The 71,703-nt window shown below is 53.4% G+C and overlaps 1 pseudogene; it reads right to left on the minus strand.

Annotated features, from left to right (window-relative positions):
- Window positions 1-30,442: 30,442 nt before the first annotated feature.
- On the minus strand, window positions 30,443-48,147 carry LOC147113599 (interferon-induced protein with tetratricopeptide repeats 5-like; annotated as a pseudogene).
- Between the last annotated feature and the right edge of the window lie 23,556 nt (window positions 48,148-71,703).

Below are 71,703 nucleotides of genomic sequence, written 5' to 3' on the forward strand. Positions count from 1 at the left end.
ACTTTAATCAGACACTCCGCGGCAGCGTACAGAAGTCGGATCCGGGCGACAAAATGCGTCCCGAACCCGAAAGCGCGCAGAGTCCCGAAAAGATACTCGTGATCCACCCTGTCGAACGCCTTCTCCTGATCCAGGGAAAGGAAGGCGACCGACAGACCAGCCCTCTGGGAATGGTGGACCAGGTCCCGGACCAGATGGATGTTATCGTGAATGGTCCGGCCCGGGACCGTGTAGGACTGGTCGGGATGGATCATGCGGGCCAGCACGGCGCCAAGGCGAACAGACATGGCCCTGGCAAAGATTTTGTAATCCGTGCTGAGGAGGGAGACCGGGCGCCAGTTCTTGAGGAGGCGGAGATCACCCCTCTTAGGCAGCAGGACGATCACCGCCCTGCGCCACGAGAGGGGCATCTCCCCGGTCGCCAGACATTCCCCCAGGACCCGCACGTAGTCGCCCCCCAGGACGCCCCAGAACGCCCTGTGGAACTCCACGGTCAGCCCGTCCAGCCCCGGGGACTTCCCCCTAGAGAGCTGGCGGAGGGCGCCGGACTGCTCCTCCAAACTCAGAGGAGCGTCCAGTTTTTCGGCGCCCTCCAGGCCGACCTTCGGCAGGTCCTCCCACAAAACTCTGCGCGCGTCCTCGCTGGACGGATCCGGAGAGAACAGAGCCCCGTAATAGGCGCGGGTCTCCGCGCGGATTCCCTCCGGATCCGAGACCGGAGATCCGTTGTCGGCCAGCAGCTCCAAAAGCTGCTTACGGACCCCCCGTCTTTTTTCCAGCGAGTAGTAGAAGGGGGAGCCGCGGTCCAGGTCCCGCAGGAACTGGATCCGCGACCTCACGTACGCGCCTCGGGACCCGACGAGCCGCAGGTCCTTCAGCGCGCCCTTCTTCTCTTCGTATGCCAGCCGCAGGGCCGGGTCCTCGGCGACTTGACCGAGACGGAACTCCAGGTCGAGCACCTCCTTCTCCAACTGCCCGACCCGGGCCTCCCGCCTCTTGGTCGACCCCTTCGCGTACTCCTGACAGAAGAGACGGATGTGAGCCTTGCCCACATCCCACCATAGCCTCAAGGAGGGGAAGCCCCCCTGCTTCCTTCTCCAGCCGGCCCAGAACCGACCGAACGAATCCCGGAACCGCGCGTCCTCCAGCAGCAGGTTGTTAAAGTGTCAGTACGCGGACCCCCCCCCCGGCGCGCGGCGGCACGAGCTCCGCCCACACCAGGTGGTGGTCCGTGCACGGCACCAGCCGCACGGAAACCGTCGGAACGCAGGAGACGTACGCCCGGGAAATGTAGAGGCGGTCGATCCTGGACGCTCCTCCCCCAGACCTCACAAAGGTGAAGGCGCTGGAGTCGGGATGGAGATTACGCCAGACGTCCACCAAGTCGAGGGACCCGACCAGGTCCCTCAACTTCCCCACCGACGCCGGGCTCGGCTGGGTACCCGTGCGGTCCCTCGCCTCGAGGGTACAATTAAAATCCCCCCCCGAGGACGACGCACTCGCCCGCGTCGATGGAGCCCAAAAGAGTGGACACTTCTTCAAAGAAGCGCGCTTGCTGCGCACCGGCCCCGGGGGCGTACACGTTCACTAGATGGAACGGCACGCCCCCCAGGCGAACGGTGACCTGGAGCAAGCGGCCCGGCACGAGCTCCTTGACCCCCAAGATCTCCGGCTGAAAATGCGGGGCCAACAAGATAGCCACCCCACTGGAAACACTGGAGAGGTGACTCATGTTGACCCCTCCTTGCCACTCCAGGAGCCACGTGGCCTCATCTCCCGGAACGGTGTGGGTTTCTTGCAGGAAGCACACCGCATACTTCCCGTCCCGAAGGACCGAAAAGTTTTCAAATCTGCGGCTAGCATCCCTGCTGCCGTTGACGTTGAGGCTGGCTATGGTTATCTTCATTTCAGAAGCACAACCAACCCCTACTTAAACCTAACGGGGGAAGGGAGGGCGGCCGCTAGCCGACCGCCACTCCCTTAGCAGCCCGGTGAGGAATGCCCGGAACCGACACAGCTCGGACGGGCTCACGCCCGTGTCCGCAACCATGGTCTTGTAGGCGACGCGGGCCGACCCGACGAGCAGCGCCAGCCCCGACCATCTGTCGAGGGCCTGCTGGGTCCTGCGGCGACCCTGGCTCGTGGCCACAAATTCCCGGAGCTCCCTGATGGGAATAAGAACGAGGGGGGGCCCGGCGAGGGGCACGAGGTCATCCATCGCCTCGTCGGCGATGGACTCTAAGTCTTCCTCCGCCCCCACCACCGAGTCCCCGTCCTCCTCCGGGGGGTCGCCACCGGCGGCCGAACCGTCCGCCACGCAGTGCGCGTCGGGCGGCCCGGCCGCGACAGCCGGCCCCGCCTCCGCCCCGATCCCACCCCCAGGATCGGTAGCGGAGGATTCCCCCCCGGGCTCCTTTAGGGGGGCCGGGCCAGAAGGCGGCGGCGGGCCGGAGACCCCCTCCGCCCCAGGCACCGGAACGACCGGAGAGACCGGAGAGACGGGAGAACACGTGTACCCGATCATCTCCAAGTCGCCCGGCGCCGGAGACACAGACGGAGGGTCCCCCTCCGCCACGCCACCGGCCTCCGACCCAGCAGATGGGGTAATTTTCCCACAAATCTCGACGAAGTCGAGCAGCACCTGGGAAAGGTCCGGGCCGCTCTGGGCGAGCTCATCATCAGAGGACTCGCCCAGCCCGGTCCCCTGGCCGCCCGACCCGTCGAGGGGCAAAGCCACCAGCAGTGGATCCATTTCCGCCGCGGCTCGTTCCGCGACCCCCCCCATGGGCAGGGTCTCGTCCCCATCCCCGGGAGGCACGAGCTGGGCAGACGCTTCTGCCTCAGCCTCCTCAGGGACAGGCGACCCCTGCCGTTCGCCCGTAATGGTGTCAGCGGTGGGGTGGGGCGCAGCGCCCGCGGCGGGCGACGACTCCCCCTGACCGGAGGGACCTTCCTCCTCCCGGTCCTCCTCCTCATCCAGGGGGTCACGCCTTCTTTTGAGCGCGGAGGGGTAAAGGGAGGCCTCCATTTCTTCAGGGGCCTCCCCTGCTCCTTCTGGAGGAGCGAGTTCTTTGGGACCCCCGGGCCCGAGCCCGGCCGCAGGTTCTGGCATTACCGCCTCGGCGGTCGCGGCCACAGGCTCGGCCACGAGGGCCCCCCCCCTCCGCACTCCGCGATTATCGCGGCGACGTTCTCCGGCGTCAGGGGCTCCATATTGTGGGGGACGCCCTCCGCGGGGGGACCCACCCTACGGTGTTTACTTTTCCCCAGCGCCTTCTTCGCGACCGGACCTCCCTCCTCCCCCCCACCGGAGGCCTGGATGACGATGGCCTCCGACGACGACCGCGCCCCGTTAGCTTTTGTTCGGGAGGGGGCGCGGCTAGACCCGGAGGGAGGAGCGGCGGCGGCGCCAGCCTTGTTCGCGCCGGATGACTTGGCGGCCTTGGAGGCGGGGCAGTTTTTCCGCACGTGCCCCACCTCCCTACAGGCGTGGCACCGCACGCCGTCCGTGGTCCAAAAGACGCGGTACGGGGTCCCCCCGTGGAGGACCGTGAAAGCCCCGTCCGTCTCCCCCTCCCGCGCCAGCTGCACGAAAGCTTGGCGCCAGAAGGAGAAGACATGGCGAAGGCTGCCATCCCGGAGCCCGAGCGGGATCGGGGAAATCCCCGACCTCACCTCCCCGAGTTGACGTAGGTGGGGGAGGAGGAGCTCACCGGTGATATAGGGCGGGACGTTCGACAGAACGACCCTCTGCGCGGTGGCCTCCAGCGGGTCCACCGGCAGGAAAGTCCCGCCCACGGTGAGCCCCTGGGCGATGGCCAGGGCCACCGCCCGCTCGGACTCCAGGAAAAAGACAGCCTTCCCATACATTTTTGAGGCGGCGACTATGGCCGGAGGGTCGACAACCCCGGCCATAGCCTTTACGCACGCCTCAATAGTCATGTCGGGGTGGGTGTAGCTCTTCACCCCGAGCTTGATGGTCATTAACCGGAACGGCGACGGGGCAGCAGCAGCAGCGGGAGCGGCCGAGGCTTTGGCCGCCGCCGCCGCATATGTCATCGCCGGCCCCGTCGCCGCCGAAGAAGTGCTCGCCATCGTGGGGCGGTTTTAAAGAAGAGCCACACACACCCCAAAAAGTCACAGGCCCCAAGATGTTAATGGCCTCAGTAATTAAGTGTTTCCCAGAGCAGAGGGAGTGTAAATTAACTGGCCCGCCTCTCCCCTTGATGGTATTAATTGGGAGGGGGGCCCTTCCTTCCCTCTGCTCAATGGGTAATTGGAAAAATAATAAAGAGGTGCCTTTTAGAGAGGCAGAGAGAGGACAAGGAGAGAGAAAGAGGGGGATGGGAAGGAGGGGGGGCCGCAAAGGCAGGGTCCCCACTTAAGGTGTTGGTCGGTGGGTGGGCGTCGGCTGGGTGCACTCCCCCGATGGAATACAAAGTCTTAAGCAGCTCTTCGGGCAGGGGGAGAAGACGTCTTCACCTGGGCAGGCTGGAAAAAAGCCCAGGCTCAGCCCACACCAGGTCTTCTTGATGCGATCAAACAAACAAGCTTCACCTGGGCAGGCTCCAGCCAACCCAGGCCAGGCTTCCGGCCCGTCTTCTTTTCTCCCCCCGCCTGGAATGCAAAGTCTTTGGGGGAATGTACAAGGACACCCACCTGCAGATGTCTGGAATCGCAGCTCCACCCCTCCTTCCACGTGGAGCTGTTCGTGTCCTCTCTCCCTCTCTCCCTCTCCTGGGCTGGAGGCCGAATTGGGAGGCAGTGATGACAAAGAGGCCTCTCCAGGTGTAATGCTGGCCTCCTCCTCTGTCCTCTCCTCCGTCCTCTCCAGGCACCTCTGTAAATGATGTTGGCTGCTCTCCTAAGCAGCAGCAGCAGGAGCTCTGCCACAGCACAACCTGCTCCTCTGAAAGCAAAGTCCAGAATGAGCTTGTGAGGGTGCCAGTCAGTTCTGTTGGTAACCTCTAGATGGCACCTTCACTTGCTTCTTTGTGTTAAACAAATTAACAAAATAAACTAACTAAAATCCAGTACCCCTTTAAATAAAACCTTAACCCCTCAAATTAAAATTTGATTATTTAAACTAATTATGCACTCCAGTCCCCGCGGCGCCCACCGGTCACGCAAAAGCTCGAGCGCGCCGGCGGACACCGCGTGCTCCATCTCTAGGGCCACCCGGGCGCGAACATGGCCACGGAAGAGGGGGAGGCAATCCGGTCGGACGACCCCCTCGACCGCCCGCTGCCTGGACCAATTAATGGCTTTCTTGGCCAGGCCCAGGAGCAGGCCCACGAGGAGGTCCTCCAACCTGCCCGCTCCCCTCCGCACGGGGTGACCGTAGATCAGGAGCGTGGGACTGAAGTGCAACCAAAATTTGAGGAGCAGCCCCCTCAAAAAATGGAAGAGGGGCTGCAACCTCTCACACCCCGTGTACACGTGAAAGACGGACTCCTCCAGACCGCAAAACAAACAAGCGGTCTGGGAGTCCGTAAACCTGCTTAAAAATCTATTGCACGGAACTGCTCTGTGCAACACCCTCCAGGCCAAATCCCCGATAGAACAGGGGAGGACTCCCGCATAGAGAGCCCCCCATTGGGGACCTCCGCCTCCGTCCGGAGGTAAAACGGCACGCCACGGCGTGTCCGGACGGCAGGCGAAGATGGCAAAGTGGAAGGTGTGCAAGAGCAGCCCGTACAGGAAACCCCTCCGCGCAGAATGAAAAAGCACGGAGGGTATTTCCTCGAGACGGCTCAAGTTGTGAGGCGCCGATCCCCGAGGGGAGTCTCGGGGCAAGGCGCCGATAAGGAATTCCATCCGAACGGGAGTAAGCTCGGACGGGATCTCCCCACGTGCCCGAGCCGCCTCGACACACCTCGTGGCGCCGGGGGGCAACATCGCTTTCACCGCCCCGATGGCATTGACCGCGCGCCGGACGTTGTCCCATGACATGCGTCGCGCCAGCTCCTCTGGCGCCATCCAGCCCGCTCCTCCGCCATCGAGTAGGTCCCCGACTCTAGTCACCCTGCCAGGCACAGCCCTGCGCTCCGCCAGCCACCCGAACTCGCGGACGTGGAGGTGCGGATTCCTGAACAGCTGCTCCCGGAGGACAGCCGCCGCTCCTGACGGGGGAGAGCTCCGCCTGGAGGCGACGGAGTTCCAAACCCATAGTAGTTCCTGGTAAAAGACAGGCAGCTCCCGCAGGCTCTCACGCCTGCCGCTCACCTCCAAAAACAGGAGCTGCGTGTCGTAATTGAGGCCGTGCAGCTGGCGGAAAAAATACGTCGCCAGCGCACACCATCTTGGAGGATTCTCGACGTACAGGTATCTCTGCAGCGTCCGAAGACGGAAAGTCGCAGCCTGGGTGCGGAGGCACACCAACGCCTGACCGCCCTCCTTAAGCGGGAGACTCAGAACCGCGGCAGCGACCCAGTGTATCCTGTTGTTCCAGAAGAAGTCGACGAGCTTCTTCTGTATCTTGGTGACAAACGCAGGGGGGGGGATCAGAGTAACCAACCGGTACCACAACATGGCGGCCACCAGTTGGTTTATGACCAACGCCCGACCCCTGTAGGACAACACTCGGAGCAATCCTGTCCAGCGTCCTAAGCGAGCGGTGACTTTGGCCTCCAGCTCGTGCCAGTTCGCCGGCCAGGCGTCCTCGGCCGGGCTGAGGTAGACTCCCAAGTAGAGGAGGTGCGTGGTACTCCAGGCGAAGGGCCCGAACTCCTCCGGCAGAGAGTCCACCTGCCACTGACCCACCAGGAGTCCAGAACATTTCCCCCAGTTGATCCTGGCGGAGGATGCGTCCGAGTAAATCTGCTGGCATTCCCGCATCCTCCGCAAGTCAACGGGATCCGTGACCACGAGGAGCACGTCATCGGCGTAAGCCGAGAGGACCACCTCCACGCCCGGCCCTTGCAGAGCCAATCCCGCCAACCTCTTCCGCAAGAGGCGCAGGAAAGGCTCCACGCAAATGGCATATAACTGGCCGGACATGGGGCATCCCTGACGCACCCCCCTCCCGAAGCGAAGGGGCGCCGTCAAGGACCCGTTAACTTTAATCAGACACTCCGCGGCAGCGTACAGAAGTTGGATCCGGGCGACGAAATGCGTCCCGAACCCGAATGCGCGCAGAGTCCCGAAAAGATACTCGTGATCCACCCTGTCGAACGCCTTCTCCTGATCCAGGGAAAGGAAGGCGACCGACAGACCAGCCCTCTGGGAATGGTGGACCAGGTCCCGGACCAGATGGATGTTATCGTGAATGGTCCGGCCCGGGACCGTGTAAGACTGGTCGGGATGGATCATGCGGGCCAGCACGGCGCCAAGGTGAACAGACATGGCCCTGGCAAAGATTTTGTAATCCGTGCTGAGGAGGGAGACCGGGCGCCAGTTCTTGAGGAGGCGGAGATCACCCCTCTTAGGCAGCAGGACGATCACCGCCCTGCGCCACGAGAGGGGCATCTCCCCAGTCGCCAGACATTCCCCCAGGACCCGCACGTAGTCGCCCCCCAGGACGCCCCAGAATGCCCTGTGGAACTCCACGGTCAGCCCGTCCAGCCCCGGGGACTTCCCCCTAGAGAGCTGGCGGAGGGCGCCGGACAGCTCCTCCAAACTCAGAGGAGCGTCCAGTTTTTCGGCGCCCTCCAGGCCGACCTTCGGCAGGTCCTCCCACAAAACTCTGCGCGCGTCCTCGCTGGACGGATCCGGAGAGAACAGAGCCCCGTAATAGGCGCGGGTCGCCGCGCGGATTCCCTCCGGATCCGAGACCGGAGATCCGTCGTCGGCCAGCAGTTCCAAAAGCTGCTTACGGACCCCCCGTCTTTTTTCCAGCGAGTAGAAGAAGGGGGAGCCGCGGTCCAGGTCCCGCAGGAACTGGATCCGCGACCTCACGTACGCGCCTCGGGACCCGACGAGCCGCAGGTCCTTCAGCGCGCCCTTCTTCTCTTCGTACGCCAGCCGCAGGGCCGGGTCCTCGGCGACTTGACCGAGACGGGACTCCAGGTCGAGCACCTCCTTCTCCAACTGCCCGACCCGGGCCTCCCGCCTCTTGGTCGACCCCTTCGCGTACTCCTGACAGAAGAGACAGATGTGAGCCTTGCCCACATCCCACCATAGCCTCAAGGAGGGGAAGCCCCCCTGCTTCCTTCTCCAGCCGGCCCAGAACCGACCGAACGAATCCCGGAACCGCGCGTCCTCCAGCAGCAGGTTGTTAAAGTGCCAGTACGCGGACCCCCCCCCGGCGCGCGGCGGCACGAGCTCCGCCCACACCAGGTGGTGGTCCGTGCACGGCACCGGCCGCACGGAAGCCGTCGGAACGCAGGAGACGTACGCTCGGGAAATGTAGAGGCGGTCGATCCTGGACGCTCCTCCCCCAGACCTCACAAAGGTGAAGGCGCTGGAGTCGGGATGGAGATTACGCCAGACGTCCACCAAGTCGAGGGACCTGACCAGGTCCCTCAACTTCCCCACCGACGCCGGGCTCGGCTGGGTACCCGTGCGGTCCCTCGCCTCGAGGGTACAATTAAAATCCCCCCCGAGGACGACGCACTCGCCCGCGTCGATGGAGCCCAAAAGAGTGGACACTTCTTCAAAGAAGCGCGCTTGCTGCGCACCGGCCCCGGGGGCGTACACGTTCACTAGATGGAACGGCACGCCCCCCAGGCGAACGGTGACCTGGAGCAAGCGGCCCGGCACGAGCTCCTTGACCCCCAAGATCTCCGGCTGAAAATGCGGGGCCAACAAGATAGCCACCCCACTGGAAACACTGGAGAGGTGACTCATGTTGACCCCTCCTTGCCACTCCAGGAGCCACGTGGCCTCGTCTCCCGGAACGGTGTGGGTTTCTTGCAGGAAGCACACCGCATACTTCCCGTCCCGAAGGACCGAAAAGTTTTCAAATCTGCGGCTAGCATCCCTGCTGCCGTTGACGTTGAGGCTGGCTATGGTTATCTTCATTTCAGAAGCACAACCAACCCCTACTTAAAACTAACGGGGGAAGGGAGGGCGGCCGCTAGTCGACCGCCACTCCCTTAGCAGCCCGGTGAGGAATGCTCGGAACCGACACAGCTCGGACGGGCTCACGCCCGCGTCCGCACCCATGGTCTTGTAGGCGACGCGGGCCGACCCGACGAGCAGCGCCAGCCCCGACCATCTGTCGAGGGCCTGCTGGGTCCTGCGGCGACCCTGGCTCGTGGCCACCAATTCCCGGAGCTCCCTGATGGGAATAAGAACGAGGGGGGTCCCGGCGAGGGGCGCGAGGTCATCCATCGCCTCGTCGGCGATGGACTCTAAGTCTTCCTCCGCCCCCACCACCGAGTCCCCGTCCTCCTCCGGGGGGTCGCCACCGGCGGCCGAACCGTCCGCCACGCAGTGCGCGTCGGGCGGCCCGGCCGCGACAGCCGGCCCCGCCTCCGCCCCGATCCCACCCCCAGGATCGGCAGCGGAGGATTCCCCCCCGGGCTCCTTTAGGGGGGCCGGGCCAGAAGGCGGCGGCGGGCCGGAGACCCCCTCCGCCCCAGGCACCGGAACGACCGGAGAGACCGGAGAGACGGGAGAACACGTGTACCCTATCATCTCCAAGTCGCCCGGCGCCGGAGACACAGACGCAGGGTCCCCCTCCGCCACGCCACCGGCCTCCGACCCAGCAGATGGGGTAATTTTCCCGCAAACCTCGACGAAGTCGAGCAGCACCTGGGAAAGGTCCGGGCCGCTCTGGGCGAGCTCATCATCAGAGGACTCGCCCGGCCCGGTCCCCTGGCCGCCCGACCCGTCGAGGGGCAAAGCCACCAGCAGTGGATCCGTTCCCGCCGCGGCTCGTTCCGCGACCCCCCCCACGGGCAGGGTCTCGTCCCCATCCCCGGGAGGCACGAGCTGGGCAGACGCTTCTGCCTCAGCCTCCTCAGGGACAGGCGACCCCTGCCGTTCGCCCGTAATGGTGTCAGCGGTGGGGTGGGGCGCAGCGCCCGCGGCGGGCGACGACTCCCCCTGACCGGAGGGACCTTCCTCCTCCCGGTCCTCCTCCTCATCCAGGGGGTCGCGCCTTCTTTTGAGCGCGGAGGGGTAAAGGGAGGCCTCCATTTCTTCAGGGGCCTCCCCTGCTCCTTCTGGAGGAGCGAGTTCTTGGGACCCCCGGGCCCGAGCCCGGCCGCAGGTTCTGGCATTACCGCCTCGGCGGTCGCGGCCACAGGCTCGGCCACGAGGGCCCCCCCCCCTCCGCACTCCGCGATTATCGCGGCGACGCTCTCCGGCGTCAGGGGCTCCATATTGTGGGGGACGCCCTCCGCGGGGGGACCCACCCTACGGTGTTTGCTTTTCCCCAGCGCCTTTTTCGCGACCGGACCTCCCTCCTCCCCCCCGCCGGAGGCCTGGATGACGACGGCCTCCGACGACGACCGCGCCCCGTTAGCTTTTGATCGGGAGGGGGCGCGGCTAGACCCGGAGGGAGGAGCGGCGGCGGCGCCAGCCTTGGTCGCGCCGGATGACTTGGCGGCCTTGGAGGCGGGGCAGTTTTTCCGCACGTGCCCCACCTCCCTACAGGCGTGGCACCGCACGCCGTCCGTGGTCCAAAAGACGCGGTACGGGGTCCCCCCGTGGAGGACCGTGAAAGCCCCGTCCGTCTCCCCCTCCCGCGCCAGCTGCACGAAAGCTTGGCGCCGGAAGGAGAAGACATGGCGAAGGCTGCCTTCCCGGAGCCCGAGCGGGATCGGGGAAATCCCCGACCTCACCTCCCCGAGTTGACGTAGGTGGGGGAGGAGGAGCTCACCGGTGATATAGGGCGGGACGTTCGACAGAACGACCCTCTGCGCGGTGGCCTCCAGCGGGTCCACCGGCAGGAAAGTCCCGCCCACGGTGAGCCCCTGGGCGATGGCCAGGGCCACCGCCCGCTCGGACTCCAGGAAAAAGACAGCCTTCCCATACATTTTTGAGGCGGCGACTATGGCCGGAGGGCCGACAACCCCGGCCATAGCCTTTACGCACGCCTCAATAATCATGTCGGGGTGGGTGTAGCTCTTCACCCCGAGATTGACGGTCATTAACCGGAATGGCGACGGGGCAGCAGCAGCAGCGGGAGCGGCCGAGGCTTTGGCCGCCGCCGCCGCATATGTCATCGCCGGCCCCGTCGCCGCCGAAGTGCTCGCCATCGTGGGGCGGTTTTTCAGGAAGAGCTACACACACCCCAAAAAGTCACAGGCCCCAAGATGTTTAATGGCCTCGGTAATTATGTTTTTCCCAGAGCAGAGGGAGTGTAAATTAACTGGCCCGCCTCTCCCCTTGATGGTATTAATTGGGAGGGGGGCCCTTCCTTCCCTCTGCTCAATGGGTAATTAGAAAAATAATAAAAGAGGTGCCTTTTGGAGAGGCAGAGAGAGGACAAGGAGAGAGAAAGAGGGGGATGGGAAGGAGGGGGGGCCGCAAAGGCAGGGTCCCCACTTAAGGTGTTGGTCGGTGGGTGGGCGTCGGCTGGGTGCACTCCCCCGATGGAATAACAAAGTCTTTCCTGATGGTCTTCGGGCAGGGGGAGAAGACGTCTTCACCTGGGCAGGCTGGAAAAAGCCCAGGCTCAGCCCACACCAGGTCTTCTTGATGTGATGCAAACAAACAAACGAGCTTCACCTGGGCAGGCTCCAGCCAACCCAGGCCAGGCTTCCGGCCTGTCTTCTTTTCTCCCCCCGCCTGGAATGCAAAGTCTTTGGGGGAATGCACAAGGACACCCACCTGCAGATGTCTGGAATCGCAGCTCCACCCCTCCTTCCACGTGGAGCTGTTCGTGTCCTCTCTCCCTCTCCTGGGCTGGAGGCCGAATTGGGAGGCAGTGATGACAAAGAGGCCTCTCCAGGTGTAATGCTGGCCTCCTCCTCTGTCCTCTCCTCCGTCCTCTCCAGGCACCTCTGTAAATGATGTTGGGTGCCCTCCACAGCAGCAGGAGCTCTGCACCAGCACAACCTGCTCCACAGACAGCAACGTCCAGAATGAGCTTGTGAGGGTGCCAGTCAGTTCTGTTGGTAACCTCTAGATGGCACCTTCACTTGCTTCTTTGTGTTTCAACAAATTAACAAAATAAACTAACTAAAATCCAGTACCCCTTTAAATAAAACCTTAACCCCTCAAATTAAAATTTGATTATTTAAACTAATTATGCACTCCAGTCCCCGCGGCGCCCACCGGTCACGCAAAAGCTCGAGCGTGCCGGCGGACACCGCGTGCTCCATCTCTAGGGCCACCCGGGCGCGAACATGGCCACGGAAGAGGGGGAGGCAATCCGGTCGGACGACCCCCTCGACCGCCCGCTGCCTGGACCAATTAATGGCTTTCTTGGCCAGGCCCAGGAGCAGGCCCACGAGGAGGTCCTCCAACCTGCCCGCTCCCCTCCGCACGGGGTGACCGTAGTTCAGGAGCGTGGGATTGAAGTGCAACCAAAATTTGAGGAGCAGCCCCCTCAAAAAATGGAAGAGGGGCTGCAACCTCTCACACCCCGTGTACACGTGAAAGACGGACTCCTCCAGACCGCAAAACAAACAAGCGGTCTGGGAGTCCGTAAACCTGCTTAAAAATCTATTGCACGGAACTGCTCTGTGCAACACCCTCCAGGCCAAATCCCCGATAGAACAGGGGAGGACTCCCGCATAGAGAGCCCCCCATTGGGGACCTCCGCCTCCGTCCGGAGGTAAAACGGCACGCCACGGCGTGTCCGGACGGCAGGCGAAGATGGCAAAGTGGAAGGTGTGCAAGAGCAGCCCGTACAGGAAACCCCTCCGCGCAGAATGAAAAAGCACGGAGGGTATTTCCTCGAGACGGCTCAAGTTGTGAGGCGCCGATCCCCGAGGGGAGTCTCGGGGCAAGGCGCCGATAAGGAATTCCATCCGAACGGGAGTAAGCTCGGACGGGATCTCCCCACGTGCCCGAGCCGCCTCGACGCACCTCGTGGCGCCGGGGGGCAACATCGCTTTCACCGCCCCGATGGCATTGACCGCGAGCCGGACGTTGTCCCATGACATGCGTCGCGCCAGCTCCTCTGGCGCCATCCAGCCCGCTCCTCCGCCATCGAGTAGGTCCCCGACTCTAGTCACCCTGCCAGGCACAGCCCTGCGCTCCGCCAGCCACCCGAACTCGCGGACGTGGAGGTGCGGATTCCTGAACAGCGGCTCCCGGAGGACAGCCGCCGCTCCTGACGGGGGAGAGCTCCGCCTGGAGGCGACGGAGTTCCAAACCCATAGTAGTTCCTGGTAAAAGACAGGCAGCTCCCGCAGGCTGGCACGCCTGCCGCTCACCTCCAAAAACAGGAGCTGCGTGTCGTAATTGAGGCCGTGCAGCTGGCGGAAAAAATACGTCGCCAGCGCACACCATCTTGGAGGATTCTCGACGTACAGGTATCTCTGCAGCGTCCGAAGACGGAAAGTCGCAGCCTGGGTGCGGAGGCACACCAACGCCTGACCGCCCTCCTTAAGCGGGAGACTCAGAACCGCGGCAGCGACCCAGTGTTTCCTGTTGTTCCAGAAGAAGTCGACGAGCTTCTTCTGTATCTTGGCGACAAACGCAGGGGGGGGGATCAGAGTAACCAACCGGTACCACAACATGGCGGCCACCAGTTGGTTTATGACCAACGCCCGACCCCTGTAGGACAACACTCGGAGCAATCCTGTCCAGCGTCCTAAGCGAGCGGTGACTTTGGCCTCCAGCTCGTGCCAATTCGCCAGCCAGGCGTCCTCGGCCGGGCTGAGGTAGACTCCCAAGTAGAGGAGGTGCGTGGTACTCCAGGCGAAGGGCCCGAACTCCTCCGGCAGAGAGTCCACCTGCCACTGACCCACCAGGAGTCCAGAACATTTCCCCCAGTTGATCCTGGCGGAGGATGCGTCCGAGTAAATCTGCTGGCATTCCCGCATCCTCCGCAAGTCAACGGGATCCGTGACCACGAGGAGCACGTCATCGGCGTAAGCCGAGAGGACCACCTCCACGCCCGGCCCTTGCAGAGCCAATCCCGCCAACCTCTTCCGCAAGAGGCGCAGGAAAGGCTCCACGCAAATGGCATATAACTGGCCGGACATGGGGCATCCCTGACGCACCCCCCTCCCGAAGCGAAGGGGCGCCGTCAAGGACCCGTTAACTTTAATCAGACACTCCGCGGCAGCGTACAGAAGTCGGATCCGGGCGACAAAATGCGTCCCGAACCCGAAAGCGCGCAGAGTCCCGAAAAGATACTCGTGATCCACCCTGTCGAACGCCTTCTCCTGATCCAGGGAAAGGAAGGCGACCGACAGACCAGCCCTCTGGGAATGGTGGACCAGGTCCCGGACCAGATGGATGTTATCGTGAATGGTCCGGCCCGGGACCGTGTAGGACTGGTCGGGATGGATCATGCGGGCCAGCACGGCGCCAAGGCGAACAGACATGGCCCTGGCAAAGATTTTGTAATACGTGCTGAGGAGGGAGACCGGGCGCCAGTTCTTGAGGAGGCGGAGATCACCCCTCTTAGGCAGCAGGACGATCACCGCCCTGCGCCACGAGAGGGGCATCTCCCCGGTCGCCAGACATTCCCCCAGGACCCGCACGTAGTCGCCCCCCAGGACGCCCCAGAACGCCCTGTGGAACTCCACGGTCAGCCCGTCCAGCCCCGGGGACTTCCCCCTAGAGAGCTGGCGGAGGGCGCCGGACAGCTCCTCCAAACTCAGAGGAGCGTCCAGTTTTCGGCGCCCTCCAGGCCGACCTTCGGCAGGTCCTCCCACAAAACACTGCGCGCGTCCTCGCTGGACGGATCCGGAGAGAACAGAGCCCCGTAATAGGCGCGGGTCTCCGCGCGGATTCCCTCCGGATCCGAGACCGGAGATCCGTCGTCGGCCAGCAGCTCCAAAAGCTGCTTACGGACCCCCCGTCTTTTTTCCAGCGAGTAGAAGAAGGGGGAGCCGCGGTCCAGGTCCCGCAGGAACTGGATCCGCGACCTCACGTACGCGCCTCGGGACCCGACGAGCCGCAGGTCCTTCAGCGCGCCCTTCTTCTCTTCGTACGCCAGCCGCAGGGCCGGGTCCTCGGCGTCTTGACCGAGACGGGACTCCAGGTCGAGCACCTCCTTCTCCAACTGCCCGACCCGGGCCTCCCGCCTCTTGGTCGACCCCTTCGCGTACTCCTGACAGAAGAGACGGATGTGAGCCTTGCCCACATCCCACCATAGCCTCAAGGAGGGGAAGCCCCCCTGCTTCCTTCTCCAGCCGGCCCAGAACCGACCGAACGAATCCCGGAACCGCGCGTCCTCCAGCAGCAGGTTGTTAAAGTGCCAGTACGCGGACCCCCCCCCCGGCGCGCGGCGGCACGAGCTCCGCCCACACCAGGTGGTGGTCCGTGCACGGCACCGGCCGCACGGAAGCCGTCGGAATGCAGGAGACGTACGCTCGGGAAATGTAGAGGCGGTCGATCCTGGACGCTCCTCCCCCAGACCTCACAAAGGTGAAGGCGCTGGAGTCGGGATGGAGATTACGCCAGACGTCCACCAAGTCGAGGGACCCGACCAGGTCCCTCAACTTCCCCACCGACGCCGGGCTCGGCTGGGTACCCGTGCGGTCCCTCGCCTCGAGGGTACAATTAAAATCCCCCCCGAGGACGACGCACTCGCCCGCGTCGATGGAGCCCAAAAGAGTGGACACTTCTTCAAAGAAGCGCGCTTGCTGCGCACCGGCCCCGGGGGCGTACACGTTCACTAGATGGAACGGCACGCCCCCCAGGCGAACGGTGACCTGGAGCAAGCGGCCCGGCACGAGCTCCTTGACCCCCAAGATCTCCGGCTGAAAATGCGGGGCCAACAAGATAGCCACCCCACTGGAAACACTGGAGAGGTGACTCATGTTGACCCCTCCTTGCCACTCCAGGAGCCACGTGGCCTCGTCTCCCGGAACGGTGTGGGTTTCTTGCAGGAAGCACACCGCATACTTCCCGTCCCGAAGGACCGAAAAGTTTTCAAATCTGCGGCTAGCATCCCTGCTGCCGTTGACGTTGAGGCTGGCTATGGTTATCTTCATTTCAGAAGCACAACCAACCCCTACTTAAACCTAACGGGGGAAGGGAGGGCGGCCGCTAGCCGACCGCCACTCCCTTAGCAGCCCGGTGAGGAATGCTCGGAACCGACACAGCTCGGACGGGCTCACGCCCGCGTCCGCACCCATGGTCTTGTAGGCGACGCGGGCCGACCCGACGAGCAGCGCCAGCCCCGACCATCTGTCGAGGGCCTGCTGGGTCCTGCGGCGACCCTGGCTCGTGGCCACAAATTCCCGGAGCTCCCTGATGGGAATAAGAACGAGGGGGGTCCCGGCGAGGGGCGCGAGGTCATCCATCGCCTCGTCGGCGATGGACTCTAAGTCTTCCTCCGCCCCCACCACCGAGTCCCCGTCCTCCTCCGGGGGGTCGCCACCGGCGGCCGAACCGTCCGCCACGCAGTGCGCGTCGGGCGGCCCGGCCACGACAGCCGGCCCCGCCTCCGCCCCGATCCCACCCCCAGGATCGGTAGCGGAGGATTCCCCCCCGGGCTCCTTTAGGGGGGCCGGGCCAGAAGGCGGCGGCGGGCCGGAGACCCCCTCCGCCCCAGGCGCCGGAACGACCGGAGAGACGGGAGAACACGGGTACCCGATCATCGCCAAGTCGCCCGGCGCCGGAGACACAGACGGAGGGTCCCCCTCCGCCACGCCACCGGCCTCCGACCCAGCAGATGGGGTAATTTTCCCGCAAACCTCGACGAAGTCGAGCAGCACCTGGGAAAGGTCCGGGCCGCTCTGGGCGAGCTCATCATCAGAGGACTCGCCCGGCCCGGTCCCCTGGCCGCCCGACCCGTCGAGGGGCAAAGCCACCAGCAGTGGATCCGTTCCCGCCGCGGCTCGTTCCGCGACCCCCCCCACGGGCAGGGTCTCGTCCCCATCCCCGGGAGGCACGAGCTGGGCAGACGCTTCTGCCTCAGCCTCCTCAGGGACAGGCGACCCCTGCCGTTCGCCCGTAATGGTGTCAGCGGTGGGGTGGGGCGCAGCGCCCGCGGCGGGCGACGACTCCCCCTGACCGGAGGGACCTTCCTCCTCCCGGTCCTCCTCCTCATCCAGGGGGTCGCGCCTTCTTTTGAGCGCGGAGGGGTAAAGGGAGGCCTCCATTTCTTCAGGGGCCTCCCCTGCTCCTTCTGGAGGAGCGAGTTCTTTGGGACCCCCGGGCCCGAGCCCGGCCGCAGGTTCTGGCATTACCGCCTCGGCGGTCGCGGCCACAGGCTCGGCCACGAGGGCCCCCCCCCTCCGCACTCCGCGATTATCGCGGCGACGCTCTCCGGCGTCAGGGGCTCCATATTGTGGGGGACGCCCTCCGCGGGGGGACACACCCTACGATGTTTGCTTTTCCCCAGCGCCTTTTTCGCGACCGGACCTCCCTCCTCCCCCCCGCCGGAGGCCTGGATGACGACGGCCTCCGACGACGACCGCGCCCCGTTAGCTTTTGATCGGGAGGGGGCGCGGCTAGACCCAGAGGGAGGAGCGGCGGCGGCGCCAGCCTTGGTCGCGCCGGATGACTTGGCGGCCTTGGAGGCGGGGCAGTTTTTCCGCACGTGCCCCACCTCCCTACAGGCGTGGCACCGCACGCCGTCCGTGGTCCAAAAGACGCGGTACGGGGTCCCCCCGTGGAGGACCGTGAAAGCCCCGTCCGTCTCCCCCTCCCGCGCCAGCTGCACGAAAGCTTGGCGCCGGAAGGAGAAGACATGGCGAAGGCTGCCTTCCCGGAGCCCGAGCGGGATCGGGGAAATCCCCGACCTCACCTCCCCGAGTTGACGTAGGTGGGGGAGGAGGAGCTCACCGGTGATATAGGGCGGGAAGTTCGACAGAACGACCCTCTGCGCGGTGGCCTCCAGCGGGTCCACCGGCAGGAAAGTCCCGCCCATGGTGAGCCCCTGGGCGATGGCCAGGGCCACCGCCCGCTCGGACTCCAGGAAAAAGACAGCCTTCCCATACATTTTTGAGGCGGCGACTATGGCCGGAGGGCCGACAACCCCGGCCACAGCCTTTACGCACGCCTCAATAGTCATGTCGGGGTGGGTGTAGCTCTTCACCCCGAGCTTGATGGTCATTAACCGGAACGGCGACGGGGCAGCAGCAGCAGCGGGAGCGGCCGAGGCTTTGGCCGCCGCCGCCGCATATGTCATCGCCGGCCCCGTCGCCGCCGAAGAAGTGCTCGCCATCGTGGGGCGGTTTTTCAGGAAGAGCTACACACACCCCAAAAAGTCACAGGCCCCAAGATGTTTAATGGCCTCGGTAATTAAGGCTTTCCCAGAGCAGAGGGAGTGTAAATTAACTGGCCCGCCTCTCCCCTTGATGGTATTAATTGGGAGGGGGGCCCTTCCTTCCCTCTGCTCAATGGGTAAATAGAAAAATAATAAAGAGGTGCCTTTTGGAGAGGCAGAGAGAGGACAAGGAGAGAGAAAGAGGGGGATGGGAAGGAGGGGGGCCGCAAAGGCAGGGTCCCCACTTAAGGTGTTGGTCGGTGGGTGGGCGTCGGCTGGGTGCACTCCCCCGATGGAATAACAAAGTCTTTCCTGATGGTCTTCGGGCAGGGGGAGAAGACGTCTTCACCTGGGCAGGCTGGAAAAAGCCCAGGCTCAGCCCACACCAGGTCTTCTTGATGTGATGCAAACAAACAAACGAGCTTCACCTGGGCAGGCTCCAGCCAACCCAGGCCAGGCTTCCGGCCTGTCTTCTTTTCTCCCCCCGCCTGGAATGCAAAGTCTTTGGGGGAATGCACAAGGACACCCACCTGCAGATGTCTGGAATCGCAGCTCCACCCCTCCTTCCACGTGGAGCTGTTCGTGTCCTCTCTCCCTCTCTCCCTCTCCTGGGCTGGAGGCCGAATTGGGAGGCAGTGATGACAAAGAGGCCTCTCCAGGTGTAATGCTGGCCTCCTCCTCTGTCCTCTCCTCCGTCCTCTCCAGGCACCTCTGTAAATGATGTTGGGTGCCCTCCACAGCAGCAGGAGCTCTGCACCAGCACAACCTGCTCCACAGACAGCAAAGTCCAGAATGATCTTGTGAGGGTGCCAGTCAGTTCTGTTGGTAACCTCTAGATGGCACCTTCACTTGCTTCTTTGTGTTAAACAAACAACAAATTAACAAAATAAACTAACTAAAATCCAGTACCCCTTTAAATAAAACCTTAACCCCTCAAATTAAAATTTGATTATTTAAACTAATTATGCACTCCAGTCCCCGCGGCGCCCACCGGTCACGCAAAAGCTCGAGCGCGCCGGCGGACACCGCGTGCTCCATCTCTAGGGCCACCCGGGCGCGAACATGGCCACGGAAGAGGGGGAGGCAATCCGGTCGGACGACCCCCTCGACCGCCCGCTGCCTGGACCAATTAATGGCTTTCTTGGCCAGGCCCAGGAGCAGGCCCACGAGGAGGTCCTCCAACCTGCCCGCTCCCCTCCGCACGGGGTGACCGTAGTTCAGGAGCGTGGGACTGAAGTGCAACCAAAATTTGAGGAGCAGCCCCCTCAAAAAATGGAAGAGGGGCTGCAACCTCTCACATCCCGTGTACACGTGAAAGACGGACTCCTCCAGACCGCAAAACAAACAAGCGGTCTGGGAGTCCGTAAACCTGCTTAAAAATCTATTGCACGGAACTGCTCTGTGCAACACCCTCCAGGCCAAATCCCCGATAGAACAGGGGAGGACTCCTGCATAGAGAGCCCCCCATTGGGGACCTCCGCCTCCGTCCGGAGGTAAAACGGCACGCCACGGCGTGTCCGGACGGCAGGCGAAGATGGCAAAGTGGAAGGTGTGCAAGAGCAGCCCGTACAGGAAACCCCTCCGCGCAGAATGAAAAAGCACGGAGGGTATTTCCTCGAGACGGCTCAAGTTGTGAGGCGCCGATCCCCGAGGGGAGTCTCGGGGCAAGGCGCCGATAAGGAATTCCATCCGAACGGGAGTAAGCTCGGACGGGATCTCCCCACGTGCCCGAGCCGCCTCGACGCACCTCGTGGCGCCGGGGGGCAACATCGCTTTCACCGCCCCGATGGCATTGACCGCGAGCCGGACGTTGTCCCATGACATGCGTCGCGCCAGCTCCTCTGGCGCCATCCAGCCCGCTCCTCCGCCATCGAGTAGGTCCCCGACTCTAGTCACCCTGCCAGGCACAGCCCTGCGCTCCGCCAGCCACCCGAACTCGCGGACGTGGAGGTGCGGATTCCTGAACAGCGGCTCCCGGAGGACAGCCGCCGCTCCTGACGGGGGAGAGCTCCGCCTGGAGGCGACGGAGTTCCAAACCCATAGTAGTTCCTGGTAAAAGACAGGCAGCTCCCGCAGGCTCTCACGCCTGCCGCTCACCTCCAAAAACAGGAGCTGCGTGTCGTAATTGAGGCCGTGCAGCTGGCGGAAAAAATACGTCGCCAGCGCACACCATCTTGGAGGATTCTCGACGTACAGGTATCTCTGCAGCGTCTGAAGACGGAAAGTCGCAGCCTGGGTGCGGAGGCACACCAACGCCTGACCGCCCTCCTTAAGCGGGAGACTCAGAACCGCGGCAGCGACCCAGTGTCTCCTGTTGTTCCAGAAGAAGTCGACGAGCTTCTTCTGTATCTTGGCGACAAACGCAGGGGGGGGGATCAGAGTAACCAACCGGTACCACAACATGGCGGCCACCAGTTGGTTTATGACCAACGCCCGACCCCTGTAGGACAACACTCGGAGCAATCCTGTCCAGCGTCCTAAGCGAGCGGTGACTTTGGCCTCCAGCTCGTGCCAGTTCGCCGGCCAGGCGTCCTCGGCCGGGCTGAGGTAGACTCCCAAGTAGAGGAGGTGCGTGGTACTCCAGGCGAAGGGCCCGAACTCCTCCGGCAGAGAGTCCACCTGCCACTGACCCACCAGGAGTCCAGAACATTTCCCCCAGTTGATCCTGGCGGAGGATGCGTCCGACTAAATCTGCTGGCATTCCCGCATCCTCCGCAAGTCAACGGGATCCGTGACCACGAGGAGCACGTCATCGGCGTAAGCTGAGAGGACCACCTCCACGCCCGGCCCTTGCAGAGCCAATCCCGCCAACCTCTTCCGCAAGAGGCGCAGGAAAGGCTCCACGCAAATGGCATATAACTGGCCGGACATGGGGCATCCCTGACGCACCACCCTCCCGAAGCGAAGGGGCGCCGTCAAGGACCCGTTAACTTTAATCAGACACTCCGCGGCAGCGTACAGAAGTCGGATCCGGGCGACAAAATGCGTCCCGAACCCGAATGCGCGCAGAGTCCCGAAAAGATACTCGTGATCCACCCTGTCGAACGCCTTCTCCTGATCCAGGGAAAGGAAGGCGACCGACAGACCAGCCCTCTGGGAATGGTGGACCAGGTCCCGGTCAGATGGATGTTATCGTGAATGGTCCGGCCCGGGACCGTGTAGGACTGGTCGGGATGGATCATGCGGGCCAGCAGGGCGCCAAGGCGAACAGACATGGCCCTGGCAAAGATTTTGTAATCCGTGCTGAGGAGGGAGACCGGGCGCCAGTTCTTGAGAAGGCGGAGATCACCCCTCTTAGGCAGCAGGACGATCACCGCCCTGCGCCACGAGAGGGGCATCTCCCCGGTCGCCAGACATTCCCCCAGGACCCGCACGTAGTCGCCCCCCAGGACGCCCCAGAACGCCCTGTGGAACTCCACGGTCAGCCCATCCAGCCCCGGGGACTTCCCCCTAGAGAGCTGGCGGAGGGCACCGGACAGCTCCTCCAAACTCAGAGGAGCGTCCAGTTTTTCGGCGCCCTCCGGGCCGACCTTCGGCAGGTCCTCCCACAAAACTCTGCGCGCGTCCTCGCTGGACGGATCCGGAGAGAACAGAGCCCCGTAATAGGCGCGGGTCTCCACGCGGATTCCCTCCGGATCCGAGACCGGAGATCCGTCGTCGGCCAGCAGCTCCAAAAGCTGCTTACGGACCCCCCGTCTTTTTTCCAGCGAGTAGAAGAAGGGGGAGCCGCGGTCCAGGTCCCGCAGGAACTGGATCCGCGACCTCACGTACGCGCCTCGGGACCCGACGAGCCGCAGGTCCTTCAGCGCGCCCTTCTTCTCTTCGTACGCCAGCCGCAGGGCCGGGTCCTCGGCGACTTGACCGAGACGGGACTCCAGGTCGAGCACCTCCTTCTCCAACTGCCCGACCCGGGCCTCCCGCCTCTTGGTCGACCCCTTCGCGTACTCCTGACAGAAGAGACGGATGTGAGCCTTGCCCACATCCCACCATAGCCTCAAGGAGGGGAAGCCCCCCTGCTTCCTTCTCCAGCCGGCCCAGAACCGACCGAACGAATCCCGGAACCGCGCGTCCTCCAGCAGCAGGTTGTTAAAGTGCCAGTACGCGGACCCCCCCCCCGGCGCGCGGCGGCACGAGCTCCGCCCACACCAGGTGGTGGTCCGTGCACGGCACCGGCCGCACGGAAGCCGTCGGAACGCAGGAGACGTACGCTCGGGAAATGTAGAGGCGGTCGATCCTGGACGCTCCTCCCCCAGACCTCACAAAGGTGAAGGCGCTGGAGTCGGGATGGAGATTACGCCAGACGTCCACCAAGTCGAGGGACCCGACCAGGTCCCTCAACTTCCCCACCGACGCCGGGCTCGGCTGGGTACCCGTGCGGTCCCTCGCCTCAAGGGTACAATTAAAATCCCCCCCGAGGACGACGCACTCGCCCGCGTCGATGGAGCCCAAAAGAGTGGACACTTCTTCAAAGAAGCGCGCTTGCTGCGCACCGGCCCCGGGGGCGTACACGTTCACTAGATGGAACGGCACGCCCCCCAGGCGAACGGTGACCTGGAGCAAGCGGCCCGGCACGAGCTCCTTGACCCCCAAGATCTCCGGCTGAAAATGCGGGGCCAACAAGATAGCCACCCCACTGGAAACACTGGAGAGGTGACTCATGTTGACCCCTCCTTGCCACTCCAGGAGCCACGTGGCCTCGTCTCCCGGAACGGTGTGGATTTCTTGCAGGAAGCACACCGCATACTTCCCGTCCCGAAGGACCGAAAAGTTATTAAATCTGCGGCTAGCATCCCTGCTGCCGTTGACGTTGAGGCTGGCTATGGTTATCTTCATTTCAGAAGCACAACCAACCCCTACTTAAACCTAACGGGGGAAGGGAGGGCGGCCGCTAGCCGACCGCCACTCCCTGAGCAGCCCGGTGAGGAATGCCCGGAACCGACACAGCTCGGACGGGCTCACGCCCGCGTCCGCACCCATGGTCTTGTAGGCGACGCGGGCCGACCCGACGAGCAGCGCCAGCCCCGACCATCTGTCGAGGGCCTGCTGGGTCCTGCGGCGACCCTGGCTCGTGGCCACAAATTCCCGGAGCTCCCTGATGGGAATAAGAACGAGGGGGGTCCCGGCGAGGGGCGCGAGGTCATCCATCGCCTCGTCGGCGATGGACTCTAAGTCTTCCTCCGCCCCCACCACCGAGTCCCCGTCCTCCTCCGGGGGGTCGCCACCGGCGGCCGAACCGTCCGCCACGCAGTGCGCGTCGGGCGGCCCGGCCGCGACAGCCGGCCCCACCTCCGCCCCGATCCCACCCCCAGGATCGGTAGCGGAGGATTCCCCCCCGGGCTCCTTTAGGGGGGCCGGGCCAGAAGGCGGCGGCGGGCCAGAGACCCCCTCCGCCCCAGGCGCCGGAACGACCGGAGAGACCGGAGAGACGGGAGAACACGTGTACCCGATCATCTCCAAGTCGCCCGGCGCCGGAGACACAGACGGAGGGTCCCCCTCCGCCACGCCACCGGCCTCCGACCCAGCAGATGGGGTAATTTTCCCGCAAACCTCGACGAAGTCGAGCAGCACCTGGGAAAGGTCCGGGCCGCTCTGGGCGAGCTCATCATCAGAGGACTCGCCCGGCCCGGTCCCCTGGCCGCCCGACCCGTCGAGGGGCAAAGCCACCAGCAGTGGATCCGTTCCCGCCGCGGGTTGTTCCGCGACCCCCCCAACGGGCAGGGTCTCGTCCCCATCCCCGGGAGGCACGAGCTGGGCAGACGCTTCTGCCTCAGCCTCCTCAGGGACAGGCGACCCCTGCCGTTCGCCCGTAATGGTGTCAGCGGTGGGGTGGGGCGCAGCGCCCGCGGCGGGCGACGACTCCCCCTGACCGGAGGGACCTTCCTCCTCCCGGTCCTCCTCCTCATCCAGGGGGTCGCGCCTTCTTTTGAGCGCGGAGGGGTAAAGGGAGGCCTCCATTTCTTCAGGGGCCTCCCCTGCTCCTTCTGGAGGAGCGAGTTCATTGGGACCCCCGGGCCCGGGCCCGAGCCCGGCCGCAGGTTCTGGCATTACCGCCTCGGCGGTCGTGGCCACAGGCTCGGCCACGAGGGCCCCCCCCCCCTCCGCACTCCGCGATTATCGCGGCGATGCTCTCCGGCGTCAGGGGCTCCATATTGTGGGGGACGCCCTCCGCGGGGGGACCCACCCTACGGTGTTTAGTTTTCCCCAGCGCCTTTTTCGCGACCGGACCTCCCTCCTCCCCCCCGCCGGAGGCCTGGATGACGACGGCCTCCAACGACGACCGCGCCCCGTTAGCTTTTGTTCGGGAGGGGGCGCGGCTAGACCCGGAGGGAGGAGCGGCGGCGGCGCCAGCCTTGGTCGCGCCGGATGACTTGGCGGCCTTGGAGGCGGGGCAGTTTTTCCGCACGTGCCCCACCTCCCTACAGGCGTGGCACCGCACGCCGTCCGTGGTCCAAAAGATGCGGTACGGGGTCCCCCCGTGGAGGACCGTGAAAGCCCCGTCCGTCTCCCCCTCCCGCGCCAGCTGGACAAAGGCCTGGCGCCGGAAGGAGAAGACATGGCGAAGGCTGCTTTCCCGGAGCCCGAGCGGGATCGGGGAAATCCCCGACCTCACCTCCCCGAGTTGACGAAGGTGGGGGAGGAGGAGCTCACCGGCGATATAGGGCGGGACATTCGACAAGACGACCCTCTGCGCGGTGGCCTCCAGCGGGTCCACCGGCAGGAAAGTCCCGCCCACGGTGAGCCCCTGGGCGATGGCCAGGGCCACCGCCCGCTCGGACTCCAGGAAGAAGACAGCCTTCCCATACATTTTTGAGGCGGCGACTATGGCCGGAGGGCCGACAACCCCGGCCATAGCCTTCACGCACGCCTCAATAGTCATGTCGGGGTGGGTGTAGCTCTTCACCCCGAGCTTCATGGTCATCAGCCGGAACGGCGCCGGGGCGGCGGCAGCAGCGGGAGCAGCCGAGGCTTTGGCCGCCGCCGCCGCCGCATAGGTCATCGCCGGCCCCGTCACCGCCGAAGTACTGGCCATCATGGGGTGGTTCTTAAAAAAAGAGCTACACACACCCCAACTTTGTCACAGGCCTGGAGGTTTTTAATGGCCTCGGAAAAAAAAGAGTCCTGAGCAGAGGGAGTGTAAATGTACTGGGCCACCTCTCCCCTTGATGGAATAAATTGGGAGGGGGCCCTTCCTTCCCTCTGCTCAATTGGTCAAAATAAATGAGAAGGGAGGTGCCTTTTGGAGAGGCAGAGAGAGGACAAAGAGAGAGAGAGAGAGGGGGGAGGTGGGAAGGAGGGGGGGCCGCAAAGGCAGGGTCCCCACTTAAGGTGTTGGTCGGTGGGTGGGCGTCGGCTGGGTGCACTCCCCCGATGGAATACAAAGTCTTTCCCGAAGGTCTTCGGGCAGGGGGAGAAGACGTCTTCACCTGGGCAGGCTGGAAAAAGCCCAGGCTCAGCCCACACCAGGTCTTCTTGATGCGATCAAACAAACAAGCTTCACCTGGGCAGGCTCCAGCCAACCCAGGCCAGGCTTCCGGCCTGTCTTCTTTTCTCCCCCCGCCTGGAATGCAAAGTCTTTGGGGGAATGCACAAGGACACCCACCTGCAGATGTCTGGAATCGCAGCTGCACCCCTCCTTCCACGTGGAGCTGTTCGTGTCCTCTCTCCCTCTCTCCCTCTCCTGGGCTGGAGGCCGAATTGGGAGGCAGTGATGACAAAGAGGCCTCTCCAGGTGTAATGCTGGCCTCCTCCTCTGTCCTCTCCTCCGTCCTCTCCAGGCACCTCTGTAAATGATGTTGGGTGCTCTCCACAGCAGCAGCAGCAGGAACAGCAACAGCACAACCTGCTCCTCTGAAAGCAAAGTCCAGAATGAGCTTGTGAGGGTGCCAGTCAGTTCTGTTGGTAACCTCTAGATGGCACCTTCACTTGTTTGTTCCTTTGTTAATTGTTTCTCGTTCTCTGGTGTTAATTGTTCCTAACTCTGTTAGTTTTTAAACAGCCTGTTAGCTGTTTATGGGTGGCACCTGGTTTTCTTGGTATATAAGTTTTCTGGTTGTTTCATTCTTTGCTCAGTCCTCACTAGGGTGAACCAGGGAGTTAGTCTTGACAATGTTCCTTGTCTTGACTAGGTTCTCTGTGTGATTAGCCTTTCCTCTATGGCAGCTTGCCTTCACAAGCTGGCTGCCATAGTTCTCTTGAGCTATGTATCTAAGTCTGTGTTCTAGTTCTCTCGAGTTATGTATCTAAGTCTGTGTCATAGTTCTCTTGAGCTATGTATCTAAGTCTGTGCCATAGTTCTCTCGAGTTATGTATCTAAGTCTGTGCCATAGTTCTCTCGAGCTATGTATCTAAGTTTGTGTTCTTGTCTCTGGATTTAAGATGTATTTAAGTCTGTTGTTCTGTTAAGTTGCTTGTCTTGGTAAGGTGCTGTTTGGACTAGCGTGTTGCTATGTGGGAGCCATTGGGATCTTGTCTTGAGCTTGGCATTGATAAGCCGATTACCCTTGGGGTAGCTTGTCTGGAGTTTAGCCTCGGCAAGCCGGTTGCCCCTTGTGGTAGCTTGTCGCAAGCTCAGTATAGACAAGTGGGCTTCCTCATGGAAGCTGTCCTGAGTTCCTATCTTGACTGGCTGTCTTGTAACTTGTCTCTAGTTCTTATGTTTCTGTCTCGAGTTCTCTTGTCTCTAGTTCTTATGTATATTGCTGTGTTAATCTAGTTATGTGTGAATCTAGTAAAGTTCAAACAAAGTACTGTATATTTGTCTCTTGTCTGGTTTCTGCACTTGGGTCCAGAACCTACCTCGCCCGGAGAGCACGGCCTCGTATTTATACGGCCCCGTGGCTCCCCAACCCTGACAAGAAGAGGTGCGTGCCCTCGCAGTGTGCCTCAGCCCAGCCTGGGCGCTCATTTCTGAGCTCATGGCTGCAGTGGCAAGGATGCCTGAATCCATCGAGACACTGGCAAGGAGTGTCCAAGACTCCAGCGCAGCACAGGCAAGGAGTCTCCAAGACTTCGGCGCAGCACAGGCAAGGAGTCGCCAAGACTTCGGTACAGCACTGGAAAGGACTGTGCAGGGCTTCGGGTCAGCACTGGAAAGGACTGTCCAGGGCTTCACCGAAGCACTGGCACCTGCCACGCAGCTGCTGAGTGTTGCCACGCAGTCACTCGCTGGTCTCATGCAGACGCAGATTGAGGGCCATGCGACCACTGACTGCTGCCACCCTCGCTGGATCAGGCAGGATTACCCAGGGCCCTTACAGCAGGCCAGCAATCTGTGGACCATCCGATTGCTGTGCATGCTGCGGTGCTGCCCCGTCAGAGTGCCAGTGTGTCGGCCGACCAGGGAGCTGCTGTCCGCTCTCAGGATGACAGCATTCCTGATGCCACCGCTGGCACGTCTCCACTGCAGCTGCCACCACCTGCAGGACAGACTGCTTCCACCCATGCACAGATGGAGCAGTCAGTAGCTGGGCCCTCCAGGGCCAGAGGTCATCCAGGCCGTTCCCTCAGGGGCATCTGTGCTTTTGGACAGTCAGCAGGCCTCCCCCAGCCTTGCTGCAGCCACTGGGACCCCATTACGGAGGAGCTGCAGGGAGGGAAGGGGCCAATCTCGCAAGAGAAGCAGATCACCATCAAGGGGGAAAGAGTAGAAGGTGCTGCTGTAACGTCTTATTTGTAGAAATCAAGGCCGAGGATGCTGGTCTGAATGTTAGTTATGTTCTGGACAGTCTCCCGGGTGTGCGAGCCACTTATGTGTCAGTGTGTTCGTTTTGCTTTCTGTTGCCATTGCTTTGTCTTGTTGGAATGAAGCACATTTTGTACAATAAAAAACTTTCTTTATTTACAATGGCCATATCTGCTATTTACATGCATTTTGCCCTTCACAGGCTTTGGGGTATCAGAACGGTTCCATTCCTCTTCTTGGAATGGCAGCATGCATTCCGTGAGAGGGGCCTAGAAGCGACTTCTGATCAGCCTCTGACGGACGGCCCTTCTAGTTTGTGCCTCCCTCCCATCATGGTCCTGCTCCTCCTCCACCTCCTCCTCCTCTGCTGGTGCTTCAATGTCTGGTGGCATTGGCTGGGCATGTAGGATAGCGAGGTTATGGAGCATGCAACATACAACCGCGAAGTGGGAGACTCGCTCGTGCGAGTACTGCAGGGCTCCTCCGGAATGGTCCAGACAGCGGAACCGCTGCTTCAGGACGCCGATTGTGTGCTCCACAATGTTCCTCGTTGCCTGATGGCTCGCATTGTAGTGTTCTTCAACAGGGGTGCTGGGCGAACGGAGCGGGGTCATCAGCCACGGGCACAGAGGATAGCCTTTTTCCCCAAGAAGCCAGCCTCCTAGGTGAGCCGGGGCCTCAAAGGTCTGCAACAGAAGTCTGGTGCAGGATGAAGGCGTTGTGGCTGCTGCCTGGGAACAGCGCATTCACTGCGAGGATCAGCTGTCGGTGGTCACAGACCAGCTGGACATTCAAGGAATGGAACCCCTTGCGGTTGCGGAACTCCTTCAGATTCAATACAGGCGCCCGCAAAGCCACGTGCGTGCAGTCAATGGCACCCTGCAACATGGGGAAGTCCGCTATTACAGCGAAGCCCTCTGTGCGCTCCCGCTGCTTGTCCGGGGTCATTGGGAAGGAGATGTACTGCCGCCTCCTTTTAAACAGGGCATCAGTCACTTGACGGATGCAGCAATGCACCGCAAATTGCGAGATGTTGGCTATGTCCCCAGTTGCAGCCTGAAAGGAGCCGCTTGCGTAAAAGTTCAGGGCAACAGTCATCTTCACAGCCACCGAAAGAGATGTCCTGCACCTTAACTGAGGCTGCAGATCTGGCTGAAGCAGGTGGCACAGCTCAGTCACCACCTCCTTTTCTAAAGCGCAGCCTTCTCATACACTGCTCCTCCGACATGTTCATGTAGGAAAACTGCTGTCGGAAAACCCTGGCAGCGTAAGGTCTGGTGTGGCGATGTCTGTTGGCCCTCCTCCGTCTGGCCAAGCCTGCCCCCCTCTCCCTGCGTCTCTGTACCTTTGCCAGATGATTCAGCAGCAGGATGTTTCCCTCCAATGCAGCCCCCATAATAAGTGCGCACAGAAAGTCTCCCCATTTGAAATGCTCACCAACAGCAAGGTGATGGTCAGAAGGCTGAAGTTCTTCTGCCAGCGCTGGATCAGTGGTGAAATGGCTCTCAGTGTGCAGCTCAGCAACTCTCTCTAACTCTCGAAGAAGTTGTGGTCCAAAAATGGCTGCCGCTTTTTTACCACAGCAGTCCCCTTTAAAGAACGCCCCCCCAGTCCGAGAGTGACTGGGGAACATTCCAGGTAAGCTGTCCTTATTAGCGCCAGGCGGAACGGAGGGGCGCACCACTGAATTTCCGGTCCGGGGCGCCCAAAATGCGTTGCACACTGAAATGACGTCATGATCTGCCTGTGCCCGTGAGCGGGCGCTAAGGTTTAGCGCCAGTGCAAAATGTCCGCTCAATATGGGAGGAGGCGCAGGGTTCGCTGTGCCCAGGCGCCAGTTGGTTACCGCCCCACTTCTCGGCCTCTTTAGGCGCTAATGGGTGGCGCAACCAACCAAATTTTTCCCCCATTGTTCATATATAGTTGGAGATCAGTGTTTGTCTATCTACCCAGTTTACTAGATTACATGAGAACTTCCTGGGGGTGATTTTAAACCTACCCACTTAGCAGAAACTGGGCTAAGCCACCCGCCCAAAGTGGGCGGGGTCCTCACTGATATCTGCAGCAATGGGCGAGTTTCTCACTCCCCTTGCCACTCACCCACCCAAAACCCATCTGGAGTTAAAATCGGGCCCATGTAATGTGTATTATTGTTTTAAAAACAGTTACTGTAATTCATAAACGACTATTGTGGCTCTGTCCCACTGGCTCAAATATCTCTAATTCCCCAAAACCCACGTTATTTTGTTTCATTCCACACATAGCAAAAGGACTAAGGATATGGAAACAAATTGTATTTGGTTAGTGCACCAGTGGTGTTAATATTCTTGAATGAAGCACAGGGATTTAGAATAATTACAATAAGATTATCGTTTGAAAATAATACACACGAGTAAAATGCTCATTCGAAAGAAAGTGCCTGCAGAATATAATAAGTGAAGCGAGTACCCGACCAAACCTGCTCATAGATCAGAGAGTATTAATGCATCCTTCAAATGCTTAGTTTTAGCTGGGAAAGTCAGCGTTGACTAGACAGAAAGGCGTAATTCACAAAGAGCCCTTAGATATTCTTCATTGTCATGATCAAACTCCAAGGCATTTTGAAAGCACTCAATAGCTTCACACTTCTCCCCATCCAGCTGGTGCAGGAACCCAAGAACACCAAAGGCCTTGCTGTCTCTTGGATTCCTGCGAAGCCGTCATTCTGCTATCTTCTCCAAGTTGTTGCGACACTTTTTCCATTCTATTGAGTCATATTTGACTTTCACTCCTTCCAATAAATGGGTGATGGCCTTTGATTCAGATCTTTTGTGATTCAGATCAAATAACCCAACCTGTAAACAAATTGCCTGCTTATTTTCTGGACGAGTATCTTCTAATTTCAGTAGATTTCTGTAGATCTCCTCTGCTTTGGGATATTCACTGTTTAAACAACAGAATCCTGCAAAATCCAGTTGTGGCTTAATCGATGTCAGTGGGCGGTGCTCAAATGCCTTTTCAAAATGACACTTGCATTTATTGATCAACTCAGCTTTCTGTTGAAAAGCAGGATTGCGAGGGTTTTTGCTGCCTGGATATTTGGTCAGTTGAAATAGATTTTTTCTGTAACACACACCTATTTGGTGGTGTAAGAAGGTAGAGTTTGGGCTAATTTCTAATGCTTTCTTCAACAGTCCCACAGCTTTTTCCACATCTCCATTTGCTCTGTAAAATTTTGCTGCATAACGAGTTACATATGGAAGGTCAGGGGACTTCTACAATGCTTGTTCAACTAATTTGAGAGCTTCCTCCTTTTGATTGAACTCTTGTAGTTTTAGAGCCAACAGCACCATGGCTACAGAGTGACCTGGATCAAGCTCCAGCACACGTCGCAACTGCTTCACTGATTGACTGGGTTCACCACTCTCTGGGGTACCAGAAAACCCTTCCAGACGAAACAGGGCAGTCGCATAACCAACATTCCATTCAGTGTTATCAGGATCTTCCTCCAGAGCCTTTTTAAAACATTCCTTTGCCTCTTCATAGTATTGACTAGCAGAACTCAGCAGTGACCAACCCTTCTCCCCGTATACTTCAGGTATCAGTGCTGTATACCGAGAGCCATTAGTAAATCGTTTACAGATCATCTCCAGCTTGTCGAGGTAGGACTGGGCCTCTGTCAGTTGTCCCATGTGATAATATACCCAGGCATAGTTTCCATAGGTGATGATACTTCTTTCAAATTCATGTTCATGATTCTCCCTCAGAACCGTTTCAGCTTCCTTTAAGTTTTGAATTGCCTCTTCACAGTTGCCTTGCTGACAGTTTACAAAAGTGAGATGGTTGCAAGACATAGCCTGATATTTCATAGAAACATAGAAACATAGAAGATAGGAGCAGGAGTAGGCCATTCGGCCCCTCGAGCCTGCTCCGCCATTCAATGAGATCATGGCTGATCATCCAAATTCAGTACCCGGTCCCTGCTTTCTCCCCATACCCCTTGATCCCTTTAGCCTTAAGAAATATAGCCAACTCCTTCTTGAATATATATAATGTATTGGCCTCTACTGCCTTCTGTGGTAGAGAATTCCACAGGTTCACCACTCTCTGGGTGAAGAAATTCCTCCTCATTTCTGTCCTAAATGGCCTACCCCTTATCCTTAGACTGTGACCCGTGCTTCTGGACTCCCCGACCATCGGGAACATCCATCCAGCATGTAGTCTGTCCAGTCCTATCAGAATTTTATAAGTTTCAATGCGATCCCCTCTCATTCTTCTAAACTCCAGCGAGTACAAGCCCAATCGACCCAATCTCTCCTCATACGTCATTCCTGCCATCCCAGGTATCAGCCTGGTGAATCTTTGCTGAACTCCTTCCATGGCAAGAACATCATTCCTCAGATAAGGTGACCAAAACTGCACACAATACTCAAGATGTGTTCTCACCAAGGCCCTGTATAACTGCAGCAAGACATCCTTGTTCCTGTACTCAAACCCTCTCGCTATGAAGGCCATTTAAAAAAAAAAATTCATTGATGGGATGTGGGCATCGCTGGCTGGCTAGGCCTGCATTTAGTGCCCATCCCTAATTGCCCTGTGAACTGCTGCAGTCCATATGGTGTAGGTACACCCACAATGCTGTTAGGAAGGGAGTTCCAGGATTTTGGCCCAGCGACAGTGAAGGAACGGCGATACAGGTCCAAGTCAGGATGGTGTGTGGCTTGGAGGGGAACTTGTAGGTGGTGATGTTCCCATGCGTCTGCTGCCCTTGTCCTTCTAAGTGGTAGAGGTCGCGGGTTTGGAAGGTGCTGTTGAAGGAGCTTTGGCGAGTTGCTGCAGTGCATCTTGTAGATGGTACACACTGCAGCCACAGTGCGCCGGTGGTGGAGGGAGTGAATGTTGAAGGTGGTGGATGGAGTGCCAATCAAGCGGGCTGCTTTATCCTGAATGGTGTCGAGCTTCTTGAGTGTTGTTGGAGCTGCACTCATCCAGGCAAGTGGAGAGTATTCCATCACACTCCTGACTTGTGCCTTGTAGATGGTGGAAAGGCTTTGGGGAGTCAGGAGGTGAGACACTCGCCGCAGAATTCCCAGCCTCTGGCCTGCTCTTGTAGCCACAGTATTTATATGGCTGGTCCAGTTCAGTTTCTGATCAATGGTAACCCCCAGGATGTTGATAGTGGGGGATTCAGCGATGCTAATGCCATTGAATGTCAAGGGGAGATGGTTAGAGTCTCGCTTGTTGGAGATGGTCATTGCCTGGCACTTGTGTGTTGCGAATGTTACTTGCCACTTGTCAGCCCAAGTCTGAATGTTGTCCAGGTCTTGCTGCATATGGACACGGACTGCGTCAGTATCTGACGAGTCTCGAATGGTGCTGAACAGTGTGCAATCATCAGCGAACATCCCCACTTCTGACCTTATGATGGAGGGAAGTGTTAAGTCTGTGTGTTCCAGTTGTATTAAGATTAATTACTGACACAGACTACAAGAATAAAGTTCAACAGGTCTTTACTAGTTGGAGGTCAGGACTATACTAAATACAATATCACTACACAGTACTTATATACCGGTGGTCACCACCGGTATTACGTATACAGCAGCCAGAGAAAGTAGTACATCTCTTAAGGTGGAACAGGCTTAAGTTCTCTTAAGGTGGAACAGGTTACATACACCACAATCCTCCCTTTTTAGCTTAACAGTCATATCCCCATTTAACATAACATCATAACATATATACATATATAACTTCAGGTATAAACAGTTCAAAGGTTCAGTCTCTCAGGAGGCCTTCTGATTCGGTTTGGATAACGCCTTTCAGTGGTCTCTGATTCTTGTTGCTGAGGTGACTCTTCTTGTTGGTTTCCTATGTATTGGACGTCATCATCAGGTACAGTCCCTGCCGAGGTAGGTGCTTCAGGTTCATTAACGTCTTCCACAGTTGTCTCTGTCGCAACCATGGGTTCAACCCTTGCTCTTGATTCTACCAGTTGATCCGCATGACGCCTTATCACATTGTTACCAATATCTACTGTGTACATCAGAGGTCCTTTTCTGGCCCGAATTGTTCCGGACTGCCATTTTTCGTTTCCATAGCCCCTTGCCAACACTGGTTGTCCTACGTCGAAACTTCGAGTGGACTTGTTATTAATATACCGGAACTGTTTGTTTTCCACTTCCTTCCGCACATTTGGTTTTAACAAGTCCAACCTGGACCGCAACCTCCTGTTATAAAACATCATGGTAGGACTTTGGTTAGTCACTGCATGAGCGGCGTTTCGATATGCCATTAGGAAATTGTCCACCTTGTGTTGTAACGGAATCTGATCATCGTTCATGGCCTTTATTGCCTTTTTGAATGTTTGGACAAATCTCTCGGCCAACCCGTTTGTCGCCGGATGATATGGGGCAGGGGTATAATGTCTCACCCCATTCTTCTTTAAGAATTTTTGGAATTCTTCCGACACGAACTGTGGTCCGTTGTCCGAACATATCTGTTCTGGCAATCCGTTCCTTGCGAATATTGTTCTTAACACCGCAATTGTCTTTTCTGAAGTAGTGGTATTCATCTTGATCACTTCTGGCCATTTGGAATGTGCGTCCACCGCAATTAGGAACATGGAATCCATGAATGGACCAGCAAAGTCAATATGTACGCGTTGCCATGGGGCTGAAGGCCATTCCCATGGGTGTAGCGGTGCGATCGGAGGTGCATTTTGCACTTTTTGGCACCCAGCGCAGCTTTTTGTCAACTCCTCTATCTGTTGGTCAATGCCCGGCCACCATACATAAGCCCTAGCAAGACTTTTCATCTTAACTCCCCCCAGATGACCTTCATGCAGTTCCTTTAGAACTCTTTCCCGTAACTTGGGAGGAATAATCACTCTTGTCCCGTACATCAAAGTACCATGGCAGACGGACAGCTGGTCTTGCCTTGCCGAGAATGCCGGTAACAACAGGATCACCATGTGTTGGCCATCCCTTCACTGTCACCTCGTAAACTCGGGACAGTGTCGGGTCGTTCCTGGTTTCTCTTTCAATACTTGCATTGGTGACTGGTAAACACTCGATGATGGTCAAATGAAATAACTCAACAGGGTCAACTTTCGTCGTCTCTTCTGCTTCAGGTAGTGGCAGGCGCGACAGCCCATCAGCATTGCCATGCTGCTTTGTACCTTTCAATTCTATTTGATATTGATGTGCCCCTAGGAAAAGGGACCATCTCTGGAGTCGCTGTGCTGTCATCACCGAAACACCCTTCTTAGGGTTAAAAATGGATACCAACGGCTGATGGTCTGTCAGAAGTGTGAATTTTTGGCCCTGCAGGTAATGATTAAACTTCTCCACTCCCCATACAAGGCTGAGAGCCTCCCTATCGATCTGCGCATAGTTGCGCTCAGCGGAGGTCAATGATCTGGATGCAAACGCGACTGGCCTTTCCGTGCCATTTGGCAACTTGTGTGAGAGTACTGCCCCAATACCACATGGAGAAGCATCACAAGCCAACCGAATAGGCAGTGTCGGGTTGAAGTGAGCCAACACTTCCTCTGAGGTGATCAATTCTTTGCTTTTGCGAAATGCCTTCTTACAGTTTTCGCTCCATTCCCATGGTACCCCCTTCTGTTAAAGAACGTTCAGCGGGTGCAGTACCGTGGATAGATTCGGTAGCAACTTATGGTAATAGTTAATCAATCCCAGAAACGACCTCAACTGAGAGACATTATCCGGAGCGGGAGCCTTTACAACTGCCTTTATCTTGTCAGGAGACTTATGAAGCCCCTCCCGGTCAATGACATGATCACAGTACGAGATCCGCTTCTGAAAGAACTCACATTTCTGCCGATTAACTCTAAGTCCATACTCTTTCAGTCTGTTGAGCACCAGTTCCAAGTTTGCGAGGTGTTCTTCATCACCATCACCTGTAATCAGAATATCGTCCAGGTAACATTGTGTGCCTGGAATTCCCTGTAATACCTGCTCCATGGCCCTCTGCCAAATTGCCGGAGCCGATGCCACTCCAAAAACCAGCCTATTATACCGGTACAAACCTCTATGCGTGTTGATCGTGAGGTACTGGCGTGACTCTTCATCAACCTCCATCTGCAAGTACGCCTGCGCCAGGTCTATCTTGGTGAAGTGTTTCCCGCCAGACAACGAAGCAAAAATATCCTCAATCCGCGGAAGTGGATACTGCACCATGTGAAGCACCGGATTAACGGTGATCTTGAAATCTCCACAGATGCGAACCTTCCCTGGTTCTCCTGGCTTGTTGCTCAAAGGACGTTTCATAACGGGAACAATGGGCGTAGCCCACTCACTCCAATCTACCTTAGACAGTACACCTGAACGTTCTAGCGCTTCCAGTTCCGCTTCTACAGTAGGTCGTATTGCATAGGGTACCGGTCTGGCTTTGAAAAATTTTGGTTGTGCATGTTCATCAATCTTGATGTTTGCCGTAATTCTTTTCAGTGTTCCCAGTCCTTGCTGGAACACCTCTTTAGCATCATCCAATATTTTGGACAATCGTTTAGGTTTGACATCTGTTTCCCCGGAATCTACCGTTAGTGCTTTTAAGGAGTGCCAGTCCATATTCATTTTCCTAATCCACTCCCGTCCCAGTAGTGGTGGACCTCCTTCAGGTAGCACATATAAGTCCATTACTTGGCTTTCTTCGCCCTTGTGGACCACTTTTACCTCTATCTTTCCGATGGGGTACACTCTTTGCCCCGTGTATGTTTTCAATATAATCTCCGTATCCCGTAGGGGAATATGTTGGAATAACCTTTTGTAATCTTTCTTATTCATGACCGTCAATGCCGATCCAGTGTCCAATTCCATCTTTACTTGGACTCCTGCTATCGGAAGAGTGACCCAAATTGTCTGGAGATCTGCATCCTTACCAACGTTGTGTACTCTTAAGCTACCCAGTTCATTACTGCTGGCGTCTGAATCTGACTTCTGTTCGTTCGAACTGGTCTTTGTCACCTTGTGCACCTTTATGTATTTTCCTTGCGGTGACTTTTTGTTGCTGGTCTTCTTTCCTGACCGGCATACTTTAGCTATGTGGCCAAGCCTGCCACACGTTCTGCATTCTTGTTTTTTAAACCAACACTGGTTCTGATCGTGTGTTGTCTTTCCACAATGATAACATTTTACAGTACTCAAACCCAATTTATTTGTACTGTGTTCCGGTGACCGTAGTTGCATTACTGCTGTGCCTCTCGCTGCGGCTTCGTGTGCTGCTGCCATTGTGACTGCTTTCTCAAGCGTCAGCTCATTCCCCTCGAGCAGTCGCTTTTGTGTATCTTCTTTTAATAATCCACACACAAATTTATCTCTTAGCGCGTCTGTTAGTCCCGTTCCAAACTGACAGTACCTTGCTAGCTTACGCAATTCCATTAAATATTCAGCATTGCTTTCATCCTTCAGCTGCCTTCTGCTGTAAAATTTAAATCGTTCCGCTAGCATCAGCGGCGTGGGGTTTAGATGATATTTCAGGACAGTAACAATCTCCTCGAACGTCTTATCCGCCGGTTCATCTGGTGATAAAAGGTGTTTCAATTGCCCGTATGTCTTCACACCCATTAAGTTCAATAACGTTAGTGCTTTCTCTGCATCTGGGATTTTATTTGCTTTACAATAATTTTGTATGCGTTCTACATACATGGCCCAATCTTCGATGTCGCCATCAAAGGTATCAATGTTCCCATGTTCAGGCATCGTTGCAATTTATGTTATCCCAAGATGGCAGCTTCCCGCTCTTGTCTTCGTCCTCCGCCTACAAAATGGCGGTTTTCCCGCGCTTGGCGGTCTTCACCCACTGGCTGCAATGGCGTTTGGCGTGCCGCTGCTGCTCACCTTTCCCAGCGGTTAGTAACTCCCCCGACGCTGTCTCCGCTTCACCGCGGCTCCCTCGGGCATTCGCGCTTCCCCGATGTCGCGCCTCGCAGCCCTTCTTGCAGCCCGGTTATTAGCACCGGCTGCGTTCGCCTTCACCGCGGCTCTCGCGCCTTCAGTCGCCCCAGACGCTGCGCCTTTTTGGCCCGAAAGCGGCCCGGCCCTTATCACCAGCCGCGATCGATGTCCCCGCGCTGCGCCTTTCGGCCCAAATGCGGCCCGGCCCTTATCTCTGGTCGCGATTGATCTCACCGCCCTTATTCCTCCGTCTTCCTCCCCCCGTCTGTACAGCCAACGCAGCCGACTTTCTGCTCGCGTCGCTGACCGGCTTACCCACCACCGAGGTAGAAAGAAGATAGCTGACTGCCGCTGATGGAGGCTTCGAGTTCAGGATGTCTTCTGCACTCCGGGTTCTCGATGCCTGCCGCGCGACGTGTCTTCCAGCAGGGTGATGAGGGTGGATGCCTCTCTTCGACGCCCGTTCTGTGGACGAAGCCACCGTGGATATAAACTGCCGCAGGGTAAGAATCGGAGTCGTCGCCACTGTTAAGTCTGTGTGTTCCAGTTGTATTAAGATTAATTACTGACACAGACTACAAGAATAAAGTTCAAAAGGTCTTTACTAGTTGGAGGTCAGGACTATACTAAATACAATATCACTACACAGTACTTATATACCGGTGGTCACCACCGGTATTACGTATACAGCAGCCAGAGAAAGTAGTACATCTCTTAAGGTGGAACAGGCTTAAGTTCTCTTAAGGTGGAACAGGTTACATACACCACAGGAAGGTCATTGATGAAACAGCTGAAGATGGTTGGGCCTAGGGCACTGCCCTGAGGAACCGCTGCAGTGATGTCATGTGATTGAGATGAATGACCTCCAACAACCACAGCCAAATTCCTTTGTGCTAGGTATGATTCCAACCAATGGAGAGTTTTCCCCTTGATTCCCATTGACTTCAGTTTTGCTAGGGCTCCTTGATGCCACACTCGATCAAATGCTGCCTTGATGTCAAGGGCAGTCACTCTCACCTCACCTCTTGAGTTCAGCTCTTTTGTCCATGTTTGGACCAAGGCTGTAATGAGGTCAGCAGCTGAGTGGCCCTGGCGGAACCCAAACTGGGCGTTAGTTAGCAGGTTATTGCTGAGTAAGTGCCACTTGATAGCACTTTCGACGACACCTTCCATCACTTTGCTGATGATTGAGAGTAGACTGATGGGACGGTAATTAGCCGGGTCGGATTTGTCCTGCTTTTTGTAGACAGGACATACTTGGGCAATTTTCCACATTGCCGGGAAGGTGCCAGTGTTGTAGCTGTACTGGAACAGCTTGGCTAGGGGCGCAGCTAGTTCTGGAGCACAAGTCTTCAGTGCTATTGCCGGAATGTTGTCAGGGCCCATAGCCTTTGCAGTATCCAGTGTCTTCAGCCGTTTCGTGACATCACGTGGAGCGAATTGAATGGGCTGAAGACTGGCATCTGTGATGCTGGGGACCTCAGGAGGAGGCCGAGATGGATCATCCACTCGGTACTTCTGGCTGAAGATAGTTGCAAATGCTTCAGCCTTGTCTTTTGCACTCACGTGCTGGGCTCCACCATCACTGCCTGCTGCACCTGCATGCTTACCTTCAGCGACTGGTGCACAAGGACACCCAGGTCTCGTTGCACTTCCCCTTCTCCCAATCTATTGCCATTCAGATAATAATCTGCCTTCCTGTTTTTGCCACCAAAGTGGATAACCTCGCATTTGTCCACGTTATATTGCATCTGCCATGCTTTTGCCCAATCACCCAACCTGTCCAAATCATCCTGGAGTTTCTCGGCATCCTCCTCACAGCACACACGCCCACCCAGCTTTGTGTCGTCTGCAAATTTGGAGATATTACATCTAGTTCCCTTGTCTAGATCATTAATATATATTGTGAATAGCTGGGGCCCAAGGACCGATCCCTGCGGTACCCCACTAGTCACTGCCTGCCACTCGGAAAAAGACCGTTTATTCCAACTCTTTGCTTTCTGTCTGCCAACCAGTTCTCTATCCAAGTCAATACTTTGCCCCCAATCCCATGTGCCTTAACTTTACACGCTAATCTCTTATGCGGGACCTTATCGAAAGCCTTCTGAAAGTCCAAATACACCACATCCACTGGTTCTCCCTTATCTATTTTACCAGTTACATCCTCAAAAAATTCCAGTAGATTAGTCAAGCACGATTTACCTTTTGTAAATCCATGTTGACTTTGTCCGATCCCGTCACTATTTTTCAAGTGCTCTGCTATTACTTCTTTTATAATGGACTCTAGCATTTTCCCCACTACCGATGTCAGGCTCACCAGTCTGTAATTCCCCTTTTTCTCTCTACCACCTTTTTTGAATAGTGGGGCAACATTAGCTACCCTCCAATCCATGGGTACTTTTCCAGATTCCATCGAATGCTGGAAGATGATCAGCAAAGCATCAACTATTTCTAGGGCCACTTCCTTAAGTACTCTAGGATGTAGATTATCAGGCCCTGGGGATTTATTGGCCTTCAATCCCATCAATTTCCCTAACACCATTTCCCTACAAATACTGATTTCTTTCAGTTCCTCCCTTTCATCAGACCCTATGTTCCCCGACATCTCTGGGAGGTTATTTGTGTCCTCCTTTGTGAAATATGTATTTAATTGGTCTGCCATTTCTTTGTTCCCCATTATAAATTCCCCTGATTCTGACTGCAAGTGATCTACGCTTGACTTCAGCAATCTTTTTCTCTTCACATATCTATAAAAGCTTTTACAGTCAGATTTTATGTTTCCTGCAAGCTTACTCTCATATTCTATTTTCCCCTTCTTAATTAATCCCTTTGTCCTCCTTTGTTGAATCTTAAACTGCTCCCAATCCTCAGGTTTTCTGCTTTTTCTGGCCAATGTACATGTCCTCTCCTTGGATCTTATGCTATCCCTAATTTCCCTTGTTAGCCACGGTTGAGTCACTTTTTTTGTTTTATTGTTGTGCCAAACTGGGATGAATAAATTCTGTAGTTCATCCATGCGGTCTTTGAATGTTTGCCATTGCCTATCCACTGTCAACCCTTTGAGTGACATTCCCCAATCAATCCTACCCAACTCAAGCCTCAGACCATCGTAGTTTCCTTTATTTAAATTTAGGACCCTAGTCTCTGAGTCGACTACTTCATTCTCCATCTTAATGAAGAATTCGATCATATTATGATCCCTCCGACCCAAGGGGCCTCGTACAACAAGATTGCTAATTAATCCTTTCTCGTTACATAATACCCAGTCTAAGATGGCCTGATCTCTGGTTGGTTGCTCGACATATTGGTCCAGGAAACCATCCCTTAAACACTCCAGGAATTCCTCCTCCACAGTATTGTTACTAATTTGGTTAGCCCAATCTATATGTAGATTAAAGTCACCCATGATGACTGCTGTGCCCTTATTGCACGCTTCTCTAATTTCCCTTTTAATGCCACCCCCAACCTCTGCATTACTGTTTGGAGGTCTATATACCACTCCCACTAACATTTTCTGTCCCTTGGTATTTCTCAGTTCTACCCATACAGATTCCACATCACCAGAGCTAATATCCTTCCATACAATTGTGTTAATCCCTTCCTTAACCAGCAATGCTACCCCACCTCACATTCCTTTTTGCCTACCTTTCCTGAATATTGAATACCCCTGGATGTTCAGTTCCCAGCCTTGACCACCCTGGAGCCATGTTTCCGTAATCCCAATCAAATCATATTCGTTTAACTCTATTTGCGCAGCTAATTCATCCACCTTATTACAAATGCTCCTCGCATTAAGACACAAAGCCTTCAGGCTTGTTTTTTTAATGCTCTTACACCTATTAGAATTATTATTTACTGTGGCCATGTTTGATTTAAACCGTTGATTTCTCTGACTGCCACTTTTGTTTTTCTCCTTCCTATCTTTTGCTTTTATCGTTGTTTCCCTTTCCTCTGTCCCCTTGCTCAGGTTCCCAACCCCCTGCCATCTTAGTTTAAACCCTCCCCCAGAGCACTAGCAAACACTCCCCCTAGGACATCGGTCCCGGCCCTAACCAGGTGCAAACCGTCTGGTTTGAACTGGTCCCACCTCCCCCAGAACCGGTTCCAATGTCCCAGGAATTTGAATCCCTCCCCCTTGCACCATTCCTCTAGCCACATATTCATCTGAAATATTCTTCTATTTCTACTCTGACGACCATGTGGCAGTGGTAGCAATCCTGAGATTACTACCTTTGAGGTCCTATTTTTTTAATTTACCTCCTAACTTCCTATATTCCGCTTTTAGGACCTCATCCCGCTTTTTACCTATATCGTTGGTACCTATGTGCACCACGACAACTGGCTGTTCACCCTCCCCTTCCAAGATGTTCTGCAGCCACTCTGAGACATCCTTGACCCTTGCACCAGGGAGGCAACACACCATCCTGGAGTCTCGTTTGTGGCTGCAGAAACGCCTATCTATTCCCCTTACAATAGAATCCCCTATTACTATAGTTCTACCCCTCTTTTTCCTCCCGTCCTGTGCAGCAGAGCCACCCCTGGTGCCAGGAAGTTGGCTGCTGCTGCCTTCCTCTGGTAAGCCATCCCCCTCAACAGTACTCAAAGTGGTGTATCTGTTTGAGAGGGGGATGGCCACAGGGGATCCCTGCACTACCTGCCTGTGCCTAGTACTCTGTCTGTTGGTCACCCATTCCCTTTCTGCCTGTGCAACCTTTGCCTGCGGTGTGACCAACTGATCAAACGTGCTATTCACGACATCCTTAGCCACACGAATGATCCAGTATGAATCCAATCGCAGCTCCAGCACCGCAATGCGGTCTGCCAGTAGCTGCAGCTGGACACACTTCCTGCAGACATAGTTGTCAGGGACACAGGAAGTGTCCCTGAGTTCCCACATAGCACAGGAGGAGCATACCAAGGCACCAGGCTGTCCTGCCATGACTTACCCTTTAATTAATTGCATTTAAATTAAATCAAATCAATCCCACCAATTACACTACAGTTAAATAGTATTGTTGTATCTGTGTGTTAATGGAGACACGGAATGCAGGAGTTGGTTTAACAGGTGTTTACTGAACAAAGTCTGGAGGTGAACTAAAAGATCCAAGACACTATACAGGCTTAAATACCCGAGTGGTCACTACCGGTATTACAGTACACAGGGACTCTTAAAGGTACATACACTACAATTCCTCCCCTTTTAGATAATTGGTACATAACATTTTAAGTAATCATTAATTAACATGTTTACAAGAACAATAATCTACACATTTGCTGCAGTTAATCAATTATAAGTCAGTCTCTCTGGAGGCTTCCTCACTCAGTCCGGATAACGCCTCGGTGGTGTAGTAGTTTTCGGTGGTGTAGTAGGTTCTGTTGGCAAGGTCGATTCGGCTTGAATGTCAGTGTCGGGTTCATCTGGTTCCAGTATCACCGGATCGGAGGTAGATACTATGGGTATCTCTGCTTCTTCATTAGGCGTATAGAGTTGTGGTGTAGGTTGTCCCTTTTCGGATGACTCTATGATCTGGTCAGCATGGCGCCTTATTATACTTTCTCCAATGTCCACGGTATACATCAGCGGTCCTAGTCGTGTGCAAATAGTTCCAGGCTGCCATTTCTCGGTACGGTAGTCCCGGACCAAAACTTGTTGACCTAACTGGAAGGTTCTAGTTGGCCTTTCATTCATGCCTTGAAATTGCCGGTTCTCTATGTCCCTTCTGATGTTTGGCTTGATCAAATCCAGCCGGCATCTTAGTCTTCTATTGAAAAACATCATGGCGGGAGTTTGGTTTGTAACCACATGTGTTGCATTTCTGTACGCAAACAAGAAGTTATCTACCTTATGTTGTAGATTTATGTCTTCATTACCCATGGCCTTTATGGCCTTCTTGAAGGTCTGGACAAACCTTTCAGCTAATCCATTGGTGGCGGGATGGTATGGGGCGGACGTGTAGTGCTTAACCCCATTGTTTTTTTAAGAACTTCCTGAATTCTTCGGACACAAATTGCAGTCCATTATCAGAACAGATCTGTTCAGACAGCCCATTCCTGGCAAATATGGTCCTTAATACTGTGATGGTTTTTTCCGTGGTGATGGAGGACATCTTTATTACCTCCGGCCACTTGGAGTGTGCATCAAGCGCGATTAAGAAAATTGAGTCCATAAATGGACCAGCAAAGTCGATATGTACCCTTTGCCATGGAGATGAGGGCCACTCACATGGATGTAGAGGGGCTTGTGGTGTGGCATTTTGGACCTTCTGGCATCCTAGACAGCTCTTGGTCATTTCTTCGATGTCTCCATCGATGCCTGGCCACCACACAAACGCTCTGGCTAGGTTCTTCATTTTCACTCCACCCAGATGCCCCTCGTGAAGCTCCTTTAGCACTTTATCTTGGAGTTTGGGTGGAATCACCACTCTGGATCCACACATCAAGGTTCCTCGGCACACTGACAGCTGTTCTCTTCTTTGCGAGAATGCTGGCAACAGTGGTTCGCCATGTGCTGGCCATCCCTTCACCGTTAAATCGTAGACTCGTGAGAGAGTCGGGTCATTTCTCGTTTCCTTTTCAATGGTAGAATTTGTTACTGGTAGACATTCCACTATGGTTGAGTGGAACATCTCCACTGGGTCCACTGTAGGTGCCTCTTCTACCGTTGGCAATGGTAGGCGCAATAAACTATCAGCATTCTCATGCTGTTTTGATCCTTTGTATTCTATGTCATATTAGTGTGCCCCTAGGAAAAGGGACCACATCTGTAGCCTTTGCGCTGTCATAATGGGAATGCCCTTTTTAGGGTTGAATATGGAGACGAGGGGTTGATGGTCAGTCAACAAGGTAAATTTTTGTCCGTGTAGGTAATGGTTGAATTTCTTCACTCCCCACACCAGGCTGAGTGCTTCCCTGTCGATCTGGGCATAGTTACGCTCAGCTGATTTCAACGAGCGTGACGCAAAAGCTATCGGCCGCTCCGAGCCATCAGGGAATCTATGCGATAATACCGCTCCTATGCCGTAAGGGGATGCATCGCACGCCAGTCTGATTGGCAGTGATGGGTTGTAATGAGCCAACACTTCCTTGGACGTGATCAAGCATTTGCATTTATGGAAGGCACGTTTACAGTCTTCGCTCTACTTCCAGATTACTCCCGTTTGTAGCAGTGCGTTAAGAGGGTGCAGAATAGTTGACAAGTTCGGTAAAAATTTATGATAGTAATTTATCAATCCCAGGAACGACCTTAATTGTGAGACATTTTCAGGTGCTGGGGCTTTTATGACCGCTTCAATTTTTTCAGGTGACTTATGCAACCCTTCTTCGTTAATTATATGGCCACAATATGATATTTGTTTCTGGAAAAATTCGCACTTGGGGCAATTTGCTCATAGGCCCCGTTCTCTCAGCCTAGTGAGCACCTGCTCCAAATTGGCAAGGTGCTCATTGTCGTTTTCTCCTGTTACAAGGATGTCGTCTAGGTAGCATTGAGTCCCCAGAATCCTTTGCAGGACTTGCTCCATAGCTCTTTGCCAGATAGCTGGAGCTGATGCTACTCCGAAAACCAGTCGACTGTACTGGTACAGGCCTTTGTGTGTGTTTATCGTGAGATACTTTTTAGAGGCCTCCTCAACCTCCATTTGTAGATATGCCTGTGCCAAGTCAATTTTGGTGAAACGTTTCCCTCCGGATAGTGAGGTGAAAATATCTTCTATCCTCGGAAGAGGATACTGTACCGTGTGAAGGACCGGGTTTACAGTCACCTTGAAGTCCCCACAGATGCGAATTTTTCTTTGTTCTTCAGATTTATCATTATTCAATGTTTTCTTCATGACCGGGACGATGGATGTTGCCCGCTTGCTCCAATCTACCTTGGATAACATGCCTGCCTTTACCAAATTACCCAGCTCTGCCTCGACTGCTGGACGAATTGCGTATGGCACTGGCCTTGCCTTAAAAAAGCTTGGGAATTGCCGCATCTTCCACTTTTATTGAGGCGGTGACGCCTTTCAAGGTTCCAAGTTCCTGTTGAAACACTTCTTTGGCGTTGGCCAAGATGTCTTTTAATCGTTCAGATATGACGTCATCATCATTTTTTTTCTTACTGGTCACCGTCAGTGCCTGAATGGAGTGCCAGTCTAAACGTATCTTCCTGATCCATTTACGTCCCAACAGTGGTGGACCACCATCTTGCAGAACGTATAAATACAACTTCTGTATTTCCTTGCCGTTGTATACAACAGGCACCCTTATTTTCCCTCTGGGGTATACTTTCTGCCCCGTATATGTCTTCAAGATAATGGATGTGTCTTTCAAAGATATATGCGGAAATAGCCGCTCGTAATCCCGTCAATTTATGACGGTCAGAGCTGATCCTGTATCTAGCTCCATTTTAACTTGGGACCCCACTATCGTGAGGGTAACCCAAATGGTCTGGTAATCTTCTTTGGCAATTACATTATGTAATTTGAGACAGCTTAGTCTCTTGTTTCCGGAGTCGCTATCGCTCTTCTGGTCTTCGGAGCTACTGTCCGTCATCATTTGTACCTTTCTGTACTTTTCCTTATTGATTTTTTTTCTGTCAGTGGATTTTTTGTTTCCAGATCGGCATACACGTGCAATGTGTCCCATCTTTCCGCATTGCCTGCATGCTTTGTCCTTGAACCAGCAGTCCCTCTGGTCATGGGTGGATCTGCCGCAGCGATAACATCTCTCGAAACCCCGTGTCATTTCATGGGTGCCGAAGTCCTGTGGCTTTTGCTGTATCTCTGCAGCTCCTCTTGCTGCTGCTTCGTATGATACAGCCACACTGAAAGCCTTGTCCAGTGTCAAATCTTTCTCAGAAAGTAACCTTTTCTATGTTCCTTCACTTAGGAGACCGCAGACGAATTTGTCTCATAGAGAATCTGCCAGTCCTGCCCCGAATTGGCAGTGCATTGACAGTTTCCTTAATTTGGTGAGGTAATCAGCGTTACTTTCATTCTTGTGCTGATTCCTCCTGAAGAATTTGAATCATTCCGCTATCAGCAGCGGTGTTGGGTTTAAGTGCTCCTGTACGGTATCAACAATCTCCTTAAAATTCTTGTCCATCAGTTTGGCTGGAGTGATTAAGTTTCGTAACAGCCCGTATGTCCTTGCGCCCATCAGATTTAGAAGTACCGATGCCTTTTTATCATCCTCTACTTCATTCGTTGTGCAATATACCTCCACTCTTTCCACATATGTGGTCCAATCCTCTATATCACTATCGAAAGCAGTAATATTGCCAGTCTTAGGCATCCTGAAAATCAAAAATGGCGCCTCCCGCGCTTTCCTTTCATTCCTGCTGAGAAAAAAAGGGCGCCTCCCGCGCTTTCCCGCCGCTGCCGCTGCTGACAACGCTGTTCTCCGCGGTTTTTATTTACACAGATATTTTTAATAGTTGGAGACTAGTTCCCGCCGGACTCTCTGGGACTTTTCCCTCCCTCTGCTTGGTCCGAGCGCCGACCTGCTTTGCAGCGCCGGCCGTCTCCCGAGTGCTCCACCCTCCGTCTCTGTTTGCCTCCGCCTTCCGACTCGCTGCTCGGCCCCGCTGCAGAGCCACCCGATCGAGCCCCAGCCCGCCGACCAGGAAGGATTAGTGAAGTACCTGACACCAGCCCGGCTAGCTGGTGAAACCACAGCTTTTCTTTTCTTTTTCTTTTTTTTTTCTTCGACCTTCATCTGAGGAATCGATCTCCTTGAGGTGCTGCCGAATTGCAGGTAAGTCCATTTCCAATTCGTCGCCACTGTTGTATCCGTGTGTTAATGGAGACACGGAATGTAGGAGTTGGTTTAACAGGTGTTTACTGAACAAAGTCTGGAGGTGAACTAAAAGATACAAGACACTATACAGGCTTATATACCCGAGTGGTCACTACCGGTATTACAGTACACAGGGGCTCTTAAAGGTACATACACTACAAGTATATTTAAGGCCCTGGTTTATAACAGTCCCCTCTACACCACAGAGACTTTAGAAAGTATAAACCACAGAGTTTAAGTTTAAAAAGAGAGAAATACTCACCAACCAATCACTTACCTGCTTTCTGGTGACGTCACACTTCAATTATTTTTTACCTCTCTCCTTCCCTCTGAGCTCGGAGTTCGGAGATTAGTAAGCCTACCTGGGTCTCTGGAGCCTTTTATAGCCCCGCTGCTGCCGCTGAGATTCCCGCTGATGCACTGAGGCCTGTATTGAATCTTGCAATCTTTGCTTCATATCGTCCAAGTCAATGATTTCTTTCTGTGGGCCCCACGTGAAGTGACATTGAAGCTGGTTGAGCTTCTCTTTCAACAACTCCTTGGGTGCGTTGCTGCAAGAGAACAAAATTCATCAAAATTCATCTCAGACAAGCCGAGACTTGCCCTCCCCTCCGGTTTCTTTAACTAAGGCCTTCTCCCGACTCCTGGACCTATTTGGCAACAGCAATCCTTTTTCTCACCCCAGGCTGCCTGGTTAAAGCTCACTCACAGACTTTTCATTATAAGCAAAAGGGTTACTACAGGTCATATATAATTCAGGTTATCATTGCATAAAATTGATGATTACAAACTTCTACATTTAATTCTTACACACGATTATAAATGCATTACTGATGTTTAAAAGATACTGATGATTATAAGATATTTAAACAAGTATTCTAAAAAATCCACTAATCCGGGATAATCTTATAATTTACACCGGTCTCCTTCATGCTGGCTGATGTACTAGCTCCTGGCCATTTAGTCTTCTCACCCAATGCGCAGCAACACCTCAACCACTCCCAGCCCCAATGATATGAACAGGATCATTGGTTGAAGTACTCAGTCTGCCTGCTGGTTCAGCCATCTCATTCTTGTATTCCATTCCGACATTGGAGTTTCCTTACTAAAAAGGACAGAGCTAATTCTAAAATGCTCTCCCTCTCATATTGGCAGTCCAAGTAACTCTCAACTAAACAGGATCGCCAACCTAGTCCTCCACAGGGACCCTGTTGTCTGTGAGCCAGATCAATCCGCACTCCAACATGTAGAAGGAGAACCTACCCTTAGAGCAGAAAAGAAGGCCCATCACAAAGGTATCCTCAGCATTCTGAGAGACCATGTTCCATGAACTGACTCTTATCCTGCTGAAAACCTTCCACCGTGCCACCCTCCAGGTGAGGTGTTAAACCAAGGCAGAATCTGCCTGTTCCAGTAGGTCAGGTGGACGTTAAAGATTCTATCGCACTATTTGAAGAAAAGCAGGGAGTTGTACTTTCCAACATTTTTCCCTCAAGCAACACCACCAAAAACAGATTGGGTGGTCTTTCAACTCGTTGCTATTTTTGGGAATTTCCTGTGTGCTGAGCTTCCGAGCGCATATCCTCCCAATCGCAAACACCGTCTACATCCACCTCTGTAACACCGCCTGATTCACCCCTGCCTCAGCCCAGCTGTTGCTGATACCTTATCCATGCTTTTTTCACCACCAGACTTGATTACTCCAATCCTTTCCTGGCCAGCTTTCCATCCTCTGCCCTTCATAAACTTCAGCTCATATAAAAATCCACTAGCTGCACCAAGTCCTGCTCACCCATCCTTGTGTTCGTTGAGCTACATTGGGTCCCGGTCCATCAATATCACAAGTTTAAAATTTTCATCCTTGTGTTCAATTCCCATCACGTCTCACCCCTCCCCTATCTCCAAAATCTCCTTCAGCCCTAAAACCCACCGAGAATTCTGCATTCCTTAACTCTGGCGTTGTGGTCATCTCCCACTTCATGTCGATACACTTCATCTCCGAGCTATCCCAGCTCATTCTTACACTCTTGTTCATGTTGGCACTCATCTCCCTTCCCCCCTCAATCCAAGCGGTCATTCTTACCTCTGCCCCAGTTCATGGTGGCTTTCCTCCCTTTGCTGCTCAGTTCAAACTGGTACACCTGTCCTTTTCCCCCAGTTCATGCGAACACTCTTAATAATAATAATAATAATCAACTTTATTGTCATTGTTAGTGCACAGGTGCAGTACAACGAAATGTAGGCTTGCGGCTCCCGAGAGTGTACATTTAGATTAAGACATTTAAACATTCAACATACATTTGGCTTGTAATACTTTAACATAAACATAACCATAATAAAGTGCATTGGCAGATATGCAGGCTTTAGAGTTTATTTGTGGAGTTCAGTAGGATGACAGCCCTGGGAAAGAAGCTGTTCCTAAATCTGGTCGTACGGGTGCGGATGCATCTGTAGCGTCTCCCAGATGGCAGGAGGGCGAACAGACTGTGGCTGGGGTGGGTAGGGTCTTTGATGATGGACCGTGACCTCCGTAAACAGCGTTTCTGGTATATGTGCTCTATGGTCGGTAACCGGGTGCCTGTAATGCGTTGGGCAGTTTTGACTACCCACTGCAGGGCTTTCCGGTCATAGTAGCTACAGCTGCCATACCATACTGTGATACAGTTCGTCAGGATGCTCTCTATTGTGCAGCGGTAAAGGTTAGAGAGGATCAGGGGTGACAGGTTACATCCCTTCAGCCTCCTTAGGAAATATAGGCGCTCTCCCACCCCCCCCATTCTCAATTTAAGTAAGCACTTTTCCTTCTTCTACCCACTTTAAGCTGGCACTCTCCTCCTGCATTTCATGCTAGGTTCATCCCCCATCCCAGTTCATGCTGTACTCTCCCTTTGTTTTATAGTTCAGATTGCTTTAGTTTGGATATATGAAATTGCTGAAAATCACTATTTTACATTAGTAGATCACTTCTAGATTCCCATGGAACACAAAGTAAAACTTTCTTTCTTCAAACTCTGCACATGGCCTGAGGACACTTACAGAATTCGCCTTTCCACGACAGAATAAAATTCAAGTTTAACTTTGTACTTTCAACAAAGCCCGAGTGGAAACTAATTATTACCTGATATAATATTATAAACAGATCCACCTTTGCCTCATGTCTTCTGACTATCACCAGTCTTGGTGCAGCAGTATATCCTCATCTGAATGCCTCACTGTTAACAAATAATCTCAGCTCTCTGCATTTCAACTGCTTTGTAATGTATGCTACTTCATTTGTGATAACAAGCTCATTGATCAATAGTCTATATGTACATTTAAATACAGGAGGAATTCCAATGATCTTTACCAATGTAGGGGTCGCAAAATCCCCTCAGCCCCTGAAGATCGGGAAATATTAATCCAGATCGTGGACGAAGACTTGTGTGATTTAAATTGTCTCTGGGTTGGACAATGTTTTAAAACATACTCAGAACCGCAAAAGGCTGCGTTAACATAGAAACATAGAAGATAGGAGCAGGAGTAGGCCATTCGGCCCTTTGAGCCTGCTCCACCATTCAATGAGCTCATGGCTGATCATCCAAATTCAGTACCCTGTCCCTGCCTTCTCCCCATATCCCTTGATCCCTTTAGCCTTAAGAAATATATCCAACTCTTTCTTGAATATATTTAATGAACTGGCCTCTACTGCCCTCTGTGGCAGAGAATTCCACAGGTTCACCACTCTCTGGGTGAAGAAATTCCTCCTCATTTCAGTCCTAAATGGCTTACCCCTTATCCTTAGACTATGACCCCTGGTTCTGGACTCCCCGGCCATCAGAAACATCCTTCCTGCATCTAGTCTGTCCAGGCCTGACAGAATTTTATAGTTTTCATAAGCTCGTAAGCTAGGCAGCACTTGGACACTGGAATCAAAGAACTTTGTGAAAATCGCACACTTTAAGGTTGTACATTTTATTAAAAGATGTACTCTTGAGTTTTGGACTGTTTAAATTGCCCAGGGCATAAAAATGGCTGAACAGACCTCATGGAAACAGAATTTTAAGGCAGCAGAAAAGGACAGACAGGCTGTTAGCATATGAAACAGACAGGCTGTTAGCATATGAAAAGCTCAGCGCTGCCCTGTAGTAAGTTTGAATGGAGCCCGAGCTGTCAGTCACCCTGTGGTATTGGGCGGGTCCGATAACCTACAAGCTGCTTGTTTACACTGGGGAGTAGCCCGTTTGAATCAGCCAATCATCGGACAGCAAGCACAATGGGTTGTTTACACACATCCATTCACTGAAATTGACTCTACTCCGTGATATCTCCATGTATGAATGGAGGAAGTTAAAAGCCCTTCTCTTGTGTATTCGGACTTTTCGGCGCGAAATTGCGCACGGTCCTTTTCGGCACGAAAACAGCAGGGACTCCTAGGGTATAAAGATTAAGCCCAGGAAGTCCTCTCTCTCGCTTCTCTTTTACTCTTTGGACTGCAGGTGAGCAAGGCTTCTGACCCACTAGCAAGACAATCTAGTGAGAAGTAAAGGGGTGGTAATTTAAGGGAAATGTTGCTAAGATTGTAAGATTAACACTGTAGCCATTTATCCCTCATTTTAGCCATCTGCCTTCCCCTGTTAAGCAATTTTACTGTGATTACTTTGATCGTGTGGTGTAGTTTCTTTAGTTTTAATAAAATTTGACTTTCTTGCAGCCAGACCATTTGTCTGTTTTTAATATAACATTAATTATAAGTTCCTCCAGTCAGAACTGGTAGGAGGGTTTAACGATTCGAAACCGCTGATTGGAATTGGTCACAGTGCAATGGAAAAGGTAAATTACCATAAACCAGGTAAAGGATGCCCCCCTACAAATTGGCAACTGCGGCAGGACTGGAGGCAGTTTTTGATATGATAAGCGGTCTGGATCTGGAGAAAGCATCAGCTCTTGCTTTTCTTGCTTTCAGTCTGTGGGTAGCCCTGCAGAAGTTAGCGGCAGCATGTAAGCTGACCTATTATAGTATAGGTGGCTGGGTTAAGAAGGGTGAGATGAGGGTGCGGTAGGAGGTTACAGAGGCCAAGAATCGGGAGTCAGAGTTTGAAAAATGCCAGGTGGAGGTAGAACGCCTCATAAGAGAGGTGAATGAGGCCAGAGATTGTGGGATGAGGGTGCGGGAAGAAAATGCACGCCTCACACTAGAGGTCACGAAATGCCAGGCAGAGATAGAGCGCCTTGTGCAGGAAGTCACAGAGGCTAGGGACAGTGAGATGAGGCTACAGGAGGAAAACGCACACCTCACCCAAGAAGCTAGCGAGGGCAAAAGCCACGCGAGGCACAAGATAGAGTTCCTAAAGTGCCACATTACAGAAGCAAAGAGTAACAAGATGAGACTGCGGGAAGAGAATGCCCGCCTCACCTCAGAAGTAACAGAGCAGGAGGAAAAGGTTAGGGAGGTAAAGGCAGCTTATAAGCTGGCCTGCAACCAAAGGTTTAGTGGAGCAGGTAGAGAGTTTGGGTATGGAGTTATTAAGGACTAAAGGGATGGTATGTCTCATAAGTCCAAAGGGAAGTCCGTCGGACAGTACCAGCAGCCCAAATCAAACTGCCCCACAGGCAGCACCCAGAACAGAGCTGGCTAGGGAATTGGAGATCCCAAGACCACAGCCCACAGCTCTGAGTTTTGAGGAGCTCTGGCAGCAATAAGGGGTGGACAATGGAGTTGTAGGAGAATGCCAGCAGGTCCCGCTAGGCAGGCGGGGACCAGGACCAGTGTACCCTCTCCGACAACGGAGGTACGGTCCGCCCGTGAACGATAATGACCCAGGGGCTGTTCAGCATACCTATCTGGTACCCTATGATACCCAACAGCTCAGAGGCCTGGTGAAACATATTCCCCTGCCCTCCGAAAAGGGAGACCCCTCAATGCACTTCCAAGAGATAGAACAGGCAGCCTGTGTTAATGGCTGTGATGACGAAGAGAAAGCCAAAATGTTGCTTTTCTCTGTAGATAGCAAGCTCTATCAGACCCTTTCAGATGAGGCTAAGAGAGGGCAGAAGGGTTTTGAGGATCTAAAGGAGGAAATACTGGAAGCCATGGGTGTCCGTTCGATCGCATAGGGAAAACACTGCAGAAGGAAGGGGAGACCCCACAGGCATTTGCAGACAGGCTGTGGCCAGTCTACAACAGTGCGTGTACAGGGGGACAAGATAGGGCACACCTGAACCAGCGGCAGCGGACCCAATGGCTTCGTTGCCTGGTGTCCAATTGCCTGCCCCAGATAAAAGCAAAGGCTGATACTTGGTTTGACCACCGAGACCCCCTAGCAAGCGAAGAGACTGTAATCCGGCAGCTCACGGTAGCATATAGGAACGGTAGGAATAGTGGGACCCACCAGCAAAAGAGTAAGGTCCACGAGGTTAAACCTGGGGCTCAATACAAGAAAGAGTGGTGCCAGGAGGGGAGCTGTCCCTCCCAGAACAAGGTCACTCGTTACAGGTGCGGGGAGGATGGCCACTGGTGCAGGGATTGTGAAAAGCCTGGGAGAGACGATAAAGCCAGGACCCCCGCAGCCCCAACTCAGAAGGCAGAGACAGAAACTCCTCCCGATACAGTCGAGTCCGTCATGGAGTCGATACAATCTTTCCTCAGGGCCAATCAGGGAAAGGAAGCAGCCATCAGTGGTGCTGCAGCCCCCTCGCCCACCTCTGCCTTCCCACAATGACTGGAGCCCACGCAGCCTGTCCATCTGTGTAATCTCCGGTACGATGAATGGAAGAGACCACTCGTACAGATGGATGTAGAGAAGGTTACAGGGACTTATCTATTGGATACGGGGGCATCATGCACCGTGATCCATATGGATAATCCCACCACCTCACCTCTGTCTAATGGGGTTCCATACATACTATTGGGATTCGCCGGTCAGGAGCAGGCGGGGGTATACTCCAGACCCCTCTCAGAACCCTTCAAATGAATTTATGGGCAGGCAGCAGACAGCATGGGGAAGCAGCATCGGAATAACCGGCTGCTGCTCGAGCCTAGCAAGAGTCACCAGTGGGAGATAGGAGACCTAGTGATGGTAAGAAACTATGCCCGGGTGGGAAGTTTAGAGCCACTCTACATGGGACCCTATAGTATAGTTGATAGGGCCAGCCCCATGGTCTATGCAGTAAAACTACCCTGGTGCACAAAGTGGTTCCACGCCAACCAATGTAAATTGTATAAATCTGACCATACAAGTTCAAGTTCACAGGCTGTAAAGACAGGCGCTGTGGCTTGTTTCAAGGGAAAAGTTGTCCGGCCCACCAATTGGGACACTTCCCCGCCCCAGTGGGACCTAAGTTTTGGCCAAAGTTTAAATTTGAACCAGTTATTTAGTTCAGAAACAGAGAAACCACAGCCTGAGAGTAGAAATCTGCAGGCTGCTGCGAGTTCATTCACAGAAAATCACTTGGGGGGCTCCAGGGAGGAGCTGCCCTTTGAAGAGACTGCCCGCGCATGCGTAGTCGCTGGTCTGGAGACAGGAATTCCCCAGTCTTTAGAACGGTCTGTTCAAGCAGGTGAGTTCCCGAGCCCATGACCACAGCGGCTCCTCTTCAGTTTTCCCACGCAGGCGCAGTCGCCTGTTTGAATACAGAGGTTTCACAGCCTCTGCCGTGGGACTTCAGGGAGGAGGTTTGCGCAGGCGCAGTTCCCCAGCCTGTGACCACAGCGGCTCCTCTTCAGTTTTCCCATGCAGGCGCAGTCGCCTGTTTGAATACAGAGGTTTCACAGCCTCTGCCGTGGGAATCCGGGGAGGAGGTTCGCGCAGGCGCAGTCACCTGCTTAAAAGGACAAGCTTCCCAGCCCGCTTCTAGAGTGGTTCCCCCTATGGTGTGGGACTCTGGGGAGGAAGGGATAACAATTCCTCTTGCAGGGGACATATGGAAGGAGCCAGTACCAGGTTTTGGACCTGGAGAGGAAGATTTTCAGCTACCAGCAGCGGGTGGTGAGGGGATACCTGCCCCCAGTACAGGAGTGGGTAGGGAAAAAGAGACAAACCCGGATTACTGGCAGGCTGCCAGGTATATTAAACAGTGCGGGCTGTTTGCATCAGGGGGAGAAGGTTCCCAGCCAGCTAGGGCTGTGACCCAGGCTCAGGGTCCGTCAGCCAAAGTTTCCCCCACAGAGACGCCCCTCAGAAGGTCTCAGCGGGTCCGCAAGCCCAAGATAAGATGGTCACCAGATTACCCGCCACAAAGTGCAATCTCCCGAACCCAGGAGGAAACAGATCACAGAGGTCCCCAACTAGCAGCCATAAGCTGCCAGGGACTAGAAGCAGGAGGCAGTCCAGCTTCGCTGCAGGCAGCAGTAATCTGCGACAGTGACACCAGAGATGAACCTGGCCATCTGGAGACGGGCGGCATTTGTATTATAGCTTTGTGTTAAGTTACCAATGTTTAAAGCTTGCTTTCAAGGTGTTTAAATTTTAAGTTTATAAGTGTGCCAAATGCTTATATTTTAGTCCGAGGTCGAGGGACCCGACCATGTCTCCACCTAAGGCAGCAGGTCAGTGAAAGACCTGGCTGCATGTCCTTTTAAGTTCTTTTGCAGGAGAGTGGATAAAGAAGCAGCCCTGTTCGCCCAGCCCGAGCTGGGCATCGAATGAAGATATGGTTATAGAGAATGTTGGGGATCACCTCGCCACTGGACAAATCCAGGAGGAGACCCCGCAGCGACCTTCAGGAGAAACCGGACAGGGTCCAGAGGAACCTGCCTACTCATCCTACGCGGAAGAGATGGCCCCAGCAACCCAGCACTATCCTGACCGAATTTCACTTGTGGGAGACCTCACTATTGAGGAGTCATGGTGGTGAAGCACGGGCGCCTTGTCAGATAGGGACACATTCCCCAGGAGTGGGTGGTGATGGCCCGGGAAAGATTTTAAAGGGGAGGGGGAGACCCAAGAGTCACGTGGGTGCGTTCAGGGAAGGGAAGAACTCACCCGGGGCCCACGGGCAAGTTAGAGTGTAAGTGTGGCTGGGAAGGATGAGTGGGTGGCCGGATCTGGGATCCAAGTTTGAGTGTGGGGCCAGTGAGAGCCGCCACACAGGCACCCATCATTTTCTGCAGCCAATCGAGGGAAGACGGGAGGGGGAGGGACTGGGAGTCGCAATCCCATACTCCCTGGTCTCAGTCTGTGAAACATGAGGGGTACCCCGCCTCCACAAAGGGACAAGGGAATGGCTCAGGGCTGGCAGATCAGACTGTTCTGTAAAATGCACTCTGTATGTTTTAAAAGTCTAAGACCATTAAAGGGGGGGTGGAAGGAACATTTACTGCCCGGGTGGGAGGTGCAATACCCACTCGAATTTCGTGACACATCATTGGCAGGTGATGGTCGGGGTTTATTTCAGCATTTTGTTACAAATGTTTAATGAAGATTTTTGTATTTTGTTTTACAGTTCCAAGTGGTGCAGAGGTGTAGGACCCTCTCCGTGCTTGGGATCATTTTGATTACATTGTATAACCAAGATTGCAACATTTGGTAATATGTTATAATATAACAAGTGGTGCAGGGGTATGAGACCCACTACTGTAACATTTTGTAATTGATGTACCTGTAGATGCCTACCGTACCACAGTTTTTCTTGGATTTGAGGGGAATAGATGAGTCAGGGGATCAGTGATAGGTAGCTATAGGTAAATACAGGGGATGATTGTTTGTGGGGGGTCAGAAAATTTTGCTCACTTCTTCAAGAGGATACTACAAGCAAGTTGGAAGTATCCAAGGGAGGAATGTAAGGGTCACAAAATCCCCTCAGCCCCCGAAGATCGGGAAATATTAATCCACATCGTGGATGAAGACGTGTGTGATTTAAATTGTCTCTGGGTTGGACAATGTTTTATAACATACCCAGAACCGCAAAAGGCTGTGTTAAAAAGCTCGTAAGCTAGGCAGCACTTGGACACTGGAATCAAAGAACTTTGTGAAAATTGCACACTTTAAGATTGTACATTTTATTAAAAGATGTACTCTTGAGTTTTGGACTGTTTAAATTGCCCAGGGCATAAAAATGGCTGAACAGACCTCATGGAAACAGAATTTTAAGGCAGCAGAAAAGGACAGACAGGCTGTTAGCATATGAAACAGACAGGCTGTTAGCATATGAAAAGCTCAGCGCTGCCCTGTAGTAAGTTTGAATGGAGCCCGAGCTGTCAGTCACCCTGTGGTATTGGGCGGGTCCGATAACCTACAAGCTGCTTGTTTACACTGGGGAGTAGCCCGTTTGAATCAGCCAATCATCGGACAGCAAGCACAATGGGTTGTGATGTAAGAAAAAGGAGACTTACCATCAAGTAACTTTAAAGTAAGCTTTAAGTAACTTATAAACACACTATATACACAAGAGAGATCTTTACCATGCCTCTGGTAGAAGCCTCTTACAATACTGAACAGACCAGTATTTATACCAGTCCAACAGGAAGTGACATATGACAGGAAGTGAGGTATGTACACAGTTCATAGTTCATAGTTCACAGGAAGTGATGACATAACTTCCCGGAAGTTATCATTTTTATCACATTCTTCCCTCCTGCAGGATTAGGAGGCTGTGGTCTACCTTTTGGTCCGCAGCCGCCGAACAAGGAAGAGTCGCACCCGTTTGGATTCCCGTTGTAGAGGGTCGCTGGTCCGCTTACATGCGGTTGGCCATTGGTCAGAGTCTGTGTGGCCTGGATTGCCCTGTGAAGGGTCGGGGAGATCATGGCTTCGAGTACGAGCCCCAATAGGTTCAACGTCGGACTGCCTCTGTCCAGAGGGAGGTGCAGAGCTGGTCTGTGGCGGATCAGTACTTTCATGCGCGGTACTGGGAGGGTCGCAACCTTGAGCACGGGGTTCTACCGGCACCAAGCTAGTTGGTGTCCGATCAGGATCCTGGAGAGGGGTACCCGATAGGTCCCAAGAGTTTCCTGGTGAAATGCCATCACCCGATGTCCCACTAGGTCCTGGTGGGCAGGGAGCCAGATCCCGTAATGATACGGTAGATTCTCGGCCGTCGGAATATCGTATGTTTGCATAGGTGGGGTTGGCATCGGTTAGTTCGACCTCGTCTACAAGAGGGTCATTTTTAGACGTCCGAACGTATCTTCGGAGTAATACAGGTCCAGGAGTAGTTAGCCATGATGGGAGTGATGTCCCATGAGATGAGCGACGCTGGAATCCAAAGAACCGCTCATGAGGTGTAGTATTTGTGGCTGTAGAAAGCAGGGACCGTATAGAGTGCAATGCATCCGGAAGCACTGTTTCCCATTGCTGGTCTGGTAGGCCCCGAGATCTTAAAGCGAGACGTACGGAATTCCAGATGATACCGTTATACCTCTCTACCTGCCCATTTCCGATGGGATGGTATGGTGTTGTTTTGCTTGTAGCAATTCCCCGTTCTGAGAGGTAGTCCTTGAGTTCCCTTGACATAAAGGATGGACCCCGATCTGAGTGAATATAAGCCGGCATGCCACAGAGAGAAAATACCTGCTCAAGGCAGCAGATTACTGTGGACGCCAGCATATTGGAGCAGGGGAAGGCAAACGGAAAACGTGAATATTCGTCGATCATGGTGAGCAAATATGTGTTCCGAGTTGAAGAGGGCACTGGGCCCTTAAAATCGATGCTAAGTCGTTGCATCGGTTGGGTTGCATGTATGAGTATACCATCTGAGGGGCGGAAGAACTGAGGTTTTAATTCCGCACAAAGCCGGCATTCTGAGCATATTTTCTTTACATCTCCAGTGGAAAAAGGGAGATTCCGTGATCGTACGAAATGTAGCATGCGCGTAACGCCAGGATGACACAACCCATTGTGGACATCCATGAGAGTGGAGGATGACATAGTGGAGCAGAATGCCCGTGTGAGGGTGTCCGGGGCCACATTCTCCTTGCCAGGCCGATAGAGAATGGTATAACCAAAAGAGGCCAGTTCCATCCTCCAAAGTTGTATTTTATTATTCTTAATTTTGGTTCGTTTTCGATTATCGAGCATGAAGGCGACTGATCGTTGGTCCGTGATCAATGTAAAGTGCTGGCGAGCTAGAAAATGGTTCCACTTCCGTACTGCCTCTATGATGGCTGTGGCTTCTTTCTCAACCGGAGGATAATGTAGCTCGGCACCTTGTAAGGTCCTGGACATAAATGCTACAGGACGACCTTCCTGATTCAGAGTAGCCGAGATCGCCACCTCCGAGGCATCACATTCAACCACGAAAGGGAGATTCTCATCAATGGAGTGAAGAGCCGCTTTCTCCAACTGTTTTTTGAGAAGGTTAAAGGCTGCAACAGCCGCTGTTCCCAGTGGAAATGATCTAGCATGCAGCAAGGGTTGGATTTTGTCCGAAAAATGAGGAATCCATTTAGCGTAGTATGCAAACAGACCGAGAGCCCGATGTAAAGAAGCCGGATTCTTAGGTGACGGGAGCTCTTGGAGCGGGCGAAGTCTTTCTGGGTCTGGCTTAATGATACCATTGCCTACGCAGTAGCCAAGGATGTTGATGGTCGGTTGCGACTCAACAGATTTGGATTCATTCAGGGTCAAATTACGGCGATGGAGGGCATCCCGAAATTTTTGGAGGTTGGAGTCCTGTTCCTGTTGATCGTGACCTGCAATGGTAATGTTATCAAGATAGGGAAAAGTGTCCCTTAGGTTTTCCTGCTTAACCAGGCCATCCATTGCCCGTTGAAAGACAGCCACTCCATTAGTAACCCCGAATGGGAGGCGACGAAATTGGTACAGCCGTCCATTAGCCTCAAAGGCTGTGTACTGCTTATCTGAGACCTTCAAGGGTAACTGATGATAGGCACTTTTTAAATCGTAAGTTGAGAACACTTTGTATTCGGCCAGTTTATTAACCAGATCATCAATGCGTGGCAATGGGTAGGCGTCCAAGTCGGTATATTGATTGATGGTTTGCGAATAATCGATGCATAGTCGCTGTTTGTGAGGTTTTAGAGGGTTCTTGACAATGACGACTTGAGCCCGCCAGGGCGACGAACATGGTTCAATGATATCCTCTGCTAGAAGTCGAGAGATTTCAGCCGCAATAAAAGATTGGTCTTCCTGATTAAAGCGCCGCGATTTCGTTATTATCGGTTTGCATTGAGGCGGAATACTGGCAAATAATGAGGGTTCATCAAGTGAAGCTGCTGATAATGCACAAAATGGTAATTTAGACGGTATATTAGAAATAGTAAGTCCGGGTTTGGATCCACCAAACTCAATGGTGAGTTTCTTATGCTGTTTTTGGAAGTCCAGCCCTAAGAGGAGATCACTACATAAGTCCTTGAGCACCGAAAGTCGGGTGGAGGGATACATACGACCATGAAGTGTCATATCAACAACACAAAAGCCGGAGATTCTGGTATTAAGTGATGACTGGGCCATCGCAATTGCCTGGTCCGATGGGAAGACATGTAGTTTCAATTTCGCAACAATCTGTTCCTTAATGAAACTATCAGTACTTCCTGAGTCAATTAAGGCATCTAAGGTATGCCCTTTAATTGAAATTTTTGTGGCTGCATGAAACAGGTTCTGTGGGCAAGCAGCTGTAATTGGTGTCGTTGTACAGAGAGTGGCTAAAACTCTCGGTGTGCTTCTTCGGGAGAGAGCTCGAGAGGAAGCTTGATTGGTCCTAGCTGGAGCATCTTGATAGGCCCTAATTGGGGCAGTTCGGTAGGCCTTAGCTGGATTGGCCCTCGTAGAGGCCCTTGATAGGCAAACTTTAGCAAAGTGTCCTTTTTTCCCGCAATAACTGCAGATTGCATTGCGAGCAGGGCAGGTTTTCCTAGGGTGAAAAGCATCTCCACAAAAGAAGCATTCCTTCCTAGATTGCCAAGAGGCTGCTAAAGTGGGGTCGTCCTCCTCTTCTTCATCAGAATTATCAGAATTAGATTCCCCCATGATAGGGTTCACCTGAGACCGCTTGAATTGTCTGGTTGCAGCTACAGCAGCAGATCGAGATCTGGGCAGCTGATAGAGGTCTGCATTTCTCTTTGCCAAATCCAGTGAACAAGCTAGGTCAAAAGCTTTTTGTAGCTCAAGTGTTTTACTTTCTAGTAGACGCTGGCGTATAAATGGAGAGGCAATCCCGCAGATGAAAGCATCACGAATCATTTCTTGGCGGTACAGCTCAGCTGAGGCTGCCTGAAAGTTACAATCTACGCTGAGCCTGCGAAGTTCTTGCAGGAATTCGTCAATTGATTCCCCTGGCCCTTGTCGGGCTGTGGCCAGTAGATGTCTAGCATAGACCTCATTTGGGGTCTTCGCATACAGTTTCTTAAGTGCCCGAATCACCTCTTCGTAATTATCCCATTCATCAACATATTCGAACACTCTTGGGGTCACATAATTGACAAGTATCTTCAATTTAGCAGGAGCATCCGCTTTACGTTCATCCAGAAAATTCTCAAAAGTACGATACCAATGCTTCCATACCCTGCCAGCTGCTGGTGTATTCGGGTCCAAGTCCAGACGAATAGGTCTAAGGATTTTCTCCATGATGGGTGGTTCCCTGGATCCTTAACTTCCGAGTTTGTCTGAAGGTCTAGTATTTGTCAGTGTAAATATTAAGTTACTTAAATTGATGTAAGAAAAAGGAGACTTACCATCAAGTAACTTTAAAGTAAGCTTTAAGTAACTTATAAACACACTATATACACAAGAGAGGTCTTTACCATGCCTCTGGTAGAAGCCTCTTACAATACTGAACAGACCAGTATTTATACCAGTCCAACAGGAAGTGACATATGACAGGAAGTGAGGTATGTACACAGTTCATAGTTCATAGTTCACAGGAAGTGATGACATAACTTCCCGGAAGTTATCATTTTTATCACAGGTTGTTTACACACATCCATTCACTGAAATTGACTCTACTACGTGATATCTCCATGAATGAATGGAGGAAGTTAAAAGCCCTTCTCTTGTGTATTCGGACTTTTCGGCACGAAATTGCGCACGGTCCTTTTCGCCGCGAAAACAGCAGGGACTCCCAGGGTATAAAGATTAAGCCCAGGAAGTTCTCTCTCTTCTCTTTTACTCTTTGGACTGCAGGTGAGCAAGGCTTCTGACCCACTAGCAAGACAATCTCGTGAGAAGTAAAGGGGTGGTAATTTAAGGGAAATGTTGCTGAGATTGTAAGATTAATATTGTCGCCATTTATCCCTCGTGTTTGCCGTCTGCCTTCCCCTGTTAAGCAATTTTACCGTGATTACTTTGATCGTGTGGTGTAGTTTCTTTAGTTTTAATTAAATTTGACTTTCTTGCATCCAGACCATTTGTCTGTTTTTAATATATCATTAATTATACGTTCCTCCAGTCAGAACTGGAAGGAGGGTTTAGCGATTCGAAACCGCTGATTGGAATTGGTCACAGTGCAGTGGAAAAGGCTGCCTGACCAGGTAAATTACCGTAAACCAGGTAAAGGATGCCCCCCTACACCTCATAATGCTGATTGGATGGAAAATGCGTTGAATTCCTTTTTCAGCTTCAACTGTACTTCCAATGCTGAGTTGATTGAGAAGAATGTTGGGTGTGTTGTTTACCTGCTCATTTATACTGCCTAGTCATTTAGTGCTATGAATCATATCCTCAATGTGAATAGAAACTAAACCTGCCTCAACTGATCTCAACTCTGCCTGATCACCATATCCCTCAGTCACCTTCAGTTGTCTTTTGAATCCTCTTATATTATTTGCTTCAATGGAATTCCCCTGATAACTTGCTCCATATTTCTCTTACCCTTTATAAAGCTGCATCCAGTTACTTTGCTGGATGAATGGCTGAAGCATTGGCAGCCTTGACGATGTCATTCAATGTTCCCAATAATTTTTATTTTAGGTGCGTGGCCCCTTTAACGGATACGTGGCCCATTCAAGGTTTCACACAGGTGCGTATTTTTCCATTTAAAAACCTGTGAGCCACCTGCGCCGAGCTCCAGACCACTGCACGATCACGCAGTTTAACGGGAACACTGGTGTCGGCGCCTGGAAGGGCTCCAAGTTTCTTGGATGCATCCTTGATGAAGTCAAGGCCAGTATATGAAGATTGTTGGAAACTGAGAGCTGGAAGCCCCATAAAGGGTGGTGTAGGCTGCCTGGGGCCAGATGGCAGAGACACTGGGAGATTACCATGCACCCGTTCAATGTGATGCAGGCAGCACGCCAACTGCATGCTGACTGCTGATTAACATGATTGCAGCGTGTAGCCAGCATTAACCGCACATTGATTGGCTTCATGCATTAGCAGTAGGCCCAAAATCGCACCTTGCTAGCACCAGTTAAAGGTAGCCTGCACTGCTTAAAGCTAACTTGCACCTCTTAAAGGGGAGGTTTATTGTGGCTGCACCAAGTGCTGGAAGTCATTCTACAACTGATTCTGACCTGAGAAAGACTCAATAATGGTACTACTTGAGTGAGAGCGGGCTCCAAGATTTTCTAATGCTGCACTGGAGGCCTCGGTGGAGGAGGAGAGATGTGCGGATCCACAGAGGGCGAGGAGGCCCTCCAGGCACACGCTCAGAGCAGATAGCCATGGTGGTCAATGCCAGGACTCAAGCCCCGGGGACCACACTCACTGACGCACTTCCCTTTCTCTTGCAGGACAAGGTGGCTCACAATCTGAGGCAGCAGGGGCTAACAAAAGGGGCACAAGCACGCCTACATATTTATACCCCCATGGAGGAGATGGTGCTGGCCATTCTTGAGAGGGCAATCTCTGAGGCAGTGGCCAACGGCGGGGCTGAAGTGATTCAAGATGACCGTAACCTCCAACATAATCCTCGCTCTCACATCCCACTTCCCCCTCATCCCACAATCTCTTCTGACTTACAAGCTGCAGATGGTGTAAGCATGCACCTCTTGCTTTCTCCCCCATGCCTCACCACAACTTTACCCTGTGCCTTTCTCCTTTCAGATACCCAAGAACTGCATCCTGGCCACACACTGGTGGAGGAGCAGGAAAACAGTGATCATGAAGATACAGCGTTACTCGATGTCACACTCTCAGCCAGCAACTCAGATACAGACACTCTGTACTTTTTAGGATAGGGTAGCTGCGGGATCTGCACGTGGTGAGACACCGGACACAAATGGCCTTCAGCCAGGGCAGGGGAAAGGGTAGCACAGCTGCCAGCTTCCCGGAGGACGAGGTCACACATGGGTTCTGCTGCAGAGGACTCAGATGAGGACTTCAATGGGCTGGCATACAGAAGAAGGCTGATGGGTATGCACTAGGAAATGCTTGGTGCATTGGCAGGCCTGCCAGAATGCCTGAGTGCAATGTCAAGGAGCATGGAGGAGTCCGGCACCAACCTTGCACAGGGCTTTGAACAGAGCTTGGAGCCCCTGATTTCCAGCATGAAAGTGATGGCCAACTCCATTAGTGCACTTGTGGACCCAACCATGATGCAGGGTCTGATGGCCGATGACTCAGCTTCCATTGCAGCACAGGCGGAAGCGACCCAGTGTCTGAGTGCTGCAGTGGAAGCTCAGACTTCGGATATGTAAACTCAGACTGCTCTCATGCATGCTTAGCCTGCAGCCACGCAAGCTCAGACTGCTGCCTTCATGGCTGCGTTTGCCAGTGTTGAAAGGGGGCAGCAGGGTGCCACAGTGGTCCAGCAATATGTCCTCTAACAGATTACTAGGATTACTGAGGCTCCACCCTAGGGAGTGGCAGTGGCTCCTGGAGCACGAATCTACTGTCAGGATGACAGCGTTTGTTCTCCCACCACTGCCACTCTGCCAGTGCCCTTGCTGTTGCCAGTCAGCCCCTTAGGCCAGGCTGCTTCCGCCCATGCCGAGGTGGTGCAGTCTACAACTAGGCATTCTAGGAAACGAGCTGCTCAATGTCATCCTGCATGGCTATCCGCAGTCTCCCCCCACGGAAATTCTGCAGCCTTCCACCAGCCATGCTGCAGCCACTGGGGTAGCACTTCGTAGGAGCAATTGGATAGGCAAAGGCACATGGAGGACAGGCACTAAGGCAATGCACATGGGGGATTAGTTGACATTTCTACGTTATATTGGAAGCAATGATCTATAATGTTGGATTGGAATGTTTGTTTTGTGGTGGTTTTCATTTCAGCATTGTGGCCAAGAGGATGCTGTGATGGTCCATATCAGAGGGAAGGTAAGATGTGGAACTATTGGTGAATGTGGAATTGGGATTGCTTTCACTGGAACCGCAGTCGGATGAGTCAATCACAGACAGCCCGGGTAGAAAGAGGCTGTCTGGGTTGCCTTCTCCCTCCCGCTTCCTCCTCCGTCTCTTCCTTCTCCTCCTCTTTTGCTTCCTCTTCTTCCGCTCGGTCCTTCTTCTCTTCCCCTTCCTCCTCCTCTTCCTCCTCCTCCTCCTTCTCAGCTGGTTGCCATATGACTGGTGCCAAGGGCTGTGCCCTGATGATGACTTGGTTGTGGAGCTTGCAGCAGGCTACGATGAATCTGGACACATGCTCTTGTGAGTACTGCAGGGCTCCTCCAGAGCAGTCCAGGCAGGGGATCTATTGCTGAAGCACCCCAATGGTCTGCTCTATGATAATTCATGTGGCAGCGTTGCTCTCATTGTATGCATGCCGGCCACGTGTGGTTGAGTTGTGGAGCGGAGTCATGAGACAGGTGGTGAAGGGATAGCCCTTGTCGCCCAGGAGCCAGCCTGTGGTTTGACAAGGTGCCTCAAAGACTGAGGGAACAGCGGACTGGGGCAGAATAAAATCATCATAACTGCTGCCAGGATACCAGACATTCGCCATCATGATGTGCTAAGCATGGTCGCACACCAAATGCACATTCAACGGGTGGTAAACTTTGCAGTCGCAATACATCTCAATAATTATATGCGGTGCCTGCAAAGCCACGTACGTGGAGTGGATGGCGCGTGCACTATCTGTTCAGAGGGAAGACAATGAACTCCCCCCTCCTGGCATAAAGACTGTCTGTCACCTCTCTTATGCAGTAGTGGACGGTGAACTGGGAGATGTTACAGATGTCACCTGCTCCAGCCTGAATGGATCCCGCATGAAGGAATTCAGGCCATGGTAACCTTCACAGCCACTGGCAGCGCCGACCTTGCCCTGGTGTGAGGCTATAGGTCTGGTTGCAAGAGGTGGCAGAGTTCTGTGAGCAGCTCCTTTGTAATGTGCAGACGCCTCACACACTGCTCTTGGATCAGAATGAAGTAAGAGAATTGCTCTTGGAAGACTCTAGGTGGTTAAGGCCTCCTGCTGAGAGCCCTTCTCCCTCTTCTCCTCCTCCCGCTGTGAGCAGATTGTCCTCTTCTTCGATGCCTCTGCTCCATCTCCCTGTCATGTTGCAGCCCAAGGGTGATGACAGCCACAGTATTCATGACTGGGAGAAAATGGTCTGAGCAGAACCCTTGAAGTCAGAACCAAGGCCCTCTCCACTTGCAGCACCACTCCCTGTCACCTCACCAAATTTAAACAACTCTGGAAAGCACCAAAGACTTCTACAAACTTACACAGAGCCAGTAGAAATCAATCAGCAACTAATCTGAAAGCAGGTGATGATCCCTTTAAATAACTCTGGTGGAGGGTCCTTGCTGCTGCTGAACACATGTTGCGCTGTGCGTGGCTAAGACGTGCGCGTTAGCTCCAGCGTTGAGGGCGAAAATGGCAGCGCTGGCGTCAAATCAGCGTTGGATGCTGATTGGCGACACGATCTGCACACTCTGCACACTCCCGACGCACGTTCCTATCACCCGCCCTACCGCCCTCACTAAAATGGCGTCCAGCGCGGCCCGCACCAGAAGAGTGCGCATGCGGCACGGACGCCACATTCTGCAAAAAACGACACCTGTAGCGATGAGAAATCGGGCGCTACGGAGCCGAATTTCCAGCTCACTATAATAATAGATAAATGTTGGAATTATGTAGAAAAGCTTGCACTGTGCTATGATCCTATCTGAACCAGTAGATTACATAGATCAAGCATGTTGTTGGATCTAAACATACAAAGGGATTGATTATTCCCCTTGTTTGGCACAAGTCGATGGGATGAGTCCTTCCATTCAATTCAGACCTCCTCTGTAATCAATATTCTGGAGGTTATTTCTGAAGTAATATGTTTGACTGACAGCCACATTAATATTAAGGACTTGAGCCAGGTGTGAGAGGGCCTCGGCCATGGATCTTTGTAGACCGTTGATGGACAGCTCTGTATCTCTGCTGACTTCAGGCTGACTGTTGAGCTGAGTGCAGGTGGCCAAGTAGAAGCCCTGTGTCAGAATCTGCAGGGTTTGCGAGCGAAGGCTTGTGTTTGGCCGCCTGCCCAATCTGAAGCCAGTAGAAATACAGGACTATTGAGAGAACTCTGTGGTATGTAAGAAATAGAGCAAGAGTGTGTCAAGGGCTAATTTAATGTCAAGATCGCAGGAGAAGATTCCTTCTTGTTTTAATTCCCAGAGGAAGAATAAAGTCTACATTTACTATAAACCTATTGTTTATGTTCTAACTGTTCACATCTTTGTTTGAATTTGTCCTGTGCTTTATAGGTTGAGCTGTGATCTGATAATATTATTCTTCCACTTACCGATGAGATCTCATGGCAGCACATGATATATCCAGTAAGCCAGAGTCCTGTGTTTCACATTTATTGTTACAGTTCTTCTTGTTTTTACATTTTAAAATGAACTTTCAGTATTTGTTGCCACATTTCTTTGAAAATCCAGCCCATGTGTTTCTCCACTAGGGGTCTCTCTGCCAGTGTAAATCATTTGGAATGTTGTTTCCAGCTTTCTGAGGGTGCATCTGTAATTCCAGCCTGATCTGAAAATTTTTACTTAAACTGCAGATTAAAACAGTTAATTTGTGCCCTTTTACACCAAAGGTTCCACTGAACGAGTCACACAGATACCATATTGAGGGAGTTTTACATAATAATGGATAACAGCTGGCATTTATTTAGTGTCTTTAATGTTTCTCTGTCAGCTGTGTGATTGCAGACTCACCTCTGAGTCAAGAAGGTTGTGGGTTCATATTCCACTCCATGGGACTTGAGCACATAAAGCTAGGCTGACACTGCAGTGCTGAGGGAGTGCTGCGCGGTCGAAGGTGCCGTCTTTCAGATGAGGCGTTAAACTGAGGCCCCGTCTGCTCTGTCAGGTGGACCTAAAAGATCCCGTGGCACTATTTTGAAGAAGAGTAGGGGAGTTATCCCCGGTGTTCTGGCCATCATTTATACCTCAACCAACATAACAAAAACAGATTACCTGGTCTTGTAAAATGTTTTGAGATGTCCAGTGGTCATGAAAGGCGCTATATAAATGCAGGTCTTTCTTTTTTCTTTTACAGTAAATGTCCGAAGATGATCCATCGAAGGGGAATGGATGCTCAGCGATAGCAAAGGAAAGGTTAATGAGGAAGAATTTTAGCAGGTTTTGATGGTGGGGCGAGAAGGAGCAAGGTACAAGGGTTTAAGGGGATGTGTTCCAGACAGCAAGGCCAATAAGGCTATTTTCCATCTCTCAGAATGTCCTGCTTAAGGCTGTTCTTAAACAAAGTGTATGAGAGCCTCGGTGAGAGCAACAAATTACTTAAAAATATTTAAGCAGGGCAGTGGTGTAATTTCCCCGCTTTATCAATTGGCTCTCCTCTGGATCATGTTATTTCCTTTGTGAGCCTATTTGGAGCGGTCCTCAGGAAAGGAGCTTTCCGAAAAACTCGCTGCTCCTTTAATGACTCCATTATGGAGCCTTAAAGGAGCAGTGCCTTTTTAGGTATTCTTGATTTCTATTTTTGAAGTGCATATTTAGTACTGGGTTGTTTTCCTTTTTTAGTGTATGTATTGTTCATTGTATTCAAGTGGTGTATAGCAATTGGGTGTTCAGGTTGGAAGGGGAGTTGGGGTGGGGGAGGGTCAGAGTGGGTGGTCGGATCGGGGTGGGCGTTCCACAGCACAGCCAGTGTCGGAGAAGTGAATGACTGACCACAACTTCAGGATTTCCACGTTAGGATCTGCATGCGCTACATCATGAAATTGTGGTCAGTTTCAAAGGGGGAAGGACAGAGAATGTTGTTCGTTCACTGTTATTACCCACCGCAAATTCTGGGCCATCATGTGTCTCTGTAAATAAAGGCTTGTAAGTAACTAAAGACGAGGCTCTAGTGTTCTATCCTTCACCACCTGGCTATCTGACTTTTCCATGTATTTTTGGCGCCATTTTATTTTGTTATAAGAGGTAATTTTTTTTAATGACCATTAAATTTTTCCTTTTGGATACTGCTGGGGGAGATGGTTTCTCAGGGGAATGCAGCAAGAGCCAAGTCCGTGACACTGCGAGTGGCTCAGCTGCACAGGACAGGAGGAAAAAGTGTGGAAGAGTAATAGTGATAGGGGATTCTATTGTAAGGGGAACAGATAGGCATTTCTGTTGCCGCAGACGTGATTCCAGGATGGTTTGTTGCCTCCCTGGTGCCAGGGTCAAGGATGTCACTGAGTGGCTGCAGGACATTCTGAAGGGGGAGGGTGAACAGCCAGAGGTCGTGGTCCATATCAGTACCAACGACATAGGTAGAATGAGGGACGAGGTACTGCAAGCAGAATATAGGGAGCAAGGAAATAAATTAAAAAGCAGGACCTCAAAAGTAGTAATCTCAGGATTACTTCCAGTGCCACGTGCTAACAAGAGCAGGAATAGGAGAATAGACCAGATGAATGCGTGGCTGAAAGTAATGATCAGTAACATGTCATTCTAGAATGGTACACTAGGTGGAGCTGTATGTTTAGTAGTGGGCTACTCACGAGGCACTAGTCAAGATGGCTACTGTATACAAGTCCACATGGCTGAATAAATGACGAGCACAAGCTAGCTGTTCATGATAAAAACACCTATTTATTTATGAACATAACATGGTACCAGGAGTGGTAATATGTGCTGAATATTGCGAAACGCAGCATGGAGAATTTGAAGCCACCGGAGGGTTTGAAACTCACGGGGAATGTCGACTGCAATTGGCGGACTTTCAAACAACAATTTGAACTCTACATTGCCGCCATTGGGTTCGGTACGAAGCCAGACGCAAGGAAAATAGCGTTGCTGCCCATGGTTGCAGGCCCGCAGGCAATAGAGGTATTTAATACATTTGTATTTGATCAAAAGGAGGATAGAGAAAAGATTTACGTTGTGCTAAAGAAGTTTGATACACATTGTTCTCCCAAAAAAGAACGAGACCTATGAGAGGTACGTGTTCCGTTCACGGACACAGCAGCAAAATGAGACTTTTGATAGCTTTATGACCGATCTGAAACTGAAAGCACAGACCTGTAATTTCTCTGAACTGAAATCATCCATGATTTGTGACCAGATTGTGTTTGGTATTCATGATAAAAAGGTCAGGGAATGTCTGTTGAGAGAAACTGAACTAACATTGGAGGATGCTGTGAAAATATGCCATCCCAGTGAGCTAGCTCAGCAGCACGCAAAGACTTTCAGTGAAATTAATAGTGGTGCGACTGTAGTGAGTCACAGTGCAGCTGTCGGTGCTGTATCCTGCAAGGGGAAGAAACGTGGGCAGAACAGAAATGCAAAGCAATCGGAGGAAGGAATTTTTAATTGTAAATGCTGTGGTTACCAGCACCAGTCAAGACAATGCCCAGCGTTTGGGAAAATGTGCACAAAATGTAATGGAAAGAATTACTTTGCCAAACAATGCTTTGCAAAAGTAAAAACAAAGAAAGGGCAACAAGTCAATGTGATTGAGGACACTGATTTAAGTGAGACATTTTTTGTAGGTATGGTGTCATGTGACAATATCGAAAAGGATACAGAAAATGTGCAGCCCTCAGGAATGGACAATGCTGAACATAAAGTTAATGCAGTAAAAGAGGACAAATGGATGATGCCACTGCAGGTAAATGGAGCATTAGTTACATTGAAACTAGACACTGGGGCAAAAGCAAACTTAATCAGTATGAGTGACATTAAAAATATGAAAGAAAAGCCCAAAATACAGAAAAAGTCAGGACTACTGAAGAACTATAATGGACAGAAAATAGATAGCTTAGGTGTATGCAGACTTAAAGTGACAGTCAAAGACAAAGTGCATCATCTCATGTTTTCTGTTGTGGCTGAAGGACTTGATTCACTACTAGGTGACAA

Source organism: Somniosus microcephalus, chromosome 8 (assembly GCF_052327205.1).
Source record: "Somniosus microcephalus isolate GS21.2 chromosome 8, FLI_Smic_1.0, whole genome shotgun sequence".
Lineage (NCBI taxonomy): Eukaryota > Metazoa > Chordata > Chondrichthyes > Squaliformes > Somniosidae > Somniosus > Somniosus microcephalus.